The sequence below is a fragment of the Opisthocomus hoazin genome, chromosome 8 (assembly GCF_030867145.1).
Source record: "Opisthocomus hoazin isolate bOpiHoa1 chromosome 8, bOpiHoa1.hap1, whole genome shotgun sequence".
Taxonomy (NCBI): Eukaryota; Metazoa; Chordata; class Aves; order Opisthocomiformes; family Opisthocomidae; genus Opisthocomus; species Opisthocomus hoazin.
In genome coordinates, this window is record NC_134421.1 from 31,521,070 (window position 1) to 31,593,158 (window position 72,089).

At 40.0% G+C, this 72,089-nt stretch overlaps 1 long non-coding RNA gene across 1 annotated transcript; it reads right to left on the reverse strand.

Moving 5' to 3' along the window:
• Positions 1 to 16,272: 16,272 nt before the first annotated feature.
• On the reverse strand, positions 16,273 to 27,870 carry LOC142362210 (uncharacterized). Its single transcript, XR_012764811.1, has 4 exons — positions 27,788 to 27,870; positions 19,673 to 19,951; positions 18,373 to 18,497; positions 16,273 to 16,346 (listed from the first exon to the last, which is right to left on the reverse strand). It is a non-coding gene; the product is annotated as an uncharacterized LOC142362210 (long non-coding RNA).
• Between the last annotated feature and the right edge of the window lie 44,219 nt (positions 27,871 to 72,089).

Sequence of the window (72,089 nt, forward strand, 5' to 3'; positions counted from 1 at the left end):
TTCTTGACTAAATCTTGTTTTGTTGATCTGATTCAATCAATACAAGCAAAGTCCTCCCAAGCCTGCACATGCAAATTAAAATGCTAGTTTTCTTTCAGAAAGGTAAGTGCTCTAGTCCAGCTAATCAAACTCTTCTGAAGCTCTTGAGACACCTCAGCTGCTCACTGGTCTGATGCCACGTTTGCTCATCCTGGTCTGGCACATGGTGGGTCGGAGCTGACTTGCCATTCCGGAGCTCTGTGTCACAGCAGTAAGTGTTACAGCCTGCAAGAGGAGGTCAGTAAAGCTCCAGTTCTAGCCACCTGTACATGATGAGAGACAAAAACTTACTGAATTAAGTAATTATTTCTACCTTTCTTTCTGAATGGCTGGGTCAGCATTCATGCTCGAATTTGAGGATGACTGCCATGAAATCACACTCTGCAAAAAGAAATTATCTTCTTGGAAGTCAAACTTTAAGAGAAGCCCATCACTTTAGCTTATGGAAATTTTTCCTCACTTCTTTGTCATCTCTTTGATGGCCATTTCTTACCCCTAGAGAATAGACTTTCACCGTATACTCTGTATCTCACTGTCCTGTGATTAATATGTCATCTAAGAGCAGATGATTTAATCTGTGCTATCTGGACTGAAAGTCTAAGTATAGTGGGCTTTAAATTTCTTTGTTATGTACTGACGACAGATATTTAGTGGCCTGAACAGTATTTCTAGCCTAATATTCATGCAAAGTTCATAAGTAAAAGCCACAAGGATTTATTAACTTTTTGAGAGAAGCAGAAGAAATAGCACATGGAATTAATCTGGTCTTGTTCTCATGGCCATTTGTCTTACTTGCTGTTTAGCTTACAACAGCACCATGTCAAGAAAAATGCCCAGTTGCTCTTGTACATGGACAAACATCTACAAGGTATAGAGATGCTCCTGGCCTACAAGTTCACAAGCCAGTCAGAATAAAATGCAGTAAGATGACTGTGAAGCTTTGCAATGAGCACCTTTACAGCTACAGGAGAGCTTGAAATCCAACTTTAAACTCATGCCTGCTCAGCTTGCTTCTTGGGATTGAGTCATGCTTCATCATAACTTTAACACTCACAATCAGCAAATCAGAGGTTTCATAGTTGAGGGAACAGCATTTTGGCACCTCTACCCATGAATCATTATCTGTGCTTTAACTATAGGATTCTTTCTGCTTCTGCTTCCTGATTTTATATTCCATCTATGTTATGTTCCATCTATTTCATACACTGAAGGATGAGCCAATGTTTCTTGTGACTGACAATCTCAAGGAATATTGTTTTTTTCCCAAAGAAGATGTATTATAACAATGGTTTGTTTGAGCATTTGTTGTGGCTGTTGTGTTGAAAGATTAATACTTAGGAGAGAGTCCTGTTTTTAATGTCTGAATTTGCCAATCACCTTTATCAAGGTCCCTTTACATTCAAAATCTCCTTGCTATTCAAGCTGATAAAATGTGATCAGATAGAGATGCTAGCCTCTATGTACTTCTTTTCATCTGGGGTATGATCCATAGAACAGTGCATTTTATCCCATTTGACTTCTTCTAAAACTGATTGAAAGAACTTCTTGAAATAGCTTATCAGGCCAATGTTGTGCAGAAATAAGCAGTGTAGCTTGCGTAAAAGCTTTTAATTTCAACTTTCTTACGGTGATTTACTTTTGTATATAGGAGGATGAACAGAAGAAATCTGATGAAGCAGGCCATTGCTGTGTCATTTTTTTAAATATAGGCCATGCAATCATGGGTAACATTACATCACTTTGATCTTGTATGGTCTTACAAGTCCCTGAAGTCCTCCTCTGAGACTTGAAGTCTGTTCAGATAAATAACATAAAACTGGTTTCTGTGTTGTGATGGTCCTTCTTGTTGGGATACATGAGTAGGACACACAAATGGAATAAACATATTAGATTCACTTTGTAGACTGTAGGACGTTGTACAGGTTGTACAAATTTCATTAATTAAGAGACAATTTTTACTCACAGAGGAATTTTCTTTCAGTTATCAATGACTACATTTGGCATGATTTTGGAGCCGAGTAATTTCCAGGCCCAGATAAAACAGGTGCTTTGTTTTGTTTTGGAGATGCTCTTCAGGTTCCTCAGAGATTATACTCCAAACTCTTTGTCTCTGAAAAAAACTTGTCTTTTTCAAATGGTAGGTGAAGTTTTAGCATTTTCCTTTTTTTTTTTTTTTCAGATTTGCATCTATGTCTGACACTATCAGAAAGTCTGAAAACAGGTTTACCTGAAAAGGAAGTTTGATTTAAGGCTGAAAAGAGTCTATTAATTACATGAATGAACATAAAAACATCTAATTTAAACATATCATACTGCCCAAAATTACTCAAGAGTGTGAGGAGAGAAAGCCTGGTCTCCATTCTTATCTACTAATGGTCTGATAGCTATATATCCTATATGGCTGGATATGGGGAGCTCATTCTGCCCAGCGCAGCTGAATGTCAGATCCACAAGGCAGGAAACAGTCTCCCTCTTATCAGCCCATGACCCCCTCTCATGGGCAGCTTTAAAGCTGCTAGGCTTCCTTTGAAAAGATGTCCCCACCCATGAGATCCTGTTGCAGGCAGCAAAACTTCTATGGAAAACTGAGCTCATCTCCTGATTTCTGGCTAAAAGCTTTATCTGAAAGTGCTGCACAAGATACGACTCTGTCCAATATTTCAAGGATCTTGGACAGGACATGGCAGAAGTTGGTTTGCTGCAGCCTAAATCTGGGTTGCAACAGTGAATCCTACTCATTGCATTTCTAGGGTTATATCTATGATTCTGTTTTGTCACCAAACACTACAAAAGCTTGTGGTCATGGAGAACCCAGAGCTATGAAGCTAAATAATCATCCAGTCTCTGATTTCATGGCAAAGCTTTGTTGTAAGTTAAATTTTATTTTAAATATTTTCTGTTTAGCTGAACTGAAATATAGATCACACCTTTTTCCTACTCGTTTATACAGATTCACTGGACCGAACTGGTATTCTGCATTATTGTAAAAAAAATGTTATTCAAACTTTTCACCTTTAGTTGGGCTCAGAATCTGATGAGTGCTCACTGTGAAATATCTGCGTGAAAAATATTATGAAGGAAGGACTCAAATGTGACATAGTGTTGGGATGGTATTGGGAGGTCAAAATTGTCTTCTGTTATAGAGACTGCATCTGTTAAAAAGCAGCGGAACATCTGTTGAAACTTTTCTGTTGTTCTGTGAGGTTTCTGTGGCGGGAGGGAGGGCCCTGAAATGATGCAGGAATGGGACGCTTGGCATTTATGATCCTCAGCTCCGTTGGCTATGAAGAATCAGTTTAGAACAAATGGAGTAAACAAAACACAAGACTAAATTGGATTAATAGTCCCTGCATTTTTTAGAAGTGACAATATTTTATGTGACCTGAGAAATCTAAGCAGAAATAATTAGAGTTCTGTTAAGAGCTAGTGTTTAATTATGGCTGACAAGAACTTAATTATTTAATCAAATAAGTTTTTATTACTAATGCGTCTATCTTTAGAACACCGTGACAGAAAGAGAAGATTTTCAAAGATGCTTGTTTAAAAATGTAGGCTGACAAGTTCCAAATACGATAATCCAAGAAGTTTGATGTAAGCTGTTGATTTTTTTTTCCTTACTACAAAAGGATTTGTTCAAGAAGCAATCGGCCTTTAGCAAAACCTTTTATTATATCAACTTCAATAACTTTGCCTTCAGTTTTCTTGTTAAGAGAACAAATTAGATATGATACTGTGTGAAGAGTGGTGAGCTGGCAAATGACATCTGAAAAAGTGACAAAAGATGAAGAATTGTTTTGGGATTTTAAGAAATGGAACTCTTTACACTTAAAGAATATTAGCTGACACAAAAAATGAAGGAGTTAATAATGTGCATACTTAGAATCATCCACTAGTGTAATAGGAGTTTTATTCTTATATCAAATGGAGAAATGACCCTACATTTCTTTGGAGACACAAAGGGTCAGACTTGAACACCCATAACCCAATACCTTGTGGTATCTTGCTTCCAGTGACAGTGAAACAATAAAAATGGGTATTATATTGAAAGAAAATGATGAGTGTTCACAAAAGGCCTTTCTCTAAGCAAAATGAAGCAATCAGCTGGATTAGAGGAAATGAGTTTTACCGTGCCTCTGATTGCCCCTTGAAGCACCAAAGCATCAGAGTTCTGAGTTTCTTGTTTTTGAAAATTCACAGCAAAAAAATCAAAAACAAACTCACACAATCATCAACAGACTGGCAACTGCCACAGGACTATTATGTTTAATTAGATTCAAATAATCAAGACAGTGAGTTACATCTTCTGAAGGGTTCAAGTAAGGGCATCCAGTCATAGTGCAGAAGCTGTACTGCTGAATGAACAGGCAGGAGTCAACTGCAGATGATGCTGATAAGCTTTTTACACTGGTTAATATGAATCTTTTTCCCCCTGTGCAGTGGCTTTTTCAAGTATGCTTCCGAAAGACCAAGATTAGAAATGAGAAGTTAGGGAATGTTTCGGACCTCTACAAAATGGTAGGTTTGTAAAAAAAACAATAATCTCACCTATTCACGTGGATTTCAAAAACGGAATACAACTGATCCTATATCAAGCTCTGCTGTAAATCCCGAACTTCTTGACACTGAGGAAACTCAGGGCAATTTAAAGGTTGAAAGTGCTCAGCTGTGAAAATATAGTGACTTCAGTAGTGCCTCTCCCAGTTGCACTGCTGCAGATGTGAAGATTGCCTCTTGTCTGCTGGGAGAGAGTTCTTTAGATATCAAAAATGTAGATTATGTGGCATGAACATTAACTATCTAGCGGAAACATCCAGAGGAAAGAAGGGAAACAGATTATTCATGTCTACTCCCTGAAAAATGAAGGAAAAAGGAAGAGAAGAAATAAAGCTTGTGAAAGTATAGAAAGAACTAGATTTAAAAAGAAAATTATATGTTCTATAAATTTCTTGCATCATTAAAAGAAGAGAGTTTACCATTGCACTTGATGCTGTGTGAAATTTTGAGCTGTTTTTTAGATAAAATTTTGTCATCCAAAAAGTAGCAGTTTCTTCCAGTGCTATCAATTTACAACAAATTGTGCTCTTAGTGACACTGAAGTTGTGGGAAGGTGTTTGAGTCTGACATAGATTTCTTCTGTCTATAGAACACGAGTCATTGCTGGACCAAAAAGAAATCATCTCTGTGTGATATGCAAAAATTAAAGTAAAATGCAAGAATTAGATCTGGCAAGAGGAAAACACATATCTCTCATATGAAGGTTTTAATTTTTTTTTTGATACGTATGCGTCTTTCTCCTAAGAGTAGTCTGAACATCATCTTTGACAGAAGCAGCTGGTGAGCCCTTGTCTTACTCTTCTTCTGCTATTAGTTGAGACTGAAAGGTACAGTTTACAATTTTGCAAGTAATCCTTTTGTTTCTTTTCTTTGGTAATGGAAATTAAACAAAAAAATCCCAAACAGAGAAAAAAATATTTAAGAATATTGAAATGACTGAATTACCACAAACTGCTTGAACAAACATTATATTGATTTGGGACACAGGGGCATAGTATGAAAGATAATGCAAAAAATGAGGTCTATGACATCTACAAAATGGTCTGGTAGGCTTAACCTAAAGTGTTAGCAAAAATAAAATGCGAGTGGTATAAAGCAGAAAACTCTCCTTGAAATTTGTAACAAGTCCTGGAGATTCAGTTTGCTCTAGGGCTGTAGGGACGTGCAGTCAGCCAAGTCTGTATCCTCTGACCTCCTAACTAGCACTGCAGGTGGAGACCTGACACTCAGCCTGACGTGGGACGATGCACAGCCCCAGGTCTTATCTTCTTCCAACTTTATGGAGCCCTACAGAACGGATTCTCCTGTTTTGGAGTCGAACATGGCATAAGTTTCATAAATCGGTACTTTTCCATAAGGTCATTACAGATATGTCAGATAGCTTTCTAAAGCTTCTTCAATATTTAACCTATATCTTTCATCCCACCCTGTGGAGGGTTTTATATTTTGTTCAGTCTGCTGAAGACTGGTAGCCCCGTATATATAATATTGACTTTGATAGGAACAGCCATGGACTTTGTGCTAATCCTGCAGGTGCTCAGGGCTGAAGATTGCTTCCTCAGAATGACTTTTTCTGAACATGCCATGACTTGCCCCGAGTTTTAATTTAGCTTAACATGCAATTTTCTAATAACCAGGTGACTATTTCTGGTTTGTTTTACTTTTACATAGCCTTGCACAAGTATATGGCATAACTGTTATTCTAAATAGAGAGTTAGTGTGATTGGGCTGTGTAGAATGAAATATTTATGACTCCAGCATAATGGTGTGGTGTGGAGGACTACAGCCATGGAGTGGTAGCCAAGGCTTTGAAACTGGGGACACAGGATGCAGAGAAGTATGGGTTGATAACAGAGGGGGCACATGATGACACTGGCAAAAGCAGTATCAGAGCTAACAACCAGAATCAGGCAGCTAACATATGTAAAACACAACATACATAGTAAATGCAGATATAACGTGGAATTACAGACCAATAAAAAATAAGCAAGGTGCACATCATGTTAACAAGCATATAAAAAAGCACCAAGTGGCCTCAGGAATGACGGGGAAGAAACCATCAACATCATATTCGTGGCAAAAGACTGGTGACAGTGATGACTCATCATAACACCTCTGCCCTAAGCCAACAGCCTGGGGATGTGTGGGGGGCTGTGGAGGGTGAGTACAAAAGCAGAGAAAAGTATAGACACTAGGAAGTGTGTGTAACTATTGTCATTGTACTACTGCACAGACTTTTTCTGTAACAGTATATTTTCTCTCTTTGGGTAGTAATTACATAAACTATATGAATTCTTGATAGGCAAAATTTGAATGACATTAACAAGAAATTCTTAGCTTTGCATATAAGATATGTTCCTTTTGCCCATAACAGTTTTTTTAGATCTATAACAAAGTGGAGTTACTACTTTGGTATTTACTTGAGAGTACCTACAACATATTAACAATCAAAGTGACAGCAGACATAAAACATATTAATGGCTTCCTGGTTTTCATGGCTTATAAGGAAGCAAGCATTTATCCATAGTCTTTTTTGTCTTAGCATTCCTAAAAGTTGTGGGTTTGATTACAAACACTGTGTCTATACAGGCAAAACACAAAAATAGTAACTCCTCATGATGGAAGCATTCCCTCATCTATAAGCTTACAGAGTGATACCCAGGTGATCGTTTCATGTATTTGTGTTGCTAAATGACCATCCTTAAAGGATATGGAGTGAAGCACGGGTCATCTTTGCTTACCGTTTAGGTCTTAGAAATGTTTAGTTGAGAAGGTGCGTTCATGACCAGTGAACTGTAAGTTTCCTTCAGCAGAAAAACCAACACTAGGGACCAGTTGCTCTACAGTTTCATTCAAAATTGTCCTACCAATAGTGAATCATGTCTCTGTCAAGCACAAGATCTAACTACTAAAGCTGCACTACTTCATTGACTTCAATGCATGCTACCTCAGGAGACAATAGATGTCAAAGCCATCCATGCAGTGAGTGTGTGCATTCCACATGGGTGCATCCCAGTGTTAGTTTCTGCCCATTTCTACCCAATCAATCAAGAACACTTTGCTACAGATAAGCCAAATCAGCTCAGCGTGGCTCGTGAGAGCTTCTTCTAGACAGTCAAAAATGGGCCTAACAGCAGTGACAGCCCAGCTGTTGGTCACCATGCACACAACCAAGTAAGCATGCACAACTCATCTCAGTTATGGATAGTTGAACCTGAAATTTAAAAATTGCTCATGGCCATCATGAATTGTTCACCCCTGCTTGAAGAATAAAAATAATATTGTAACAATTGGAAAAAATGCACTCAAACTGAAATGTTTGTGGCCACTAGCTGACAAACAGGGAAAGCAATTCCGAGACCTCGTGTTTATTCTGCATCTGGTGAGCTGACAAAACTACAGGTAGGTTTACAATGTTTCTTGCAACATCAGTACGTCAACAAAGGGCTTTGTAAGTAAAGGATGAAGATGAAGACCTTGGGAAATATTAAATGCTTCTAGAGAGAGAAACTTAGATATATGTTTCTAAAATACAAAATTAGTAACATTTTAAGTATAAAATAAATTAAATAAAGAAAAAAATTACTTTTAAGAGTGAAACAAGGTGCAATTTTCTGACCTTGTTTGGTGCACAAAATAGAATATAAAAGCATGATTGTTTTCAGCCTAAAGTTCACTCTGAGCCTATCATACAGATTCTTTTCGCAGCTCAAAGGCAAATGACAAAAAAACTACATGTCTTTGTTTATATTATATGTAATAATAGCCATAACACTGCAGTCTTTTCACTTACATCTACAATTGCCCCTGCAGTGACTGAAACTGCTTGGACACAGTTTTGCACATCAAATTGTGAACTGTGGATGAATGAACTACCAAGCACTTTGGAACTATTTTTTAAAAAAGTATTAGTCAAATGACTACAGTGCATCTCTCACTGTGCATTAGGCTGGAGAATACTCACATGATGCTGTTTGCTTTCATCTAGCAGGGAGCTCCTGGGTTCTGTCACACAAACATTTCTCATTTCATGACTCACTGGGCTGATGAACCACAAAAGCCCCTTTGGAGATGTTACAGTTGATCATTTCTATCTCCCTACCATACATGCATGAACTCCACAGCTGCCACTTACTAAACTCTGTAAGGTGTTTTAGATAAATACAATATCAGCTTAATAACGCTACATGAAATTTCTGTAATTTTATCTTTGTTTGTTGTACAAATTCTGACACCTTTGAGCCCTACTGGGAATCAGATAACTAATTCTTCTTGAAGAGTTTTTGCTTCTGTTACGGTTAGTAGCAAGCTTTGCTTTGAGGGGTTCATCAAGGACCGCACAATTGAAGACACTGAAAGAAATTTAAAATTCCAAACCTTACATAATGACGAAGTAGTATCTGATTTGCATCGTGCAATGCTTTTGTCGGTGATGTACATCATATACTACTGAATAGTCCTGTCATCCTAATCAGTTTTGAGAAAAATGACAGCGTATTATTTTAATACAGGAATCCTTTTCTTTCACCCATGCCTTTATAAATATCATATTCTACCACCATGAATCAAACCCCAGAAGTCTTACAACTTTTTTTTTTAGACCAACAACGTACTGTCCCTTTGCAGTTAGAATCACTTTTATTTCTTAGAAAGAAGCAAAGAAGAAATGACAAGATCCATTTTGTAATATAGTGTGCCAGACTCTCATGGGTCATCCAGCCACAGCATCAGAAATGACCTGCATTAAAGGCACTGACCTTTATGGGTAAAAACCCCTGTCAAATTCCATGTTTGAGCCACTTTGGGGAAGCGTTCTCCAGAGCAGGGGTGTAAGCCAGCCTGCTACATGGATCCCATGTCCATGGTGTTGCAGCTACGAGTGACATTTCAGCTATCTGCTACATCTGGCTTGTAGGATGGCTCCTGGGTCCAGTGCAGGCTGACCCCACAGGGTCCTTCCTGGTAAGCGGGATGCTGCTCCAGGGCAGTGAGCCTGGGAGCTGCTCTTGAGAGCTACTAAAGAAGGAGGGAGGTCAGGGGTGTCTCCAGCCTGAGCCTGTCCTCAGGAGTGCCAGGGCAGAGGCACAGCTCTGCAGCAGCCCGGCACTCTCTCCCTCTCCACTCAGCAAGTTCCCACTACAATTTTTGAAGATGAACATGGGTCATACTTTTTTTTTTTAAAAAATTAAAATAGCCATAATAATGTTAGCATGATCTCAAACCTTGCAATAGGCTAATTCCTACCATCTTCATCTGTGATGTGAGAGAACAGGGGTCATTATCCATCATATATATGTACCTGCTCTGATAAAACAGCTGGATCCTCAGGGACATTCCCCATGGTGCCTGTTGTTTTCTGCACAGAAGCATGAAAATTCTGGAAAGAGTTTACCAGTAAGCATGAATATGCAGTTAGAGCAGTCCTTGGGGACAAAGAAAGACCCAGGCTCTTGACGTTCCTCCACGGTCTGTTTACGCATTTCACATGCACCAGTCCCAAGGTACAGTGCATAAACCGTCCCTGGAGGAGAGATCACACCTGAGGCCGCCTCCAACCCAGGGGAATACCCTAAAAAATGGGCATAAGAGACACATTTACCTTCATGGTCTGATTAGCATTGGGTACAGACTATGTTAAACTCCCACCTCTTGGTTAGGTGGAGTGGAGGTTTAGGGTACTTTATTGGGGTGCGGGGGACATGGGTTTGAAAATTCTCAGGCATAGGAGGAAAACGAACCTGATTTTCTCAAATCGTGACTGAGCTGGCTGTTACCAAGCTGGAATATGAGCAGCAGAGGTGGCAGTGACCTTTGCAGAGGCCTCCTGCGTAGGGAGGCGTAGGCACTCTGGCAGTACTGAACCTGCTCAGAGAATACTTAAAGAATTAAATCTCTTCAGGAATGAGCTGAAGTTTTCAGGAGCATCATTTTGGACATAAGCAATTCAAGTAAGACTTACAAAAAAACTGACTCAGTTTTGGAATTAGCTCCTGTGTAATTCTTTGAATTTAAAAGTCTTAGCCTACTAGGGAATTCTTCTTTATCACACTTTGGATACCTAAATAATTTGTCCCACTGTGTCCTTACTGGCATTAAGTACCTGTTCAATGCCTGGCAGCATTCATGGAAATATTTATAGAGAAATACAGATACAGGGATGGATCAAGGATATTTTTTGTATCACACTGGATTTCTCTTGAGGCCCCCCCACTTTCGCTATTATACACAGGATTGGCCTTTCTCAAACTGGATGTTGTGACTGTATTATAAGCAAGCTGTTAGAGTTCCAGGACTCTTCATCTTTTCATTTCTTCTTCTTCATACAGATTTCCATGGGTTAAATTCCTCACTGGTTTCATATGTAGTGGTGTTGCTTTTCTTATATTTATAATTTGGAGGCAGGTTAAAAATTCCTTTTGCAGAAAATGTTCATTTACTGGTCCTGAGTAGAGTGCCTCCAGTTAACAGTAGTCACTGTCAGACATAACCAGATGCTAAAAGCCTGTTTACTGGGGTCACACTGATGACTGACAAACAACACCTTGACTTAAAAAATGTAAGGCAGATAATACAGATGCATATCAAAGTGATAAATAAGTACAGAATGAACAGAAAAAAATTACTTTCTGTTTAAAGACAGTATTGTCACACATGGATGTGTGCCTTCTGAGAAAACAGTTGCTAGCTTGAAAAGGAATAAGGAGAGATATAATTTTGGAGACACAGTCCTCAGAAGAATGAGCAGGTTCCTTGCAAGCAAAGGGACTCCTGTTGAAGCATGCTGTGGTTGCTAAAAGTGGATGCAAGTTTGAAAATACAGAAGTTCCCAGAAGAGAAATGCATTCTGAATCACTAAATACAGAAAAAACCTGGCTGACTATGTTTGGAGAAAGAGTGATAGGGAGAAGCACCATATATGCTTGCCCTGTTCTTTCACTCTTCTGTAAGCATGTCTTTATGGATGCTGATGTAGAAGCACATTGAGTCAGTGTGTCTGGTCTTCTGTGAGAATCACAGACCCTGTTGAGAATTTTGATTATACTGACTAATCACTTACAGTCTAGAGTAACTAATGCCTTAAAAGATAAAGAATTCCATACACAAAGTAGAGGCTAAAGAGGTAAAATTTGTATAATTTTGAAGATGGTGGTAGTTATTCATGTAAAGTAAGCAAAATGTCAGTGTGTCATCCAAAGCTTCATTCCAAATTCAAAGGGGACCCTGTTCCAGCTCTCTTACATGAAATGTAATTATTTATTTGTCTCCTCTTACAGCTCTGGTTTAGTTCCAGACCTCTTAGAAAGGGTGCCTTCTGGAAAGGCTAAATTTAAATTGATAGAGCAACAGTTAGGGCTGTACTCTTGCCAGGACAGGAGCTGTCTTTAACTTCACTTTCACAGCACCCAGTGCAACTTCAACAGAAGTGGCTAGACTGCAGAACTGTATTCACTTTATTTTCTGTGTTTGTTTTTTTTTTTCAACATTCTATATTAACAAGGAGAAACAGCTTCAGAACACCAGCGGTCAGACTACTGGATGCTGTGAACACACGGTTACTTGTGCTGGTTATTTCTTCTCGTACCAATGGGGTAGTTTACAAAGCAGCAGAGTACCAGCAGGTGCCACATGTAGACTGGACTTCCCGGAGTCCTTTAGAAGCACCCACCTCTTTCCACTTTGAAGGGCAATCGGAAACTTAGTTTAGAAAAACTGATTCAGTCCTCTTCTCTTCCCAAACACAGGAGCCTAAAAATAAGACATGCTCAAAGCTGAATCTGAGGTGCCCTGGATCTGGGCCAGGGCTTTTATGAAGTTGTTTTTACTGAGGAATGAAAGAGAGTGGAGTATGACAGCACTCAGTGTTAAAATGTTCCAAATGAATATGTTGCATGGCACAGCAAGAGTATTGTTGTAAATTTGTTATTGCTGACAAGAAGTGGGAGAAAAGAAAATCTCAGCTGCTTACTTTTATGACCAGCATATTTATCCAAAACCTTACCTGTCTCACATGGAATTATAGATGACTGTTAAATAGGTAATATGTATGCATTGCACACGAACAAACTGTTGTCGTTAGAAAAAGATGACATATCGAACTTCCCAGAGGTGTAACAATGACTGTTGAGCTTCCGTTGTCAAATGGAAGGGGTAAATACATCAAATACATCTGGAGATACACTGTGTTGATGCAAACAGCACTAGCATACCGGTGTTGTATATTACACTTCACTGAGAGTCAATAGCTTTCTAAAACCTCTAAACCCATCAGGAAATAAATGACAACAGAGAAAGGCAAAACAAGGTGAAATAGGACACAGCAAGAAATGAACCTTTTTGTTGGTGGAACGAATTGATACTTCACAGGAGATGTCCCCACAGAAGGTGTGACCAATTCCTGCTGAGCTGTCTAATGGCATCACCGTGCACGCTGCAGATGGTTGCAGGCCAAAGACTAGAACAGAAAAAGAAATGACATTCACAAAGAAAGCAGATAGATTTAAGAGGTAAAGTCAAACAGATTTTTCCTGGTAAGTTCACAGCTGACTGTTTGCTTTTCACAGCAAAACAGGAATTAACACCTCTGTGTTATTTCAGTTCATTCTTCTGCTTTTGTTGGTATCCATGACATTTTGAAGACTCTCAATTTAATAGAAGTATCCTGCCTAATGCAAACAAAGCAATGTGTGATAATTTTCATATCCTAGTTGTGGGGTTTTTTTGGTATGACTATCACAAATCTGTCACAATCCAGATTTTTTTTTTTTTTTTTAATTCTTCTGCTCTTTTATATAAGCATTGCGTTAGGTTCAGGAGAGAATTGGAAATGTCCCTTGTTCAGCTTTTGATCAGCATGAGCCACTGTGGGTGTGTAGGAGTGTGGTCAACTTCATTCAGTTCTCTAAAGTGTGGCCAGCACTAAATCTTGCTCAGAAAGCAGAACCATCACCATAAAGTGAAAAAATTGATGCAAAATCATGTCCATTTCTGACATGCATAAACGATCAGTTAGATGTAATAGTTCCTGTTATTTAGGCACCGTGATTAGGAAACATGAGGGGCAGAGCTAAGCAGAAGCTGGTCTGACACAGCATTTGCACTGGGTGAACTAAAGTAGTTCTAATAATTTTAATCAAAGTAAAAATAACATGTAATCTTGTTTCTTTATTTGATTTAAACCAGGGTAAAATTACTAAAATTAGCACTCCCTGCTTATAGTGAATGTTTTCAATGTTTTATGATTCCAGTTTAGCTCATCAAAGCTGGAGTGTGTGTTCACATTTTTAGGCCAAGGGAATCAGTATGAATTCAGCTAGCTTCATCTTCCAGCCTTTTCCTTTATACATTTTCTTCAAGGTCGCTGGGAAAGAATGTTCGATACAAGTGATCCCCCAGGGTCCTTATTAGAAACACATCTGTTCAATGATCGAGAAAACTGTTTACAATTACTCTGACACCAATGCAATTAGCTAGTTTTGAATCCTTCAAAAGTATGCAAAGCTGATATTATTATCTTTTTATTTCAGTGAAAATACCATACAGAACAAAGCCAAAACCTTTCTCAACAGCATTAAGAAGACATTGAATGTATTAAATTAACAACAATGTCATTCTCAGCTCAGCCTTGATCCTAAGGAAAAAAAAACATTAATATACTTTGAGAATTTTTTTCCTTATATCAAAGTTAATTTGATTTGTTCCTTTCCTTAATTCTGTATTAACAGATTGCTACTTCAGCTTTTCATTATTTGTCTGGGCTTATAGCAACATAGTTAAACTATAAATACTTTATAAAAATGTTAACAGAGGCTATTTTTTTATGTCAGTCAGAAATTTCCTGTTATGCAAGAGTATTAAAACTCAGCATTGATGTTGACACATCTCCTTAGCTTATTCTTTGACGACTCATAAACAAAAGTTATTCAGGCAGGCTTAATTATATAATGTTTAACACTAATGCCTTCTGTTTCATGTCTTTGGTTGTTGTTGTTGGGGGCTATATCACACAACGATTTCCCTCATCTGCAGATCAAGAACATTTGTTGAGTATAATGTTTCTACATTATTGACCTCCTATCGTTTCTACCCAACAGCTGACCACAGCTGGCTTAAGGGCTCCATCTGCTCCTGGCTCCTGGACTCCCTCTTGTTTCTCCCCATTCTATAGGCTTTGACCAGCTCTCCTCCTCCTCTATCTGTTTTTCCTGATTCCATAAATCTTCTATTATTTATTCTCACCATCCAAGGCACTTCTTAACTTTTACTATTTTTACTCTCCTGCTAGATGAGGCTGAATTATTAAATGCTGTAGCCTTCTCTCCATGTGAGGTTTTATAAATTTATTAAGCATTTTTAACCTAATTTCAGTTATAACTCTTTTTATTTTCCTATTAAAATTATCTTTCCCAACTGACTTAGCTTATGATTACTTTCAGTTCGATGAAACTGCATCCTCTGAAGCACAAAATTTCCTGCTGAGAGTTCGTTCTGCTTGTAGACAACAAGTATAACAAAGTCATGTTCACTTAGCTCAGAAACTATAGTTCTGTTCTGTGATCAAGTCCTCCTTATCTAGTGAGATGAGATGTAACATAGGACTACCTCAAGTTAGAACAGAAAATTGTCAAAAAGGTTTTTAGGCATATCAAGGGCATTTTAGCATTGACAGAAGAAGACTTTCAGCCTCTCTTGATTTTAGCTTAAATTCCAAATGGTAATTCAGTTGCTTTTAAATATTTTATAGTAGGTAGAACTGGTTAAATGTTTTTGAATGGAAAAGCTCGGTTAGCAAATTTTGATTGAATGAAAAAGTTTTTAAAAGTAGATTAATGAAAAACACTTGAATGCTGTTTCTTAAGAATAAAAGAATTCCCTTTGCTCTGTCTGGATTCAAGCTTTTAGGCACACTTTGAAAACAAAAACAGTTTGACTGCTAAACTGGAGGATATTAAATAATAACATTTCATATAAATGCTATATGCTTAGGGCTTCAGGAAAATGACCAAGCACTCCTCTCTCCAAAAGAGCAAATGAGACCAAACACAACTTTGAAATCCTCATGATGCTCCCATATACAGGTTTTTCTTCCCCAGGACACCATATTGTGGTAGGTGGGAAACTCTGGAGTACACAAAGCCGAAGCAGCAAAGGGCCTCATCCACGTGTTGAGATCCTCCCACAGAGCAGATTGGTTGAAGTGGGGCTGTGGATGAGATAGCTAAGGGCACTGAGCAGAACCCCCTGGCTCTTCTCATGACTTAGCACCTTCTGGTGTCACATAAGCCCTGCATCACATGTGGAGGCTCATGTGCCCTGCTGCATATATGGCAGCTGCCGTGCTACTGGGTCCTGCAAGACCATTTCCCCCTATACAGAGTAGAATTAAAGTTACCTTGACTTATATATTTACTCTGATTTTTATGCTTACCCTATTTGTATATAGTTACTTTGCTATGAACAAACAATGGATATTTATGGCACAACTTTTCAAATAGTTCAAGGGTATGATATCAAACAGCAGCAAGCAAATATTCAAAATGCAGATTCTCTAAAGAAAAACAATTAAGAGATATGGCTTTCAGTAAAAGACTGATGAACATACAAAGGGAAAGAAAGAAAGCACGAAAAAGTTTCTGAAGGCTAACCTCCAGCCAAGTATGTTTTTCAGACTAATCCAAGCCAGTGGCATCTTGCAGCACTGCTACTTCTACTCACTGAAAAATTCACTGAGCTAAAATTGCAGAGTGGGAAACCACCTGTGGGAAAGAGCGGAAAAGACAGTCATCTCATCCTCATCCCACTGGAGGAAGAGCAAGAGCAATGCTACTGCAGAATTTCAAAGTTCCCCCCAGGGAGAGGAGCAGGAAGCTATTTTTAGCAGCCGTTTGCTCTACTGCAAATTGCCATGTTGTTGATGCAGTAATCAATGGTAACAATATAATTCTACAGCCATGGAGGTTACCTGGAGTGAGAGGGCAGAATTAGCAGTTTGTCTTTAGAAATTACTTGCTAATTTCTAGTGGTTGTGTATACACAGCAGCAGTCTGTGTTCTCAGGTAATTTATTGTCAGGTGATGCTTGAAAACAGACTGGATTTCAAACCAGACCGATATTAGGAGTCCAAAAGCTTGTAATGTCTGGAAAGCATTTCACATTTGGATTTAAGTGACAGAGAAAAAACATATTTCCATGATAACATACAGGTTTTGGCCCAATGGAATTTAACCCACGTTCTGGCAATCTAAAAAGTACTGTCACATAAACCTTAGAAAAGACAGAATATGTCACTGAATTATTTAATTCCCTGAAAAGGAATAGAAGGGTATTGCTTCTTATACATATAAATCCAGTAGCATGCTCACCTCAGAAAATTCAACTTCTTTCTGCACAGGATGAGATTTATTAGTGCAATGACATGAGGCACTTAGCTCAGGAGATATTAATTACCAAACCTAGAAGGAACTCGTTACAGTATATCAGCAACGTAAACCTAGCTCCATGCCAAGGTCATGCGTTGTCAGTCACTTTTAAGCAGACCAGATACATATTCCTTGTAATTTCATAAAATGATGTCAATGACATCATCTCTCTGACAGATACATCAAATCAAAACAACCACAACAGACACATGTTTGGATAAGTTTCCTGCTACTGGGTCATGGAAAGTTGAGAATTATTCTACTCTCCAGGCAAAAAAACACATCTGGGGAAGGGTAAGGCAAAGTCTTGCCCTCCTTGCATGCTTTCTATTATTCTGTTCCTGACAGTTAATGCTGTCTTCTGCTGTTCCTTTCGTTAGTGTTGTGTGATTGCTTCAGCAAAGAAACACTAAGTACTTCAAACATGCCCCTGTATATTTAGAGGCAACAACAAGAGGAGAAAAACAAGGATGAACAACCGAGAAATGTCCATGGATACATAGATTAAATTGGATTCATTATGGGGGCACGTTGGTTTTAATTCACAAACTGAAGCAAAGTCATTTAATATCGGAGGAGCAATCCACATGGAAAGAGCAGTACTGTAAATCCAGTCCAAGTGTAGATTCATGTGAACATTTAGAGTGCTATTATTTAGGTTACTAAAACTATTGAAAATTAGTATGAATTGGCTGTGTAGGCCCCAGGTTTTGTCCAATCAGTGTGCTGCATTTTGTACACTGGTGTCATTCCATGTATTTCAATACTTAACATTTTATTTCATCTTTCAAATACATTTGTAAACAAAATGAAAAATAGTACTTCTCTCTTCACCATTTTATGATGTTTCCCTTTGTTTTGTATTTTGTATTATTGTTAGAATAACCATATGGATGAAACACTTGTACATTGTTGTTATATGATGGGATTATCATAACCCAAATTTCAGTCAAAATAATCTGTAAAGGATTATTATATATAAATGAATATTTCACATTTCAGCTGTTTAATACAGCATTTATATAAAACAGTAGTTCATGAAGTACCATGTTTTTTGACATTATCTCAGAGTAATTTTAAATGTTAAAAAGAAATCTTAAGTACCTATACAAGTTAAAGGACCCTAGCACTTTTAACAATCTGGTACTGTGTGTAGAATGAAGATTATGCATTCCAACTTCAATATTTAATGAACCCTAAAACGGTAGTCCGAAAGCAAGAATTTATTTTAATTTTCATGGGAGACAGATCAGAATCTAAAAAAGCAGTTGACCACAGCTTTCAAAACTAAATGCTGAAGAAAAAAGCAAGGGTCACTTGCAGAAAAACTAGGCGTCAAAATCATCTGAGAAGGAGACCTCACCAGATCATTGTTATTTTCTGTCGCTAGGATCCTCCTCAAGGCTGAGCTTTTGTCTTGAGTCCTTGCTTATGTTGGTAAGAAGTGAGTTGCATTTCAGCACGTAAGACAATATCCAGACGTGATACCTTAGAAACAACATTTATAAAAGAAATCAGAAGTATTTCTGTCCTCACCTTATAGTACTGCTGATCAACACACTCAGTTTATTCCTGATGATACCCCTGTTTAAGGGGGAAACAGATGACCACATTGTTGAAAACGGATGTGATACAACATCTCACTGTGACAGAAGGTGGTCTTAATGAATAAGCTTTCACAGTGCCACTGGGGAGTAATTCCACAGAAAAGCTCCCGCATTAATGTTTCAGGGACTGATATGTAAATAAACTGCTGATGTGCTTCATGAGACATCTGCCTTGCTGTCACAAGGGAGTCAGCACAATATTTCCCAGGGGTGGCAAAGAATTTTTGAAAAGAATATTTCAGCAAAGCACCACAAGGAACCTTTTATGTACAGAAAAGTAGTTAGTGATTTTATTGCTTTTGTTGTCTCTCGAAAAAGAAGGAAATTGGAAAAGCACAGAAATAAATGACCTAGGCCTCTGATTAGTTTTGAGCAGCCCTACCATCCAAACGATTGCCAAACATGTTGTCAAACACCTTCCTTCACTTGTGCTGATGGTGAAAGAAGGATGCTGCTGTTTTGGTAGGGCTGCTGCAGTGGGAGTGTGAATTACGAATGCAGGGTTACACCTGCTTTATGTTTAAAAACCAACAGCCAAGAGTAGCATTCCCAGCTTTGAAAACTATCAGCAGCTTTCTCCTGAAGACTGAATTCCCTTCAAAGTACAAAATAGTGCATAGTGTGCGTTCGTATTTTGTCAACAAATGGTTGATTTTTACTGAACTGTGTCACCAGACGCCACGCTTTTCCACTGGGAATGATAAGTTATTTACTGAGCTATCAGGATATATAGAATTCATGCATGTATAAAACTTGCATGATCCTCCTGTGAGTTACATAAAATTGTAACTGATGCATTTGCTGAGTCCTTCTGAGAAAGTGGAAGTGTGAAAGGTTCAAACTGATACTCAGCAGGACAGCAGCAGGAAGCTGATCAAAGCACTGGAAAGCTTTGATCACTCTTCCATTGGATCTCCTGTGCTATGCGTCCTTTTCTTCTACATTTTAAAGCATCTCCTTTACAAAGAACCAGCTGGCCTCTTTTTGCTTTGCCTCGTGCTGATGTGGGGAAGGAATACGCAGGGTGCTTTTATAGCAAAGTACCCTGATACTTACCAGGGCATTCATTCCTGCTGCAGCATGTGGTGTTCCTCAAGGTGTTTGAACTTGCGGTATAACTTGGTGATTTCAAAGCGTCGCATCTTTTGGAAAGCCGGTTTCCAGCCCTTTCTGCTGCAGCAGTGGCCGTTGCCCTGTTTGTTGCAATAGCCTGAGTGTGTGCCAGAACACATTTCCATATTTTAGCACCAGCAGCTTGTTGGTCAGGGTGTTTCAGGTCATTGCTTGGATTTCTGAGCTCATCCGCATCAAACTGGCAAGACACAGATGAGGAAGCTGTCGCAGAGGAGAGTGCAGTAATTAACTCTATCAGACAGATTCAGGTCTACAGAGTACAAATGAATAAATAACAAATAAGAGTACTTTGCAATCCTTGATTCTTTATCTCATAGGGTTGATATTATCTACTGGTTAGTGAATCTTCTCATGCCTGGATCTCAAAGTGCTTAATAAACAAGTAAATAAATAGATAAAAAGATAAATTAAACAATAGGTTAGGGAGTCAGTTTGAGAAAATAATGTATCTCGCATAAAGTCTTTCTGACACTAGTTCAGCCCAGAAGGCGCTGTGACTTTCAGCTCCTGAAGTCCAAAGGCTGGGCTGCTTTGCCTCAAGTGGATGTAGGTCACATAGCATACAGTGTGTATGCAAAACACTAAATATTTATAGCCTCTGTGCCAAAGGTTCTTCAGAAATTATATATTTAAGCTCTGCCTGTTGCTGAACCGCAGCCCTTGCCACATAGCTTTGTGCAGAGGAGGATATATTTGTTAAAGACAACAAAGTGATTCCTTTATTTTTACTAAGCGAAACCTCAGAGAGAGATTCTGGGTGCCAATGAAGGGCATGAGTATCTTACCAACCCAAGAGCAATTGGCTAAAGGCAAAACTTCCAATACCCTTATCCTGTCCCTAGTGCAAGGGGTCTGGAATTGAGGTAATCAGTTATCTTAGGGAATCTTTTTTTCTACAAAGTGTTGGCTGATAACTGGAAAATATGTACTGCATCCACACATGCTGAGTGCAGAAGAAACCTGGAGGCAGACTGTGACTTGTGACTGAATCTCTTTCCGATTTGCTGATGGGACCATTCAGCTGCATATTTCCTCATATGTGTAATTCATCAAAATGTCGCAATTTTTGTTTTAAAGTACTTTTGTGAAGGTTTCTGCTCTCCAGCAGAGCGCTGTGGGTCTAAATGATGTCAGATAGCATGTTGACTGATCTAGACAAAGATATACCTTCATTTCAATGAGATCACTAGTAATCTTGAAAGAGGGGGAGAATAGGAAGTACAAAAGAGAGTTGTAAAGAGAAGGAATAAGAATGTGCAGAAGAATAAGAGCATGTGTGTGAGTATGTGGCAAACACGGAGAAACAAAATGCTTGAGAAACATATTTAATTCTCTAAACCTCTATTAAAAATTCAGTGATTTACATACTGCAAAGAGCTCCAAAAAAATATATCACAGCAAGATATGCCAAGTGGTTCTAATTTTTAAGTCATGTTGACTAATTGTTAGCAATTTAGCTAAATACTATGGAAAATGCATATTATGCAATCAAATTTGAAAAAAAAGTGAATTGGGTTTGGGGATGTTAAATATGGTTCTTATGGGGCAGATTTTTTTGTAATGAGACAGAATAAAATCTGAAATAAAAAATAAAATATTTTCTATACCCTAATAAAAGGATTATCTGCATACTATATCTGTTCATACATCTGTTTTCCACAGCTAACAAAATCAGAGAATTCATAGGAGAATTATAGCTAATATTTGCACTCAAATATTTGAGTTAACAATTTTAGCTCTTGGATTCTCTGAGAATTCCCAGCTACTTTTGCATAGATACTCAACTCCACTATTTACAAAAACTTTCTCTGTGAATATGGTGAAGTAGAGCTGTAAATACAATATGGACAAAGAAGGGTTTTTTCAGATACAGCATGATAATCCACTTTGATGATCTAATCAGCATTGTGATTACATTAGATGTTCTTTAGGACAGGAATGATACGAAACGCATTTACAGTGTAATATATCCATCACACATTTGATAAGATAAAAGGCAATTAATTACAGAGGAAGCTGATGCAGACGTCAGTCTGGCCTTCATCACTGCGTTTTTGGAGTGACTAGTTCTCCTCCTATGAAAGTGAGATCTGTCCAGTTGTTTTTGTTTTGTAGCTGACTCTTAGGCTGTGTGTCTTTCAACCTACCAAAATTTCAGTAAGCACTTGTGATGAATTTAGTCAGTGCTGCTTATTCACTCTGAGCTAGAACCTCACATTTTTCAGCAGCCCATGGTGTATTGGTTACAGGCCACCTTTGCCTCGCCTTACACAAACGAAAGCTTGTTCTTCGTTCCAAGTACCTGGCGATTTCTTAAAGGTTCATATCATAAATGAGCATCCTTCAGACAGGCCAGGATAAGCCTAGGTGGGGGTCACCACCAGGTCTGCAGTCTTTGCTGAGACATGAGGAAAGTCATGAATCCAGCCCAGTTGGAGGCAACTCTCACTAAGTCCACAACTGGAACAGGTGGATGTCTTACCTCTGCCAACACTGACTCTATGAAATAGCGTCAGGAACAGCTAGGAACAATTCTTTACCCAGATTGGGACTCACAGAACTGCTGCAGGTAGCCCAAGGAGAGCCTTGGGAGCCCATGACTGGTCCAGATATGTCTAGTGATATATAAACAAGCAATTAAACACTTCGGCACTCGGGGACCCTTCTCTTCCAGATCATGCCCTGGAGTTTCCCAACTGGGACTTGTTTCCAGATTTGCTGTCTGTTTGAAAAAAAAAAAAAAGCTGATCTGGAGAAATGCCTCAAAGGGGTAATTTAGGAATGCCCACTGGAGCCATTAGCGAGCTCTGGGAAAATCCAAAACTGTAAGACAACAGGAGTAAAACCTATCTATCCATCCTCTGAAACAAAACAGGAATTCAACACTATTTGCTTTAATGTTACTGATTGCAGTGATGTTTTAATTAAGAAAATATGTGTGGAGTAACACAGTCCTCTCCTGAAGCATTTCAGCAGTCTTCTGCACTTGGTACAATCCCAGAAAAATCGTCTTTTCAATTCATCTGGTAGATGAAACCATTGATCAAACTACTCATACATTTTTAAACAAGAGAGTGCCGCAGGTTTCCTGCTGCATTCAAGCTGTTTATGATGAAAGGCAAGATCAAAAAAGTGTTTGTGATGGAGCTCTCCAAGATGCTGTATCTTTTTCACTAAGCAAATTCTGCAGTGTTTAACGTACGCTGCACTTTGATTAGGGGAAATTGCTGTAGGAAGGAACAGCAACCTAAGAAAAAAAAAACAACAACCTCCATTATTACTGTATACGTTCCTTGTGGCAAGGATCCATAAAAAGCTACTGCTTTTCAATTATCACTTCCCAGCTGATCTCTGAGAAAGAAAAGCTATTACTCACAGAAATATTAGCAAACTGTAGAAGTAAGCTGGGTGGGGTACTTTGGCTTTAACATAGGCAAATAGCAGGAATTGCCATTTTTGTGCTACCAGTCTTGTAATGAAGACAGAATGGATTGGAAAAATGCAATGAAACAGATATGTTCTATTCGTTTTTTTACTTACAAGTGACATCCCTCCTTGTGTAAAAGATGTTGGTGTGGGATAGATAGTCATTTTCAGTGTGATGTGACACCACTCGAACTGGCAAGTGACTATCTAGTGTCCTCTCTTCCTTTTTCTCCTAGGACATATATGTTAGATTTAGTCACTGAAGTTACTCGAAAGATCTCCTTTGTGTGTGGGCTTTCTCCTACTGCCCAATTAGGGCCACAATGGCTATCACAAAGCGAGACTAGCATGTTCATTTACATGAGCCGGTTACACAGAAACGAAAACTGTAGGCTAGAAGGGTTGGTTTACCTCGGGAGGTAGAAGAGACCTTTTGGGAAAACGTGTCTCAGCCCATTACTAGAGTGTGTGGTTTCCTTTATCTGAACATTCGCTGGAAGTAAATGTGTTCATTTGTGTCTTTTATTGTGGACTACTTCATATATTTAGGGAGGGAAAAAAGTTCATTATCAGTTCTAGAAGAACGTGGATGGATGTGGACCCTTCCACCACCAGGACAAAGCCAACCACCCCATTCAGAGCTGGACAAATGGACTCTATTGGCAGAGAGTCAGGGGACTATCACATACTAGGAAGGCTCGCCAGATAACGTCATCTGGTCCTTGGATGAAACAGGAAAACTTTTCCAAAAAGGGCAATAGTCTTTGGTACGCATGAAGCTTATCTTCAGAAATTTATCTCAGGGCATTCGTTCTGGAAGGCAAGACTGGGAAAGCTGTGGAAATTTTTTTTCCGATTTCTGCTTCTGCTTTCTATTTTTATTTTCAGAGCCTGTGAAGGCCAAAATTGTCTTCGAAATGAAGGTGTTCACTACTATTTTGATACAGAAAAACATCTGCCATTGCCAATTAAACTCACTTTCACTGATACTCATCTTCTGAGCCTCACATCTCCACCATCTGCACCCTTATGAATAAGGGAGAGGTCTTTGTAGAGGCCTTTGTCTCCATTTTCAGACCCATTTTTATGACTGTAACACTATAGGAACACATTTATCTGTGTTCAAACATGCTTTTAAACCCACACCACTGATGAGCCTGATATTTGTAAAAATTCACAAGGTTTGAATAAACTCCCAGGCTGACTTAATTTCTTCAAAACTATGCAGCATGTAAAGAATTAATATCTGTAACTAGTTTCCAGAACATGGAAGGGGAGTCAGTTTCTCCACCACATGAGGTTTCCAAGTTCTTTTAAGGAGAGCAGTGAGCACAAATGCCATTTCTAAATACTACCTCTCCAGAAGGAGCCTAAATTTTACTGTGCACCTATTTAATTCCCTGTCAAGGTACACGCAGGGCTTCTGTTGTCATCAGGTCAGACAGCGTTGTCTCTTCAAAATCTGTCCTCCACTATTGTCAGTCTGCAATCTGCACAAGGCTGGGAAGCACAGGTAGCCCATTCTACAGACATAGAATGGAAACAAACATATATTAAGGTTATTCCTGCAATGCTATGTCATGCACTGTTAGCTCTGAACAAGCTAAACTGTGTACAGGAGCAAGCACAACTGCACAAATGCACTGCTAAGCTAGCCCTGCTGGAAAGCTGACATGTTGCTGTATTTCACCTGGGTCTATACTGCTGCCCTACCTTGACCAGTTATGTCCCTTACAGGAAATATCCTCAAAATACTTTATAGCTCAACTGTTCAGCAATGTGTCACCTTTCAGTGTTCATAACCTTAGGCCAGGTATGCAGGGTCTTATTGTAAGAGCTGCATTGCAAACTGCCCATATGTTTACAGAGGCAGGTTTAAAAACGCATGTTGGGCTTCAGGGTATATGAGAAGACAACTTGGGATTACAAACAATTTTATTCAGGAATACCACACCACAAGTTATTTTGAAAAAAAGGATTGTACCCTAGCCCCCCACCTTCTCAGAGATGCAGGCAATTGCTGTGACTGCAGGAGGAATACCTCCTACCCGCTAGAATTCATCATAGCCATTAAACATGTTCAGGAGCTGATAGCTTGACTCACATATTAATGTGAGATGCTACTGACGTTGGGGCATTTTCATCTGCTCTCAGTGATTAGGTCGGATGGAGAAAGTAGACTGTTTATCCAGCATGTTGGAGAATACATATGAAAGCACCTACTTACCAAAGCTCTTACCAGGAAAGTACAGGTCACCTGGACAGGGTGTTCTTAGCTGTTCTGTCTAAAGGTTTAGGTTTTGGGAGTATGGCATCTGGTCCTCTTAAGATGCAAGCTCTAAAGTCATGTTGTGAATGACTAAAGCTGAATACGAAAATAGAACAAGGAATTTCCAGGCAACTATTTTTTTTTCTTGTATCCCTTTTTTGTTCTAGAACTGTATTACAGCCTATGGCTCAGCTGTACAATGTGCTGTACATGCATGGAATGGGACAGTCCCAGAAACACACATCTCACAATCACATCTACAAGACAACTGGATATAGACAAAGTGTATAGTTAAGCAGTAGCATACATTGGAATGTTATCTGATTATGTCAGAAAACCAAGATCCTTTTTTCTTACAGATAGAGAAATTTTTGAGTGAAATAGGAGAAAATTGTGGAGCCGATATGAAGCAAAAGGATGGATATAGCAGCAGTTCTTTCTTTTTCTTCTGGCTATTGTTTTCCTGCTGCTGTGGTCACCAGGACATCACAGAGTTCAGCACTCCTAGGTTTATTACTGCCACAGAGCTGGGACAATAAAAGGTATCACAACAGGGTAAAGAGTTTCTCAAGTCTGAACAGCTCTCCAAGGACAATGAAGTGTGGCAAAATTGCAGAGCATCTGAGATGTGTAGCATAGTCCTAGCTCTACCATGGGCTTCCTGTATGATCTTGGACAAGTCACTGTGCTTTCTTCTTCCAGGTCTCTTTCCCTCTTTTGAAGATAATGCCTTTAAGACAAGTAATCTCTTTCAAAACAGATCATTTCTTACTGGATGCTGTATGGGAGTTTAGTAGTAGCTGAGGCAGCTAGTCAACTGTAATACAAATTTCAACTACAGATGCCTTCCTCAGGGGGAAAATACGTCTAGAAATGTTCCAGCCTTTCTATTGACTACCTGGGAATGACTGTATAAATCAGCAGTGGGATACTAGCCAAGGAATAGCTTATAAAGTAATCTTTGACTTTGTCAGGAAACTTCTGCTCTGATCTGGGGAAATTTGGCCTTTCCATTTTTCATAAACTTTTACTGAAAGATCTCCAGAAGAAAGAGAGGCCAACTAGGCCCTTTATATAAGATGCAAAAACCTCAGCGAAACTGAAGGTGGCGTATTACTATGAATGGGGTGTTTAACCAACAACACTGTGATGGAGTGCTCATGGTTCAGATTGACTGTAGCAAACTGCGGATGGGAAGAAACTGTTAAGCTATTATTATCTTTGTTATTGTTTTTTGGTTGGTTAATACTCACAGACCAAGTCTGCTATTACTATCGGGACACTCACTCCCCAAAAGTCAGGCATGAAGACCCATGTGAAATTATAATCATGGATAGTGTCCGCACTGTCTATTTGAATCCTAGATCCACTAGGACACTCTTGGTGTCACCACCAGATCCAAATAGCGCAAAGTAGGTGAGCCCAGGGAGAGGGGTTAGGTCACTTTTACATTGTCTTCTTTCTAGCTAAATCTTGAACTTCTAGGATACGAGGCTTTTGATCCCTCTGTCCTTCCTCCTCCTGACTGTCTCATCTCTTTGATTTTTCTGTTTCTTTTTGCTTTCTGCTTAAAGTGAGACTCAAGATTAGAGAGGCTACTCAACATATCTGCCCCCTCTATCACACCTCTGTGAGCTTGTAAGTAAGGTAGATAGAAGTGCCCTGCCTGGCTTGAGGTTTGCACATTTCTGTCAGGTCTCCCAGTAGCTGATAAAGCAACTGGTTGAGTGCTCCTTCAGTACAGAAATTGCAAAAACGGGTCAGCAGCAGAGCTGACACTTTCCTAATTCTGTTTGCAGCTCTCTCATTCCCTTCTGAATTTGTTTATCGTACCCAAGGGAAAAAGAACTGGAACTGATAGGAGGACATGGGCTATCATGATTTCTATGTGAATTAAAAATTTATTTTTACCTCTAATATGGTGTAAAAGACTCGAAACTAGTGGATTTGTTCCTAAAATCTCTCTGCTTCTAAAGAGAAAGAAAAGACAGCTAATACTGTGACTATGGAAGCCTAACTTAATACCATAAATATTGAGAGTTGTAGAGCTAGTTTTCTTTCTCACATTGTTTTGCTTTCAAATCCCACAGGATTATCGAAGACTCCCCATGAAGAGCTCCTCTCAGCGAACAAGGCTTTTCTACACTATCAGAACAATGAACAAACAAAGGCAGCCTAGAAAAAGAAATGCTACTAGGCCCACAAAGGAACATGGACCCTCATTTTAGTGTTGTTAAATTGAACTGAAGTGTGAGATGTCAGCATCAGGGGCTATCAGGGCAGAGTTCTTTGACTGTACAAAGCTGGGATTAATGAGGAGCAGCAGGGAGGTGACATTTTACCTCTGTGTGATGCTGCTGAGATCAATAACAGAACAACGCATTCGCTCTGGGTGGCCACCGGTATAACAACATGTTGAGAAGCAGGAAAGCACACAGAAAATATCTGCAAAATAACTAAAGACACAGAAATAAGCACCTGTTTTTCTGGCAGATTCAAAGCGTTCAGCCTGTTTCATTTAATTAAAAAAAAGGAATTAATAACTTCACCCTCATGAAAGTACTTATACTGCCTCATAAAGAGGTTTTCAATCTACTAGCGAAACATATAGTAAGACTCAGTGGCTGGAACTATTTGTAATTAGAAAAGCTCATGTGTGATTTTTAATAATGACAAGGCTTGAACTACTGGCAAAGGTTATCAGGTCAAATGCTGGATTTACCATTTTCTAGTGTTTTCCAACCAATATGAGATATTACCCTGTAAGTCTGCCATTGGACGCAGCTCAGAGGTAGCTTAGGTTAGCTACCACCAGCCCCTTCCTGTGATGAGCTCAGACTCTAAGCACTCCCCCTGTGTGATGGGGAATCTCCAGTGGAGCACCTCTCTGCACCACCCTGCGCAGAGCAGAGATTACTAGTGCATCACCGATTTTTTTGCCAGTCACACCACAATGGGATGCGTAACCGCACTTTTCACAGGGAAGCGCCGGTGGGAAAGTAGAGACCTAGCAGGGATCCTATGTTGCAACTGTGTATTGCAAAGGACAGCTTTTTTCTTGGAGTCCACAATGTCGGCGTCTGTTGTGGCGGGTTCTAGGACTCGACTAACATGATCCATAACAGTCAATTTTATTAGCAGAGAATCTGGATTATATAGATAGCACTCGGTTATGATTAGTCACTAGACATAAACACTCTATACAGCACTCAGTTATGATTGGTCACTATGCATAAAACATCTATCAATAAAACATCCGGGTTACATCAGCAATACTCAAAATATAACTGGTCAGTATTCATAGAACGACTGTTTACCTGCAGCTGACCTGAGAATGATTGTCTTTTCCACAGCCAGCCTGGTAAAGGTCTGTTTTCCCACAGTCGGCCTGAGAAAGGCCTTGAGGCCTGTGCTGCTTGAAGCCTGTGCTGCTACAAACCGATCGAGTCCATATTCAGAGTGTCTGGGTTGCTCACAATATGTCCCTGTTTTTCCAGAAACCCCACAGGCGTCTGAAGACAAATAAGGATTTCACAGAATCACAGAATCACAGAATGATCAGGGTAGGAAGGGACCTCTGTGGGTCATCTAGTCCAACCCCCCTGCTGAAGCAGGGTCACCTACAGCAGGCTGCAGAGGACCTTGTCCAGGCAAGTCTTGAATATCTCCAGAGAAGGAGACTCCACAACCTCCCTGGGCAGCCTGTTCCAGGGCTCCGTCACCCTCAGAGTGAAGAAGTTCTTCCTCATGTTCAGACGGAACTTCCTGTGCTTCAGTTTGTGCCCGTTGCCCCTTGTCCTGTCGCTGGGCACCACTGAAAAGAGTCTGGCCGCATCCTCCTGACACCCACCCTTAAGATATTAATAAGCATTTAGAAGGTCCCCTCTCAGCCTTCTCTTCTTCAGGCTGAACAAGCCCAGCTCCCTCAGCCTCTCCTCATAGGACAGATGATCCTGTCCCCTCATCATCCTCATAGCCCTCCGCTGGACTCTCTCCAGTAGCTCCAGTAGCTCCTTCTTCTCCGTCTGTTTCTATGTGGTAGTTCAGCACCCTTTGCAGTCAGCTCTCCACATGCTCCCCGCAGTGTATAAGGTCTATTAAGCTAAAGGCGGTGTTTTCATAGCTGCTTCGTGTTCCCCCCGGGCCACATCTCCTCCAGACCGCCTTCACCCGACGCCCGGAGAGGAGATTGGAGCTGCCGAGTCGCGGCCCGCTCAGGCTCGGCAGATGCGTGCTAAAACGCTGCCACCTTGTGCTGGTTCGGCAGCAAACCCAGGCTCAGCACCCGCCAAAGCCGTCCCTGGGGTGCGAGGCCGTGCCCCGAGGTCTGCGCGCAGGCGGGGGCCAGAGGGGCCGCTCCCGCCCGCGGGCAGCCCCGCCGGGGCACCGGCACCCAGCCTTCCCTCGGCCTCCATCGCCCGACCGCGCAGCCCACCCGGCCGGGGAGGCGGCAGGGGAGGCGGGAACTTCCCTCAGCGTCGGCTCCCCGTCCGAGCTCACAGGCAGCTGCAAAGGAAGAAACCCTAATAGGAACCAGAAGACTGCTCATGTAGTCAGAGGCACAAGTCTCTTTGCTGTAACTCTCCCTTTTGTGACATGCATGCCACAAATACTAGACAAATCTGCTCTCTGCATATTGGCAGGAACCTTCTAAGATGCAGAATAGCTCACACATTTAGCCTAGCTCCCTGCTTGTGTTTTTTCAACCACGGCAAAAAGCAGCTCCTAGGGAGGTGCTTAAGTTGCAGGCGGGGAACCAAAGCTTCCCAGAGAGAAAATTATTCATCTTGTCTTAGTCTTTAGCATTAACACTCTTCACTAACATGCTTGTCTTTCCTTATCCCATCTACCTTCAAATTCTTTATGCGTTTGTTTGTTCCAAAACACCCTTACAACACCCTCTCTAAACCATGCTTCACCCTGCTCTGGCTGCATTTAATTCACATGGAGTCCCTAAGCCAATCCATCCCAGCACCCTCTCTGACCAGTAATGGTTAGTCAGTACCAGCCGCGAAGTTTCTCCCCCTGTGTAACATTTCACTTTGACGCTCCCCGTGTGTAAGCTGAAAATAGAGAAGTTCAGAAAAAGCTGGAGAGATTTTCTAGTACCTGCTCAGTAGATCAGACATGAATTAACATTTGAAAGTTATGTATGTGAAATGTGAAGTACTACGTTATGATGAGCTAAGCATTATTTCATCGTACTGTTAGTCTAAAAGTTACAGAGCTTATTTCCTTTGACCCAAGAGGGTTATCGATCAGCAGCGGACTGTTATGATTTACCACTTTATAAGATTTAGGCTGCAGGCAAAAAAGTATAAATTGTTACAGGCACTGCTCTGGCTGTCAGCCCTTGGCACTGACACTGTTTTGTCTGTCAAAGCTCGAAGCTGGTTGACAGACTGCGGTTGTCAGCTACCTGTTCACAGACTCTTTCTCCGTGTCTGAGGGTGCTGAGCACCTCCCATGAAGGTGCTGGAAACCGCAAGAGCTGGGTACTTTGAAGTCAGACTGTGGGAAGGTTGCTGAGGAAATCAAAGCAGATGTTACACAGTTTATACTGGTGAAACATAACACGCTCTTTGCACAAAATACTCCTTGGGAATCAACCATAAGATCACTCCCTTCCCCCCCCCCCCCCCCCTTATTTGTTGCTCAACAGAGGTCTAATTAACTGAGCAAAGCACACACAGAGAAACAGGCGAGCACAGAGGTATCTCCTGATTTGAGTAAAGGTCAGCAACTGACATTAATATTTCTTTTCCTGCTTCATATAGTGTTAATCAACAGAAACACAAGTTACTTCCAGACAATTTTGCTAACATTAGGTGGAATGACTGTGTTAGTTATTGCTCTCTTGTTTGCAAAGTTGATTTTGCTAGGATGCAAGCAAATTGCAAAAATAATCTTCAGTCCAGATAATTTCCTTGGGATATTGAGAGTACACTTGTGTGTGAATAAGTGTGCTAATCTGTGTCTGAGAGAGATTCAGACATCAAGAGGATCTGTACTGCTTGTTTTTTGAGGTTTAGAGTGCCTGGCTGTTGGTTGCAGCTGGGACCAACAGACCTTATTTGGCAGCTCCAGTCTTTTGCCATCCACCACTTTTGCCAGTGGGATTACAGGAGCGGAGAGGGCAGCAGGGAGGAGAAAGGAGTGGGGTCCTTTTCATGAGAGAAAGAAGCAGGGGCAGAGAGCAAAGCTGTGTTGGATTTTCATTCCCTTTGTTCCTCTTCACTCCAAAGATGATATATGTCACCTCCTCCCACCACCACCCCTTTCCCCAGCTCCTTAGATGGATGTGAGACAGAAGAGGGCTGTGCCAGGAGCCTGCAGTGCTGCATTTGGCTGCTTCCCCCATTTGATTTCTAGGGAAGACTAATGATTAAGGTGCTCTTGTTGCGCTTGTCTACTTCATGCCACTTGCTTCTCCTGCAGTCTCTCTGTCCATGCTCAACTCTAGCTACCACTGAAAAACACTGAAAGCTGGACTTAACCGATCAGTCTAATTCCTTCAGGCAGACAGTGAACTCCCGAGTGCTGGCACCCATTTCTGAGATTCCCTTCTTTCCCTTTGCTCATCAAGCATCCTTCTCACCATTTTGCTGTGAGCCTTATGGCTCCTGCTGGGTTCTGTACACCCTGGTTTCTGAAGTGATCATTAAAAGATAGCTAACACAGCCACTCACAGGCAGAGATGGAGGTGGGCATCTGCCCTGCCGTCCACACACCTTTTCAGACAGAACAACACTCAAGCACCCCAGATGTATGAGATTGACTGAAAAACTACGATAGTTAAACATTTTGAGGGGAGGAAAGCTGTGTCCTCTGATATTAAAGCCTTAAAGGTTTTATAAATCTTTGCTGTGTCTAGACAGTCTCAGCGTAGAAGCTTTATTCTTTGCATTTAATAAAAAGAGGGAGGGGTCTGAAGTAGCACAAGTAATGCAAGGGTCAACAACTCTGGGGCATCTGACACTGGCCAGAGGGCAGAAAGTAGCCAGCAGACAGTCTTATACTAACAAAGATTTACTCATCTCCATAAATATGACAGTAGGTGTCCATGAGCCTATGTGCAGATGAACTATTTATCCCTCTCAGAATGTGAGGTGAAGATATTTGCCCCAGGCTTTTAGTTAGACACTCAGGACATTTCTCAAGCTGTCAGTTGCCTATATATCATAGCTGTGATGTTGCACCAGAAAAATGAGATAAACCAGGCAGAACACAATGAAAGACATTGCCTGATGCTTCATGCTATCTCGGTTCACCTAGTGCAAGTGTTATATGATTCATAACTTCCTTTCACACGCTGAAGGGAAATCCTGAGCTATGGACAGGAAGTCAAAGAGCAGAAAAGAACAAAACATGCTTCAATTTCCTGTTATAGGTAGCTCTGGGAGTTGTAACTGTGGCTTCTAAAATATGAGTGATAAGAGAAACAGTCTGTTGGAAGGGATAAGCAGATGGGTTACAAGCATGTATGGGTACCAACCGCATTTGATGTTGTGCTGAACAACCGATTCACCACATCTGCCACAGAAAGTATAAAATTTACTAGTTATACTTTTATTTTCTGTTTGTTGAATAGAACTCCAGCTCTGTGCAATTTTGTTTCAAGTATCAAAAGGCTATTTATTCTCATTTCAGTGGAATAGAATAGAAATAGGCAACAGGATTGTTCATTTAACACACGGCTTCTATGAGTATCTTGGTAAAGTATATTTCTATCTGCACTCTTCTTTGGCTTAACATTTTCAGTAATTTGCAGATTATTTGATTTTATTTTGTTTTATTTTGTTTTATTTTCTTTTGGTTTATTTTATTTTATTTTATTTTATTTTATTTTATTTTATTTTATTTTATTTTATTTTATTTTATTTTATTTTTCATATCTAACACATAGACTTAAACCCCCTGTGTCAAGACAGTGTCAGGAAAGAGGGAAGCAGCTGAAGGAACTTTTCTTTAATAAGGCTGTTGAGGCTATTTGACCAGTTCAACTGCATTGTTCAGTTCTGACTCTGTCCCACTATCCTGTTCCTTACCCTAAATAATGAAGGAACTTGCAAAGTGATTTCTAACAACAGAATAATACAATCAAATGAAACAACCCTAAGCATTTTATCATGAAATCTGGAAAATTTGAAGTTCTACTGAGAGGCTGCAAATTTTTACAGATGAAAGCCTCAATTTGGTAAAAACAAAATAACTTACCTCACTTGAAAAATAGAAATGTAGGGACATTCTTTATGCTGGGTATTTCTGTCCCCAAAACGGACCCTCCTGCCTTTCCCTGGAGATATGTACATCACCTACAAGGGCTTACATGAGAGCTGCAGGGTGAATGAGCCTGGGGTGCTGTGGGGCAGAAGCCACAGAGCATGGGACCCTGACTGTGTCCCTGGCTGTATCGGGTGGTATACAATTTAATGCATAGTATTTAGAGCTACCTTCAGGTTAATGCATTTTTCAGTCCAGGCATTGGTAGAAGTATCTAGGCTTATAGAATAGAATAGAATAGAGTAGAATAGAATAGAATAGAATAGAATAGAATAGAATAGAATAGAATAGAATAGAATAGAATAGAATAGAATAGAATATTTCAGTTGGAAGGGACCTACAATGATCATCTAGTCCAACTGCCTGACCACTTCAGGGCTGATCAGAAGTTAAAGCATGTTATTAAGGGCATTGTCTAAATGCCTCTTAAACATTGACAGGCTTGAGGCATTGGCCACCCCTCTAGGCAACCTGTTCCAGTGTTTGACCACTCTCTCAGAAGAGAAATTCTTCCTAACGTCCGGTCTAAACCTCCCCTGGCGCAGCTTTGAACCATTCGCTTGCGTCCTATCACCAGATCTCAGGAAGAAGAGATCAGCACCTCCCTCTCCTCTTCCCCTCCTTGGGAAGATGTAGAGGGCAATAAGGTCACCCCTCAGCTTTCTTCAAATTAGACACATCCATAGCTGCTCCTCATAGGACACTGAAAGATGAAGAGAGCTATTGCGGCCAGCGGAGCTGTGCTAGGAGGATGTACTTCTCATGTTGGAAGTCTACTACTGCTGGTGAGGGCTATCAGGTTAAAAAACTAAACCTTGTCTTCATAGAAAGCTTTCAAACAAAACATTGATTCTTGCTTGAATATTATAGCTGTGGTGACTTTGGTTGTTACAGTTTTTCCTTCTTATTTTTCACAGGGCTGTAGCATACTTGATTAAGTAATTTTTCTTTTGTGTATGCACAATACTTGTAACTCAAGGAATCTTGTCATCTCTTCTCCTTCTCCCTGTTTTCCTCTCTCCCCCATTAATATTTTTTTCTGTGGTAATTACTGTGGTAATTCTTCCTTCTGCAAAAACATATTTTTCTCATTTTTCAAATGCTAAACTTATAAATTATGAAAAATTAGTGAACCTCAGTACAAAGAACTGTACAAATGCTGTCCTGTCTGGTTCACTGCTAATGCATTGGAGCTGTATTACAAAGAAGTCAGTGATTTTTAACTGGAGGAGTTACTTTCTGGAATCAAAGGTGAACAAAAGACAGCATTTGGATGAGGAGGGCAAGAATCTTAAACACAGGAGGTCATCAAAGGTGTTGAAAGGAGACAGCTGATAAAGGAGCACATCCTTTAAATGTTCTTCCAGGCTTCACTTGCCTTTCACTGAGAGTTCATACAGCTGACTGAAACTGTGTTAGATCCCAAGTGATCATCCCACAGCCCCGACTGGAAATAAAACCAGCATTGCTCCTTACGCAGATGTATTCAGCAAGACCCTACCAGTAAACGTGCTCAACAGGAGATGCTGAGGGCATGGGAGGTGCTGTCATGAGGAGTCCACAGTTTCAGACTGGCTGTCACTTCACTCTCTGCAAGATTCACCAAAACAAAGGCTTGTCTGCAAGTGACCCTGAGTTTTGGTGGCACCAGCACATGAAGAGGTTCTGTGTCCCTCAATGGAACCAACTCCCAGGTATTTCTGAATGATACAGCTTCTGCTCTTACATTCCTACCCCCTGTTTCTCAGGCGACACATTGGAAAAAACAGCGAGTGCTATGCAGAGAGGAATGGGTAACTACAGCAACAGAGTCCTGCTTGTGCCTGACAGAAACGTCAGCTTCTTTCTAAGTACCCTGGAGTCAGAAATGGGCAATTATGAAAGGCATCTGTCTATGCAATTGCAGTTCTCAAACTGATTAAAAAATCAAAATAGAAATACAAAGTTTAATTTTTAGTGAAACATGTTTTCAAGATAAAAGACACGTAAAAGGAGATAATATAATTAAAACATCTGTGAGAGAGAAACTACCATGCAACAAAAGTCTCACAGGCAGAGGGCAGAAACCGTTATCAGAACTCTACGGAAGCAGTGTTGATATTGGCAGTGGAGCTAGGGAAAAATCGCACTCCACTCTGCCTTACTTCAGAAATCACTGAGTGATTTATACCTGAATTGCCTTATTCACTTGGCATGTTTATGGACAAGCCAAAATCAGACTGACCTTAAAAGCAAACAGCCTCCAGATCAGGAAGGAACACACTGTACTACGTCACAGATTTGTAGCAGCTCTTATATTGATGGATTACATAGCCACCTTGCAGATTATGTGTGCGTTAGTCACTTTTGCCAGCCTTGTCTTTTATGTCCATAGTGTGACAGAAAGCAGGAACAGAGTGATCCGCTCAGCATTCAGAAATGCAGATGGAACTGGAGTTACTGAATTAGTTTGCTCTCATAGCTGTGAAGTGTGATGTGGGATTTTTAATTAACATATGTGATTAGGCCGTCAGCAACAGCTCTGTACATGATCCAGGAGTGACTAAAGGAATGAGAAAATGCTCCCTAGCACAGTGAACGAAGATGCTGCAGTGCTTTTGTAACGTAGAACTTTTGTATTTGAGCTTCTACCTACAGTGCTGCAAGGAAGCTGGACCTGCCCTAGAAGGCTGCACTCCTGAAAACATTATAAAGTCAATGATAGTTTTGTTTTTATAAGTTTGTTTTGTTTTTATAAGTAGAAGTAAATATGGGACAGAAAGTATGACAAGCCTGCAAGTCTAAATTAGGTTGCTGCACATTATGGTTCACAGCAGCCATTCTTAAGAAATGAGATCTGAGTCAGAAACAGGAGCTTCACTGCAAGCATCCTCTCAAAAGCAAATTAGAGGAATGCAGCAAGACGAATGACCAGTCATTCTGAGCCGCATTTTTTGGTTTTAGTGGAAATGAAAGAAATGAATAAAGGAAAATAAAAGATGACAAGTGAGGGAAGAACAGTTCTCTGAAATCTAGTTTTCTGACAGGTGCCCTCATACTTTCATAAATGACACATATAAGAAAAACTCAGCTGAAATCAGTGCATATCCTCTGACTACAATGGTTATCTGCTAGCATCCTCCTCTGTAGATCTTCATTAAAATGCTAAATCCTTTTGTTCTCTTCTTCTGAATATCAGCCAAAATTTTCATTTTGTACCATTTTTGCGAAGATTCTTAAGTTATTAATTTCTGGGTTTTAGAAAAAGAAAATGACACAGATGTGAGGGCATTAAACTCTGAGGCACAATCCCCTGTTGCCAAATTTTCTCTCATCCTGCATTTCATATTTGTTCCTTCTCAGGAGCCAACTCTGTCAGTTTACAGCACAAGCTCTTTTGAACACTTTGTCAGGTCAGCATCCTGCAACTCTACAGAACACAGCGCACGTAGTATTTATCTGTGCATGGCAATGAACTAAAAAAGGGACACCTTAACCTCAGCAGAGCTGCATGGTAACACAGCCAGACAGCTTCTCCCACCAGAGAAGCCTGTTGAGAATGAACCTTGTCCTGAACAAAGCTGTACTAGACAAGTAACTTTGAATTGTACACTTGCAGTGGTTTGCATAGGTTTTTCTCCTCTCATCAGGACCTAAAGAACCACTCCTTATTCACTCTCAGAACCGTATTTTCAGAATGGCCACTACATAAACCAAGAGTTTGTGTCTTGTCCATGTGTACATTCTTGAACTTGTGCTTAGGAGGACGACAGGCGTGCATGCACTCAAAACAGAGAGACAAGGGGCAGTTTAAAGCTATCTGCAGTCAATGCAGCTGTGAGTGAGAACCTGGTTGTTTAAAGGCAGACAGACATGACATGTTCAAGGTCAGGTTGGACAGGGCTTTGACCAACCTGATCTAGTGGAAGATGTCTCTGCACATGGCAGAGTTGTGGGACTAGATCATCTTTCAAGGTCCCTTCAGGCCTAAATCATTCTATGATTCTACGATGCTGGCTACAGATCATGTTTGCACGCTGTTGGCCTAGGTGCTGCTGAGCCTTAATCTCAGCTGCCTGAGGGGCCATCAACACTTGGAAAACCTTTGGCAATGAGTAAAATTATCTGTCACTTAGCTGGTGTCTGTGGAAAACATGAGCTTTTCTAGAGACCAAAGATTATCATCTTCATGAGAAAGAGGCATATCAGCTGTGCAGAATGAAATAAAAAAAGAGAAACACATTGTAAACATAGCAGATTATGTAACGATCGTATGAGACATCAGCCTTCTTTGAGCACTGTCTCTACTCCTCCTTCTATGGTGCTGTGTAATGGCAGTTCCAGTAAAAAGGAGTACAGCATATTACAAACCATTATGCATAAGGAACTGGTGGCTTCTAGAGTTTTCTTGGAGAAACCTCTGCTTAGCCAATGAAGGTTTCTGCCTACCAGCAACTGCTTTCAGGACCAAACCTAAACCAAAATCCATAGAAAGAGAGAAAGAAGGCTCGAGGAAGATCTTATTGCAGCCTTTCAGTACTTAAAGGGGGCTTATGAGAAAGATGGGGACAAGATTTTTAGCAGGACCTGTTGCACAAGGGCAAGGAGTAATGGTTTTAAACTAAATGAGGGTACATTTAGACTGGATATAAAAAAGAAAAGTTTTATGATGAGGGTGTTGAAACACTGGTACAGGTTTCTCAGAGGGGTGGTAGGTGCCCCATGCTTGGAAACATTCAGGATCAGGCTGGACGGGGCTCTGAGCAACCCAGTGTAGTTGAAGATGTCCCTGCTCATCTCATTGCAAGAGGTTCGACTAGATGACTTCTAATGGGCAATGACCCAAACTGTTCTATGATTCTATGAAAGGACTAACAGGGAAATATCCACCATCTTGAATCAGGTATCTGGGAAACACATCTCTACTAGCTGACGTAAGAGTAGATTCATAATGAAAAACGTCTGGTGCTGACCATCTGACACCAACTCCAACTGCAGGTACTATTTATTTTTATTCTGGATTAGTTCCAATCTGGTCCTGTGGTCTAAATTCGCATTTACAGCTGGATTGTACTATATGAACTCTGGAATATTTTCTTCCTTTTCAATTTTTTCCAAAAGCAATCCAGTTCATGCACTCCAAATACTTCTTGGTAGTGAGTACAGAAGCACAGTAAGTGGGGCCACTGGGATAGTTACTTCAGAAGTGTACTTCTGTTGGCAACAGAAAAAATTGTGTGGATAAGCTACAGAGAGTGTATAGGAAGATCTGTGTGTGTTTGTGTATATGTGTATGTATGAAGCCTGTCAAAATCAGACTGTTGAGCAAGGTCATTGAAGCTAAGGACTGAAAATATTGCACTGAGAAGAGTGTCTTAAACCTCATAACAATTGTGGTGTCTTAGCTTGGTCTTAAGAAAGGAATTTCACACCATCTGGAACTGCAGTGCGTTATCATTTCCTGTGAATAGAGGTGTGCTCTTAAATACCTAGTAAACTGATTTTACATAACAAAACAATATATATCTTAAAGGGCAGAATATACGTTTAACAATACTTCTGTGAATGAAAGACCTAGCTAAAATTCATGCATCACAGGAATACCTACAAAGCAAAACAACAGGAAGGTTAATTATATGAGCAAGGAGCTACAGGATGAAGAAAGCAAGTTGCTGTCTTCTTGGCTGGTTCATGTTGAAGCTGAGGGCACTACAAGTCTGGAATAACCCTGATGTCCATCTATTATGAAATACATACTAGTTTGTTTTCTTGCTCATTTGTATTTTCTGCTATTTTTAAGTTGTGGAAAGGTTGATAAAGCATGTGTGCCATCATACTAATTTGTTAAGCTATAAATTCTAAGACAGAAGTTTATAACTGCAGTCCACTGTTTACAGGTCTGAAAGCATGGATTCTTTCGCCTAGAGGCTCATGATGTTCTTGCCAGCCTGTGTGAGGCACTGAGAGCATTTCTGCATTCCCTTCACTTGCTCAAATGTCATGTTGAAAGTCCATTTGCAAATTTCCTCCCTTGCTATAACATTATTAGCCACTACCTCTTCAAATCAGGTTGCGATACTTGAGCTCCAAGGAAAGAAGGAGAAGGACTTGCTCCCTTTGCTTTTTGCAGCAGCTTCTGAGCTAAAGAAGTTTTCCTGGGAGAGTTATAAAGACACTTGCACCTTATTAGAGCGTGTAGTGAGAAAATCCAGGCCTCTTTGTAAAGTGGATGAAATGATGCTTGTTTCTTCTTTGCCTATTTCCTTAGGGGCCACTTTTTGTGCTTGGGAGTTCTTTAGATGGTATTTTCTCCCTCACTGGCAAAACACACTTTTTAGTTCTCATCTCATTTCATGCACAATGAATAGACAGACCTTCAGGAAATGAACATTACTTCCTATTTCACATGTAGCATAGATATTTGCACATGTACAAGTCCAGGTTTAGACCTTCTTGAGTGCCTTGTTTTGTAATACAGGGAACTACCAACATTTTTCAACCATCTGCTTTTACATTTAATGTATTTCAGAAATGATGGGAAGGAAGGCACATTCTGTCCTCTGCTGCCAGCAGCTGGAGAAATGAAAATTGCTATTGTATCAGAATGAAACAGAAGCTTGAAATAATTTGTTAGCTTTAGTCAATAGAGTAAACATTTTTGTGTCTATGTACAAACTCACAAAGCCTGTGGGCTGGGTGAGACTTAGAAGACCTCTGTTCTTATCCTGACAGCTCCTTGTGTTAGCCATGGAAACATGGCCTTCATCCTTCTTCTTTGGTAAGTCTGTTTTGTCAGAATACAGCTTTAGTTGTCTAACAGCAAGGGCATACTGGACCTAGCTCAGAAACTTTGAGTGCTATAGCAGCACAGGGAAGGAAGGAAGGAAGGAAGGAAGGAAGGAAGGAAGGAAGGAAGGAAGGAAGGAAGGAAGGAAGGAAGGAAGGAAGGAAGGAAGGAAGGAAGGAAGGAAGGAAGGAAGGAAGGAAGGAAGGAAGGAAGGAAGGAAGGAAGGAAGGAAGGAAGGAAGGAAGGAAGGAAGGAAGGAGGGAGGGAAGGAGGGAAGGAGGGAAGGAGGGAAGGAGGGAGGGAAAAAGCGACCAGGATAGCACCTGCATTTCTGAAGTGAAAACCTGGGTTTCATTCTTTCCTTGCTTTTGTCAACAAGTATTGGTCACTAGATTCAAATAAAATCATAAAGTGGAAAATGAAATCAGGGATACAATCCGCACTTGGGATCTGGCAACGGGTTAGGGTAGAAAATAATTTGCAGATTGCAGTTGAGCTTCATTTAAGAATGAACATATTTTAAAGAAAATCCTGAATATTGTTCAGGAATATTGGGTCCTCTAGCCTGTCTTAAACTCTAGAGTTTAGGTCATTATTCTGCTATCTTTAACATCTCATTGGTCTTTCAGTCTAGTCAATGAAGACCTATCCCCTGGCAATATAAAACACCAGACTGATTAATTAATCATGATGTTTGTCCAGAACTCATGTGATCTAATCATGGTGAAACTTGTGGGCTGTGTGTATTAGAGCTCTCCAGTACTAATTTATAGTTAATTAAGCTTTCTCTAGAATGATGGTATTAATTTCTGCCCACTATGCTTGTTGCATCCTTTGTTATGACTTTTCTCTTTGGTATGCTTCGAGTTCAGTGTATGATTTAATGATAAAGTCATAAGATAACATTTTACTTAATCTGTTTATGGGTTCTGCTTCAGTATGTTTGTAGTCATAAACACTATAATGAGCAAAATCAGACTCACTGCTTTACGGTTTACATTTTCTTCCTTCCTATTATAAAGTTGGTTTTAGTCTTTACAGCTTCTGGCTCTATGGATTAGCTATCAAACTTCCATTAAGGCACCTCATGAGAAGGAGAAAACAAAGTACAAAAAAGCTTCACTGGAACTAACTGGATGAAATTGAGAAGTGGAAGACAGGTCTGATGACAACGAGATAACTAAGCAACAGTGGAACATTTTATAGGTGATGACTTCAGGGAAACAGGGAAGACCTAAGCCCAAATTGATCCTCCTATGTTGCAAATGCATATCCAAGGGGCATGAGCTAGGTACCCAGTTGCTCTACAGTCTCCTTACGAGCAGTAAGTGTAGGGAGACCACCAACACCTCCAGTAATTGGGTCAGTGCCCTGAGGTCTGAACAGCTTCTCTGGTTCACCCAAAACATACCATGGTGTGCTCAGTAATACCAGAGGCAACTTGTTCTTCAGAGTGTGATCAGTGGAATTTAGTGGTAAAGACCTGCAAAAACATCAAAAAGGAACCTCTAAGGCTTTGGTAAGATGGTGGTTTCTGGTCTGTTTACTAGTCCATAGAAGGACTGCTGAAAAACTCCATTTCTGTCAAGCTGATAAGATTTTTGACCTGGCTGTAGGGTCAAAATATTAATTTACCTGTGAAGGTTCCGGGGCATCTTGATTTGGATAAAAGGTCTAAGGATAACCTGATTCATGAAGTGAGTAATCCAACCCTATTATTGCAAACAGCAGAAATAATCACCCAATGGACTTCAGGTTTGTTCCTTTTACAGACTGAGCAACTTATTCTTCTTCTTCCCCTTGACTGTACAATGAAATAAAGGATATCTCACAGGGGAAGCCTATAATATTTACTGGTTTTGCCATCTTCCTTAGAAGCAGCCTTTTCAGCATGTATGAAGTCACGACTGATACTCTTATATGAAGTCACGATGATACTCTTAAGATGAAAGAACAATGCAAGGAAGAATTGAAAAGAAACTCACTTGCTTATAAAAGTGAGAGGGGAAAAATACTACAAAAACAATTGTAGACCTTAAGAGCTCTAAGAAGATATTAACACTGAGAATGAAGCTTCTGTCATTTCACATTATTTTTCCTATATGGCAGAATTTCTTTGGAGTCTACTTAGAAAAAAAGAAATATCTCTGTACACAGTGGAAATGTAATGAGCTTTTCAGTCTTTCAGAAGTTCAAAACTGACAAAATAAAATGAACTCAGTAATTTTACTTTCAAACTTGACTTTTGCTCACACCAACCTCCCTCCCACCACACAACCCCTAAGTAATTCAATACTTCTCAATTTTTGGTGTGGCGAAGGCCAGTTGAAACTGTGGAGGAATTTTGGGTGAGAAACAGAGATAGTTTCTTTGCAATTGCGAGGTATTTTTCTGCGTTATGCTCTGCCCAGCGCATTGTTTCCCTCAGTCTTTCATATTCATGAATGCTAGAGTATGTCCTTCTTTGCTCTAAACAAAACAATTCAAAAGAGGGAAAAGAGACTACAGAATGCTTTTCATGACCTCATGCTAACAGAAGTATTGATGTTTACTAGTCACCAAACAATCAGTGGTGCTCTTCTCCTTCCCTTTTTTATTTCATATGAATGTGCTGCTTCTGTTCTACTGTGAAGAGTTTTGTGTGATTTACACACAAATAAAACTAGAGCGGATTTTTGTTTCCTAACAGGTAAGCAGTACTTAGTTTGAATTTTGTTGATAGCACGGTAGGATCGAGGTTTAGATAAAATTAAATCACAAAGAATAATAAACTCAATGGAGATTAGAGATCAAACATGTAAAGGAAAGCGGATATTTTTTGTGCTGAGCTACTTCAAATTCTCAGAAGCAGAGAAGGGAAGTGTATGCCGGAAGAAAGAAAAATTAGTTCTGGATAAAGCTTCCACAGAAAGCTTTGATGTTCTTAATATAGAAAAAAAATCTCCAAACTCTTTGCAGGCTAAACTCACCTGTAAATATATACTTTAAAGGCTGCACTCTGACATCCCTCCTCACTTTTTCCTCATCCCTAATAGATACCATTCATCATGAGTAACCATGGTAGAACTAGTCTTCTAGTGGTATCAATTATTCAAGGAAAAGTTGTTCCAAAATCATCCCAGTATTACACAGGGCTGTTTTTTCCACTCTCATTGGTTCAAGAAAAACGTAGTAAATGAATAAACAAACTCAGGTTTATTAGAACACAGTTCAAACATTCAAATAACCCTTCTAACACTGCAAAGCTGACAAAAAGTCTCTTCAGCTTTCAAATGGAGATATCTGAGCATGTTTACAATGGTTGCTTTTCTGGAAAGAAGTCAGATAAGTCATTCAGGGAGGATTTCAGGACCATAAGCATCAGGGCAGGTAGAAGAAGAGCTGGATTGGGTTCTTTGCAGGAATACTGCATGTTTTCCCTGCACAGAGAAGACCAAAAACAGGTATTGAGGAAGACTTAGGTTGCCCTTCAGAGACAGACCTCAAAAGCAACCCATCCTGGGCACCCTCTGTTAAAGAAAGGAAGAGGCTAATGCTGAGAACTTAACCGATTTCCATGATGGCAAGAACCTGCCCTTCATTGTCTGTGACACGGTATGCCTTTTTCTATTTGATACCTCAGGTAAGCATAACTAAACACAGCCTAAAAGGATGCCAGTAATTGATTTTAGACACTGTTGAGTAAGCAGCCTATTTTTAGTCTTTTTTTGGGTGCGTACAACAGATCAATGCTACTTTGGCTGTCTTTAAAGCTGCTAACAAAAATTTAGAAGCTATATATAGACAGCCAGAGTGCCTGATGATTTGGACAATGTCTTGCTACTACTTTAGTCCCAAATTAGAAGTGGTGAGATCTGGCAACCATCCAGCTCTGCACATTCTTGAACAGTGCCCCAAGTACGATGCTGTAGGGTGTTGCTGCTTTCCTGCAGAGCACCACACCTTTGGGGGCCTTGAGTTCTTGGAAAGGAGCCTGGGAGCAACACACTATGCAGAAGCAGAGGCCAAATGCTCCAGAGAGAACAGTGTCATGTGGAGCAAAGTGGAAGACATGCTTTACTGTGTGATTCAGGCTCAGAGTAGGCTAACAGACACTTGAAGGACAAGAGGACAGACAAGGCTATTTAGAAACCAGTCCTGTCGTAGTACAGAGGGCACATAAGGCTGAGACATGCTAGCTGCTCTGTGTTAAGTCTCTCCTCCTCAGTTCCTCACAAGATCTGTGTAACATGGATTTGAGGGCTTTATATGTTTTTTGATCACAGTATCCTTTAGCAACCAGCAACCACTAGACACAGTCCTCCTTGGTGTGCCAAAAGATCATGAGGTAAAAATTTACTAAGGAAGAACAAGGGGAGTTGTACACCAGACCAATGTTTATTTGCCAGTGAAAGGGGACCAGTGAAAGGGGACATGTCTCATCATTGAAAATTACAGTAAGGAGATATAAATGGCAAAAACATTAAAAAAGTTGTTAAAGACCGGAGTTGAGGTGTCACAACCCACTTCAGTTCTTATCTGGAGGGCTTCAGGGTATCTCATATTCACACTGTTACAGGTTAGAAAGAAACTTTCATTATTAGCAAACTCTACCAGCATCTTCTGCTATTAACACTTGTACCTTTTTCTTTGGTGCTATTATTGACCTTTACCAGACATAGGTCTAAAAGTCCAATTACTTGTGGTTAATGCACTACTGTACAGTAGTCTTTGATTACAAGGGCCATGTACTCTTTCTCAAATAACACAACATTACGCAAGAGAATGACCTTGTTATTGTTAATCAGGACTGAAGAAGTCTACTCTTAAACGTGGTGCACTGAAATATTTGTGGGGAAATTTTGCTCAATCACATGAAAAGAAAGAAAGAAACATTTCAGAAGCATCTTACTTTTTGTTTTCTTTCTCTAAATTGCCGGGAGTCATTTCTCTAATAGAGTCCATTTAACCAAAGGATCATCATGCTTCAGTAGCTGTCCAAATATAGGAACAGAACAAATAATCTCATTGCTATGGTCTACTCTGACTAGGAGTGGGTGATGTGGAATGCTGACTAGGAATTTTGCATCTGAGTCTTTGCTGAATGTACCAACAAAAACATAGAGTACAAAGTGGTGTCAGCTTGTGAGTGGCAGTGAATAGTGGTTTGTGTTCTGGTTTCTTTATTTGCTTAACAAAACACAAACAATTAAGATCTTCAGACTGCTATAAGATATGTTAGGTTCCAATGGTTAAAACAAAGAAAAAACCCATTTTTTTTCCAGACATTCAAATTTCTGTCTTAATTGGCTACATCTGGCTATGCCATTCAGGCAGAAACATATCTGAAAACACTTCTGTTTGCCTGCTGGTCACATTAGAGAATGTCTCTAAACAAGTAAAATGCTCTGTTTTTATGTTATTTAATACCTGGTATCTCATAACATATATCCTTTACATTATCTTTGCAGTACTACCTCTGGATAAATATGCATAATGACTCACTTAAGACATCTCATGCAAAATGATTCTTGCTGAGATTTTGTGATTCAGTCACCTTTTTCTGGTCTATTATAGCTAATGATGGCTTGTGTTCTTTATGCTGCTTCTACTTTTCTATTTTTGGTTAGGTTACCAGAATATATACTTGACCCAATCCAGTAAAGGCCCAGTACAACTCTCATCCTTGATGGGAGAGGGGGTGTGTGGGTTGATGAACCTGTAGCATATCCAGTGTTTTAGTCTCCTGCCTAACACTGGGTTGTACTGAGAGACTTAGGTTCTGGCTGCTGACCTGAGATTTGTTTATGTTAATTGTAAAATAGAAGAACAGCCTTTGGTCAAAAGCTCTATCCCCCTCTTCTCCAGGAACCTAGCAAGTTATGTTCATTCCTTCGGGCCTAAGGAGACTTCAGGCTTTTACACAAGATGGAACAGTTTCAAGCATTTCTCTCAGTGATTAGGACACTGACAAACAAGATTAAAACCTTGTCAAACCAGGGAGAAGATTGCCCCTGGGCATACTGCATACACATGAGTGTACTAACTACTTGGTCATTATGGAAAAAAGACAGCTACAACTTGGACAGAGCACAGGTATGCAAGTCCAGAAGAGCATTTCAGACTGTGAGTCTTAACCAGAAATACTTGCTTCCTGCAACTTGGAGATGAATCTCCAAATATTGCAAAAATATAGGACTTCACCTTTTATCTGGCTTAAGAAGTTCCCTAATCAGTATTTGGACAATTCTGCATCCTGCTCTGAAGTACCTCTTGCTCCCCATGTATGGATGCCTTTGTGCTCAGTTAGTGGAGTGGATTTAGATCTATGCCTTGTCTAGAACAAAATTAATTAGATAATGCGATGCTTAAGAGCCCTTTTGGTAGCCTCAAGTAATTTATCAAGATCCCAAATGCACTATGTGGCAGAGAACACCACCCTTTTACATTACAAGCTCATTTTCCTCTCAAAGGTACAGATTATGTTATGTTGTGTTGTGTTGTGGTGCGTTGTGTTGAAACTAGGCTCCCACTAGACTGCACTTGCCATGAAAATCCTGATGACAATGGAGGAGAAGTTCATTTAAGATGAACAAAAAAGATGGAGGGAAGAAAGCAGACCTTTGAAGTGTTATACTGGCCCTTGCTGTGCCCTGGTGGATATGCAACACCAACAGGTTTTATGCTAATTGAGAAATCGTTCTTGGGGATGTCAGGCACTGTACTTAATTCTGTTTCTGTTGCTGATTTACTACCAAGTAGGAAGAACAAGGTCTAACCTTGTAAAATACCTGAAACTTCTCATTCTGCCACAGGAAATAAGTTAATGTGAGAGAAATTGAGATATTGGGCTGTCTGCTACAACCATACAAACAAATAGTTCTTCAGAAGGCCAATATGTACTGAAGTCAGATACAGATGGGGTATTTAGATTGATCTTTTTATGGAAATGAGAAGGAAAAATGACTGATCTTTGAGTATTCATTGTACTGACAAAGGAATGCAGTGTAAAGTGTTCTCCTAATTTAATTTTGGGTTGTAACAACACAGCGTTCTTCATTTTTAGCATTTCTGTTATCTGATAACAGTAGAGCAGTTTCTTACTGTCTCATTTACAGGTTTTATTGGATGAGAGTTCTACATATCCTCTAGCTTCATTACTTGCAAAATACAGATGATAGCAGTAAAATAAAAATGAATCTCTGTACTAGGCAGAAATCCTTTTCTGGAGTTCCCTAGTATGAAATAAGAACTCTTGTGAGAACTGTGTTCATTTTTGACAGGATCGTAGGATTTGATGGAATGAGTAGCACGGATGTATTTACTTAGTACTCACATGTGAGTATGGCGTATAAATTTGGGCTTCTCAAAATGCTTTGTAAGCATCAGCCTGGCTACTCCAACAATACTATTATAAGATAAACTCAAACGGATCTCAGATTTCCCTTGTTGCCTTTTGGGAGCTGCTGAGAGAATAAAAACAGCTAACAGAGATGTTCCCTCCGCCATGCATTTTCATAGCCTGTGCTTTTAGTCCATGGTGAAATATGTGATGAAATGAGAGGTGGACTGCAGGATGACTGGGGAGGAGGACTGAGGGTGTTAGAGCACAGATGAAAAACACAGAAACTTGAGTTTTCATGCTCTGCCTTGTATGACAAACCTGAATCCTCCAAACAGGAAACAGTGGGGGCTTCAAACAAATGAATCCTTTACAACAATATAAGACACTTTTACTAGAAACACATATTATGACAATGTGTAACAATCCCGTGCCATAAGTTGATTCAGATACCAATCTGCTGGGGTGATCCGAGGAGACCTGTCAGTTGGCTGTGACCGTTTTGTTTATGCTCCTCAGAGTTCATCGCTTTTGCTTTTGTCTGCTGTTCGTAAACTCCACTTACAAATTAGAGTAGCATTCTTGTACTCTGTAAAGAACGGGCTACACTTAAATACCTTTTGGGGGAGGCTGAGTTTTACAAACTATGGCTGAAACTGTGTCTCCTCCCTTTCAATCTTTTGTTTCAGACAGGTAAGTCTTTACGATACACCCATCAGTACCTGACAGACTCTGGCTGTTACAGCGGCAACCATTCACTTACTTATGAAGATTAAATAGTGTTTACATACCCTTGTTCAAAAGCCACTGGTGGGAATAACCAAAATATAAAGGTAAGCGGGTACAAGGAGACTCAATGGAAGTAAAAAATGTAGAATAAGCTAGCAGGTTTCTTAAGATGTAACCCTCAGCCTTAAGTATGTAAGATATATTCCCCTTAAAAGGAGAAATAATCTGATCTTTTTACACAACTGCAAGCTGTCAAAGCCTGGAGTTACAGCAGTGTTTTGGGAAGCCTTGTAAAAAGTGCACTTTTTTTGTATGTAGGAGTGTGTCCCTCAAAATGCATATGGTGAATTCTCCAGTATTTTTGCATTTGCTGAAGCAGGATTGGTGGTATAATCAGATTTGTATGTTCTCACCTCCTTGGAAGCAGAAATGGAAAACGTAGGCCTGTTTTTTGCTACAGGCACAGAGAAGTTAAGGAATATGCACAGTTTGCCCAATCTCACTTCTCACTCCAATGAGCGAATAGTAGAGTAAGGAACAAGATCCACCTGTCTTCCCTATTGTCTTGCTAGACCTTGTTTCCACCATGACTGAACAGTCCTATGACTACTCTGGCTTCTCTTTTTGACCTGCATTGTTTGCTAGATACTAGTTCATATAGAAAGATGAAAACATATAACTTTCTTTATTGCTATGCCATTCCAGTTCAAGTCTAAACTGGGTAGGATTAAAAAACAAGGGGTTTTTTTTTCAGTTTTATCAACTATCATTCACTATAATAGAGTTTTATGGGGCACACGCATTTTGTAACTCCTTCAGTGGAAGGTGATAATAACAGAAATTTGCCAGCAGGATTAAAGGAAAACAATTCTTGCTGACCTCAGATATGAATAGCAGTTAAATGAACCAATGGTAAGCAAAAGAATCACTGATGTTATGCCAGCACCACAAGTGTGAAGAAGCTTCTGTGCTGAGATGAGATCAAAAGCAATACCAGCAGCTGCTATTGGCCGTACAAGTTGCCACTGACTCTTCAGAACAGCATTTACCTCAAGAAGACAATAGCAGAAAGCCATTAAGAGGATAGGGACAATGGTCAGTCTCCATAGCATTAATTGTCCACCTTTTCTATAGTAAATAATTATTTAACAGATCTCCAATAATAGAATTATGTTGTAGGGTGGAGTATGCAAAAAGTCATCTGGGTGAGTACACTCCAGTGAGGTATTCCCCATCTTAAACTGGTAAGGTTTATAACTATTGAATCCCATCCCAAGAAACAATAGTTTCTCCGTTTTGTGGTCGAAAGATTTTACAGAGTTTTGAAGAACTTTATATTAGTTAGAAAACATAGATTATCAGTTTGTGAGACTGGAGTATATACAACTTTCTTTACTTTTAAGGGAGTATGATTTTTTTTTAAACATTCCTCTTAGGTGAAATAGAACAATCATTGTCTAGCTGATGTATGGAGAAAAAAAAATCAGATGGAGTTTTGCTAATCTAACAGTTCAAAAGCTGTCAAAGCTGGATTAATAAGAAATCAGGTCAAAGTTACAATCTACTCATTCAACTAAATGCTCTGTGTCTTTTAATTGATGAACTGGCCAGTTATGGACTTCCATACAGAGTTGATATTGACAATGGGGGTTTTACTCAACTTTCAGGCTTAAAATAAAAACTGCTACCAAGAAAGATATTATAAAAAAAACCCCTAGTGGTAGGTTCTTACCAATGCTTTCGCTTTTGAAAGAAGAAACTGATTCTTTCTAAGAAGCCATGTGCAAACTCCACATATTTTCACAGCTTTCCAAACTAGAGCTTCTACTAACACACTGATTTTGAAATAAATACTGATTCAGCTTGAGTGAAACTTGGAAGTGTGGTACAGAGATGCTATAAACCAGTCTACACAGCTTGACCTCTGTGGAATTCTGGATTGGACAATGTCACAGAGGTCAAGAGGATGAGTGGCTTGTCATCATTCAGCAGTTCTGCCACAGCCTTGTGGATGAAATACTGATGAAATACTGTTCAGTGTGTGTTTTCACTGCTCCTGACTCAGGAAGGATAAATCTCAGGTAGGCACAGCGTGTTTACTTAATCCTCAGCTTCAGTATCAGGAATACGGGCTTGTGTACTTGCTCTTTCTTTGGTCAGTATTAACTATGAAAAGTGGAGAAGGAAGAGAGCCCTCTTCATTTGCCATACAGCTGTAATTTGGAGAGTCAAAGGAAAAAAGAATACAACAGCCTGTCATATAATTAGGCTCTTCTGTGATTAGGAAGAAGAGACTGGAGAGAAGAGCACGAGTCTTATTTATCACTAAAGGAAGAGAAAGAAGGAGCTTCTTGTAGTCATCTTCAATTCAGAATCTGTTAAGCATATTTTGAACCTTTGAAAGGTTTTTTGGTGAAGCTGTCCTGCATTTCTGTGACTTCGTATAAAATGTCTGTCAAATGTTATTGTTCAAACAGCTGAAGAGAGAGTAATGAGCAGCACAGCCAGCTGCTCCTTGAGAATCACTCCTGTGGTGGTTATTTTAGGATCATCTCACTTACACACTAGGTCTGCACTGCTGAGTTGGGTATGTTACAGTACCTCTCTGGTACAATAAGACTGGTCATTCTTTTGGGATAAAAGCTCAGCTCGGTGCAGTAATACAGCTGGAGTAAAAACCAATTGACTAACTGGAGGCATAAAATTCAGTCCTAGGAAGGAGTACAGATAGAGTGTTAGCAGAAAACAAACAGGGTTTCCTTCAGTACCTGAATGAATCATGTCACTGCAGCTGCAAGTAGTGTAAAAAACAGTAGAAAAGAGTTAAAAAGAGTCTGAGGAATTAACAGAATTTGCAAGGGCCAGTCTAAAATGGCAGGTGTACTGGGCATTTCTATAACCAGAGCTGCTGTGATTCTGACCTTTTCTTGTGCTCTCTGCTTCCTAATTAAGCAGACCCCATATGCCTGAGGTAAATGGTGTGGAGAAGGGGGGGAGAAGAAATGAGCAATATGATCAAGAGAATCATGCTTTCAGAATTGTTTGCAATCCCTCTGTTGTGGCTTGTGCTGCAATGTACTAGTTCCTTTATACTAGTACACAGAGGCAAAACCCCAGCTACAACAGATGCAGTCCAGCACTCATCTGAAGCACACGCTCTTTGCGGTTTTCAGTGTACACAGTTTCTAAATGGAGACTTGTTACTTAGATCAAGCAAAAATTAGTGTCAGAGGCACAGCCACTCTAACCTTGGTTTGAAATAGCTTGAGGACTAACCTTACTGAGTCTGCTGGTGTGAAAAATGCAGTCTGGATACAGGGATGGGTGTCCTGTAGGTCTTCTCCATTTGGCCAATATTTGGGACCTTTGAGCACTTACCATCTTCTAAGCCTCTGTGTGTTCTCCAGCCAAGCTCTGACTGGCTGGAGAAAACCCCAAATCATAAAATCTTCCTTCCTTCCTCTCATGGCAGGGAAATTGGGCACATGAACTTGAAAGAAATCACGGCACATTTCTTACCTGGATTACCTGCAAGTTGAATGCTTTGGGTGTGTGTGCAGAGTGAAACAGCCTCTCGGTTTAGACGTAATCTTAACCTCATGTTGCTCCTCTGCTTTGCCCCTGCATGGGCTACGAGTCATTCTTTTCTGTCTGTCACTGTGAATCATCTTTTCCAACAACAGACTGCAGCATCTCCCAGTGTGCTGTGACTCAGAAACATTGATTTTCTTCCAAGACCGTTGCCTCCTGTGGGCCATTGTTCCCATTTCTATACCATGAAGACCTTGATTTTCCTAGTTATTTTGATGAATAACCACAGTCCCTATTTTTTAGATTGTTTCCCTGAAGGTCAAAGAGGGCAAAGAAAAAGTCTTTCAGTAACAGTTAAACTCCCTATTATAGAAGCAATTAAACAAGATACTTCTTTAGGGGAAGAAATCTTGGTATAGTTAATGTTCAAAAGTATAAGGTCTAATGGCGTGAAATGAAATAATTTAATGGAATAATGTGGAGCTGCTCCATATGAAGTCAAACTTGGTCCTGAAAAGGGGAAATCTACATAGACTTCTAATGACGGCAAGGATTCTTACTTGCTTCCTGCAGTCTCTTGGTAAATGTTCTTCCTTTACAAAAATAACAACAAGTGTGTTATTTTTCTTTCTGTTTAACATTTCAAGGAAATACTATACTCCAGGTAACCCCAAGTTATAGTAAGAAAATGTCTTACCCTCATCCTGCATAAAATCCCACTTATAATGCCCAAATGTAAATAGAGTTAGCTAACATGTTTATGTTTTTTTACGAGATTTTCAAAAATTACAATTTCTTCAGAGAGTATTTTTCCTGTTAAAATTCCAGCTGTTTACATCCTAAGCCTCTAAATTTCATTTAAAATTATTTTCAGAGTAGTCTGGTTGATATTAAAAATGCTCAATTCCCAACCAAGGTGTACCCTCCCTTTCTTGACAACAAAATTTATTGTTGTTGTTATTATTTTGTCTTTAAAATCATTGGCAACGTCAATTTGGAAATACCATGCAGCAAGAGAGGGAGAAAAATATCAGCCAGTTTTTTGGCAGTGTTTCACTTCATACTTGCTTATACTAGCATCTGCTGCACCGCTTTCTCATTCTGCTGAAGACAGGACCTTGCTGAGCGGTAAAATACAGTAGATTCATCTTGCAAACTTAATAAACTTAAACTTGCATTAAATTAATCATGCATATCAATAATTAACAAAAATATATTTCTACCCCCAAAATTCCATCTAATGAACTTCTGGGGAGGAATCAAGCAATTAGATATGGTAGATTAGGGTTTTTTTTTCATTTTGCACTGTGTTGGGCTCCTGGGGAGGTCTTCCCATAAAGGGGCTGTTGATTTCCCTATTCCTTGTTTTCTAACTTAGATGTTCAGCATAAGATGCCAATGTCCCTGTTGGTCATGATATCCCAGATCAGTCTCTTTGTTTTTTTCCATATCTTATCCAGTTAGCAGTTATCACCTGGGTTACTACTAAATGTGAGGACAAGCAACTCCTTTTGCTAAGGTGATGTACGTGTGGTCGGTGCCTTTCTTGCTTGCCTTTTTTCCCTGGTGTTTCTTCCTCATTCACTTGCAGACCTCATGCCTCTCAGAGCAGCTGACTTCAGTGAGAACGTTCTACAGTTCTTCATGGAGTCATGACAAAAATAACCAACATGTAACCAAACTCTAGGCTATTCTAGGACAAGGACGCTTCAGCAGCCCCATGGAAGTAAAAAGAATCTTCAGATACTTGATGTCATAAAATATTAATGTGGCAAATAATTAAAAAGCCAGGGGAATCCTATGCCCACCTATACAGAATGACAGGTGAAACTGGTAACAGTAACTGGTTATTCACTGCAGTTCTCAAATTTCCAGACAGCCTTTGCTTCAAGACTTTGATATGACAAATCAGATCTGTTGTACCATGAAGGATGAGTATGCTTCAAGAGGATTAATATTCATGTTTAGGACTCTTGTGATGTCCAAGTACCATGCAACGGCACATATCAGTTGGAGAGCTGAAGGAATAATTTATTATTTGTAAAGAATGACTTTTTAACTGAATTTGCTGTCTTTTGTGAGGGAAGGAATAAAAAGTGTTTCTGTCAAACACTATAACTTTTAACTAGCTTTGCAGCTATCTTTTCATTACAGACTGAAACTATCAAAACAGCCACGTCAACAGCCACCTGTTTTGTGGAGCTGAGTCACATGAAGATCAAAGACGGTCAGGTTTAATCAAAGCACATGGAAATTTTGCTTTAAATGAACAATTACCTACTGGAGGAATGTCAGAATTTGTTATGAATGACCAAAAAAAAAAAGTAGCCCACACGCCCCATATGTATAAGAAGTTGCTGTTGACCTCATTGAGAAAGGTGTGTTTTGAGAAACTTTAAACTATGGTTTATTTTTGGGGTTGACAGAAAAGCAATGAATAATGTTGTATGAAAATATCAATTTCAAAGTTTACAGTTTAAAAAGAGATAAATAGCTTTTGGAATGCACATTTACTTAAGAAAATATTTATATAACAAAAGTTTACTCCTTAAAGTGCCAAGGAAACTAACATTTTAGAAAGATTTGGAAAGAGAAGGTAATTTATTTTTGTCCATTATTAATTAAGACAAAATAAACAACTATTCCTGAAGTTCTGGTATGGCAGAAACTATGCAAAGAACAACTGACATTTGGTCAACAGTTATTTTGCCCAGTCTTGGACTGTAGGATATATTACCTAACAATACAGGTCCTAGGGTCCCAATTTGCTTGATGCTTATTAGAAATTGCCTGTGGCAAGGATTAAATTAAACACAAAGCCTTGAGTTTAGGCATGTAGTTAAGCATTTTGTTTATGAAGGACCACAGACACTATTCACACTGGTAATAATAATTGATAAAGTGTTGATTAAAGCATCTAACAGAGCCATCAAATACTTTATATTTTGCTGCACTCCCTTGCCAAGAAAATCATAACTGGAGTTTACTCATAGGCTTATGTACAAGCTTTACACAAAGGTAACCCAGGGTGAAGGTGCCCCTGAGGAGGCAGCTGTGGCTTGGATGGGGCTGGGCAATGGGCTGGGAGAAGGCTGTGGCCATAGGTCGGCAGTACGGGGAGGGGACATAGAGAGACGGGGTGCACCTGGGAACAGGGGTGCTGCAGTGGCAGTGGTGGTGAGCAGCTGAGGGGCAGTAGCCCTTTGCAGAGCTTCCGGAAATTGTGGTCCTGTCCATGCCCCAGGTGGGTACTTCTCTCTTCCTCTCCTCACCCCAGCTCTGTTCCCTACCCTCTGTCTCTCTCCCCCAGTGTGGGAAGGGGATTACGTGTCCTCGCACTTGGTTTTGGCTGCCTGCTAAATGTGGCACCAGCATCACTGCTCTTTGAAGATAGGCCACTGTTACCACATGCCCAGAGTTTAATGTTGCTTAATGTTGCAAGAAACATGATTAGAGAAGATACTGATAAGCCTCTAGATATGGCAGTAAGGTAGTGCAGGGTGGAAAACACTCTAAATTAAAACGGGTCGTAGAGCTGTGCTGCCACAACATCTGTGCACCCTTGGCTGGACTGCTGCTGCCATCCATGTTTGCTAAACAAAAGCTAGTGGGGTGTTTCTTCACCATGCTGTAGCCAGTAAAGTGACACAAACATGGTTTAAATGAATCCTTTGGAACATGACTCTTTTGACTGTCACACAGAGTTTCTGACCAGGCAGACTCTGACGTGCAGCTTGCAGACACCATGCATGCCATGTTCATGCCTTTGTCACCTGCAAGCCATCAGCTGGGGACCAGAATGTGATGGCTCATCTGAGAAAGCCCTTAGGAAAAGAAATGGGACAGACATTTTCGTATACTTGTTCTGTAAAGGCCAGTGGCCAGAAAATGAATTCATATCAATTTAATTTACTGTGCCAGGTCAGTTTGAAGAGCAGTATGCTGGCTTGCAGCTGAAAACCCAAATCATTTTTCAGATTGCTGTATTCATTTATAAAGCCAAACACCAAATGAAACCTGAATGTTATAGTTGAATTAGTATCCTCCAGAAATACAGGTAAACTGCAGAAAAATATTTGATGTTTGCATGAAATACCACACTTGAAGGGACATGCTAATTTGTTTAACTCTCTTTTATAAAAAAAAGGGCAAATATATTTTTTTGGCAAGGTAATTGTCAGGTGTGGTTTTTTGATACCTTATTCACCCTAGCTGCCTGAGAAGAACAGCGAACTAAAAGCACGAAGGTTGTGGTCATAGAAGGTGTAAAAGGTGAGTGATAAAAAATGCTTAGATTTCCTTTTCTTGCATATGTCTTAATTTATTTAATTTCATAAAGTACACAGCAGGCCTTGCAAAGACTACAGCTTTAGTCACTAGACTTTATATTAAAATACAACAGAAAGGAACATCAGCTAAAGATGATGATTCAGTAAGGCTACACCTTTATATAAGACGAGAACTAAGAATACAAGTTCTCTACAAAGAATTTTAAATTAGTTACATGCCAAAGAAACTTGGAAACCCACTATAGTATTATAATAATACAACAGTTTTTAGTGGCCTGTTCACCTGAGAAGATCACTCTTTTCTTTTGCCATTTTAACTTTGTTAAGATTCCATTTCATTTTCTTCTGTCATAAAAATTTGAAAGTTTTCATTTCTTCCTTTTCATGCAATGAATTCTATTTAGTTTTGATACTTTCATTTCTGTCCCCCATCCAGGTGGCTTGTGGTTCTTATTCTAATACAGAAATAAAACAGTTTAACATGTTTTCATTTTAGTTTTCTAGTTCAGAGAAAGCATCTCACAATTATGATTAAAAGTTATTATGATGATACAGCATGTCACAAAATACTGCTGTGATGACTCACAGACCAATTTAACTTGCTTTGTAGTCACTTCCCCAGTTGCTAAAATTCTGTTCCTGAACATGCCCAAGACTCACTTTATCAAGGCTCACTGAAGTAATCCCCATCTCAAGCCTAAAGAACGTTGCCTCCACACCCTGGTTTTTTTCATTGCTTATGTTCTCCAGAGGCACAATCTGTTTGCACTTTCAGCACCTTGTCTTCTGCCTTCATCCAGGCCAGCAGACTAGGAAGAACACCAGTGTTTATACACTCAGTGCTCTGCCATGAAGACCTGTCTCTTTAATATTTTGGGGGATCTAAATGTTTTGATGTTTGTTTTTTTTCTGCCCATAGAAATGGTTGTTACCCTTTGTGGAGAAAAAGGATGAATAATGAGTCTCCGATTCCTATGGAGGTTTTTGGGTGTGACTGCAGTGTCAATAAGGCCAGATTTGCAATGGAAGTCATTTCCTGGCAGCTCCCATCATTCTCAGAACTAGTGAAGGCCAGATCAGCAAATACTTATATTCCTAACTCCTGCTTAGACAACATGAGCTTGCTCTTCGTCTTGAATTGAGGTTTGGTTCCACACTACTGTGTTAAACTTCACACTCAGCAGGCAGACAGGAGAGCTTTCCTCTGCCAGCAGCAGGTCCTTTGGTGGAGCCTGGGCCACTGCATTGGTCAATACAGCTGAATTTCCTCTTAACTCAGTGTGTCCTGTCAACGTCGGAAGCAATCGGTGTCCTTTTTTATCAGTGAAGACACAGGTGTCAATCAAAGTAGATGTGATAAATACATCAGTGGGGATCTGGTTAGTGTGGCAGATAGTGCTGGAATATGGTCTACCTTATAATGGATGCTTTCACACTCAAGAAGTAAAATTTTAAGGGTCTTGTAGAAAATTCTAAGTGAAGGTTTCACAAACATTTAAAAAGGCAAGGTGGACTTTTCCTTTCTTGCCCCTTTCCCAGCTTGTCCTTGTGTGTCCAAATTTCACTTAACATAGTATTTAAGGAGCTTAAAGTGCTGTGTTGAATTCCATACGTTAAGAATATGAGATAAAAGTGCAAAGAATATTCAAAAATATTTTAAGTAACTTGGGGAAAGGCATGTAGAGTAAAGATCATTAATTATTTCAGGAGGTTATGGTATTAAAGAAACCTGTCTTTTTAAGTGGATTAGAGGAACGTGTGACATGAGTGACAGACACCAGATGGCTCCACCTCATTAGAAATCGGACTTTACCAGAGTTTGAGCAGAAGGCAAGGTGGACCTGGGGGGAGGGACTGTGATCAAACCTTAACTTCGAAGTAGGGTGGAATGGACTTGTAAAATTGATTTAGAAAGTTTTCACTTCGTTTGATATACTTCAAATTATAGCTGGGGGGGATATAAAAATGAAGAGTTGAAATTTAGTGAATAATGTATCTTGATGGCTGAACGGGATAAGAAGCTCAATAAGGAAGCAGTCTGAAACTACAGGAGATATGCAAATTCCTGGTGCCAGAGCCACATTGGACCTACTTGACCTATTAATCCTCTTTGACGGATGAGGGTTCTCCCAAATTCAATATTTCATTATTATTTTTAATTTAGATTTTATGGATCTAAAGACACCTTCTGAATGTGAAGTACTCTCATGCAATTCTATTGACTCCCAGGGAAAACAGTACAGAATATAAAAAACAGTAAAAGAGAAATTATTATTTTGATGCTGCATCAAAAGATCAACTTTTTCATGTGTTTTGGTGTTAGGAACGAAACCAAACATTTGGCTACGTACTTTGTTCTGTTTATTTCTTCTCTAGTGTAAATGAAGGACAGGAGAGCAGCTAATGCAGCTCATTTTGTTGTCATTGTGGTGTATTCAGTGGTTTCATAACACATAGATGCTGAAAATCTAAGGAACTACATCAAGGCATTAGGCTTGATAAAAGGGCTTTCCATTGTGCATGAAAGGAAAGAACTGTCCCACGGAAACACTGTATCTACAAATACAAGGATGGTCCTTGGCTGAATGGCTGACTTGAGTGACGGAAGACATGTATAGAAGAAGCACAAATTGAGCGTGAATATTTCACAAGTGGTGAGCTTCTATGAGATGAGTTCATACCTTTTGATTTTTAAGTTTGAAACAACTGCATAATAATTACACTATATGTCTTCTTAAAAATTTCCTAAGGCACGACTCATCCAAAGCTAAGTAATTAGTTAGTTCTTCAGAGAGGCGTGTGGGAGAGAACAAGTTCTCAGCTCAGAGTGGTGAGACAGATACGAGCTAAAGGAAAAAAGAACTAGAAAAATCAACTGGATCATTAAATAGAGTCATTTTGTATTCACTTAATCGCACCAGCTAGCAGTCCTCCTAAATCGCCCCTGCTTGCCATCATCCAGGGAGCTTACTTGCAAACCTGCGCTCCCTGTCTTGAGGACAGTAGCTGGGATCTGGAATTCAGTGCCTCGACCCTATAACTGAACTGCATGTGTTCGTTGCACTGGAAGTCCTTTGTACTCAGAGGGTAAATGCAAAAATCAAAATGATTTTTGCAGCAAAATTACTACCTATGACAGTTTCCACATGTATGTATATGAACGAGATGATGTCATATTTCCCCCTCAGTTAGGACAAGTCAAAAGTAGACTGAAAGGCTGTTGTGTTGAAAGATATTCCACTGGAAACAGCGTGTATCTGAGTTGACTCTAGCAGGTGTAACACATTTGCACGTACTAATTAATAAGACTTTGGCTATTTTAATAATGTCTGTTGCTTTTTCATGAGCTACCAGGTTTGTGTGGGGGTTGCTTCTGCTCATAGCTTGGCCCCACATGGATGGCCCCACTCCTGCTGCCTTGGCAATTTCTTGATTATTCCCAGCTGCTGGGTTTTTCTTGCCCTTGCAATGCTTTGCAAGCGAGTTGGATTTCCTATTAACTGTACTGTGCTAAGTGGCTTGTTAACTTAATGTCTGCAGCAGCCTTTCTATTGCTAGTGCAAATACTCAAGGCACAAATAAAATGATTCATTTTGAAATCTAAGACTGGGATATTTATATTAGTCGGTAGAGAAATAATCTCATGTTTTTAAACCAAACAAATTTGTATCAGGATTATATAATGTCCACTCTCATTTTTTTCTGAGTGCTGTCATAGACTTAAAGTCAGGAAACAAATTATGTTTGCTTTTTAAACTAACATGACTACGTAAGTACAAAGTTCTCCTGCAGACTACTTGGAAACAGCAGAGCTTTCATTTAGCTTCTCTTGACAAATACTTTTGAATATGCTTTTACATATAAGGTTTAAAGAGCAGACAAAGTAGATTTATATATTTTAATACTGGTGTCAGAAGTTAATATAATATATAAATTATCACAATTTTGACAGACACATCACAAAAGCATGTGTCCCATGCTACCTGTCTGCATATGAAACTGTCTCTGAGTTTAAGGGAATTTGAGACTAGCTCTAACAGGAGAAGCGATCGCTGTGCATTTTGACAGGTTGGATTCAGATCCATTATTCTCTGTCTGTGTTGCCTTTAAAAGCTGCCTCTTCTGTATGAGACCTGAAGAAAGCTCATGTTCCTCTGAATGTTTCATCACCCTACGACTATTTCTGTCATTTCAGAAGAGTTATTTCTGCCCTACAAATGTAAACTTACTTCTGTCTCTAGACTGTAATGGTCAGAACAACACCATCTCTGACTGGTCTGCTGCTAATTCCCATGCTGTGATAGATACGCCTGTTCCTTGTAGTATGACTGCAACAGTCTTCAGAAATCTGCTGAAAACACTAGGCAGATTTCTACTGACCTCGGTGAACTTTGCGTTTTGTAGAAGAAAATTCAGCTTCCAACTCTTACATGTAATATATATAATGGATATATATATATAATTTATAAAGATAGGCAGCTAGTTCTATGGTCATGTGTGTTCTAGAACTCAGCGGTTGGGAGGGCAATCTGTGGACTTCTAAATTTTCTAACACAGAAAGGAAACCTGAGAAGATGGCTGAAATATATTTAAACCAGCATACAGCGCAAAATTCATATAAATTACTCTCCCCAGAAGAGTGCCTGAATAGGCAGATGCTGTAGAAGGTAGCTCCATTGGACTTCTTATTACAGAATAAATGGTAGCATCAAAAAGTAATACAACTCAACGATACAGGTCATTGACTTAGACTTCTCTGCTGGGAATGGTTAAAGTGGCATTTAGCTCTATGAGTTGACTCTCTAGGGTGCTGAAAAACATCACATCAATACAAATCTGCTTAGCTGCTCACAGAAAGAATGATGTCATGGAAACATAAATAAGTTGCTGACTCCCGGCCTGACGAGTAATAGCAGCCTTCTGGATTTCAGGAAATAATGGATGCACAACGGAACACAAAACAAACAAGCTAATCAGACCACCTCCGACTTACACTGCATTCAGATGTGCTTTCTTGACAGCAGATCAAGGCACTGGAGTCTCATTCTTTTGCATGGGTGAGGAAGCAAAGCCGCTGTTACTCAAAGCATCAATTTTGAAAAAGTCACCTATAAAAAGGTAATATAAGAGATAATACAGGAAACACTGGAGAGATCTCTATAGATATCTGAAGCGTGACAGGGAGTATTGTTAGGGCTTGTTTTGCCAGTGGATACGTAAGCAATGTATGCTATATTAAATTGAACATTGTTTCTACCTCTGCAGGAAAAATTACAGTATAATTACCAATAATTCTGAATGGGCTGTATCTCTTCAGGCAAGGGCAAGATCTAAGACTTCACTCAGCTGCTGCCTGGTATCATTTCCAGCAACAAGATTCAGTGGGACTGGGAACTAAACTAAACCTCAGGCCTGATCAGCTTTTTGTACAGGTAGGTTTTGGATTAAGCAACACACTACTCTTTTTGCATGTTACAAATCTCAAATTCAATGAAGGGTGTCTTTTTAGGAAATTCAATAATTCAGTAACTGAATATATAGTTATTCCTGTAGGTACAAAAAAAAAGTGTTTTCTTACTTTAAAGTCTGACTTAGTTGAAAAATACCATTGGCTTCTATTATATAACAGAATTCTAATTTCACAGAAGCGCTTATTAAAATCCTGTGGGTCTTATAAATCATATACGTGTATACCTATGAAACTCAAATGTCCTTAAGAAATTGGTCACAACCTTTATTACTGGGGGTGTGTGTGTGGATAGTTCGAAAATCACTGAAGGCAGATTTTTGTGCAGGAGGTGTCCAAAGGCTATCTTATTCCTTTCCTGTGGGATCAGAAAATTCAATGGTGTTGCTTTAAAGAAAAATGAAAAAAAAAAGTATGTTTCAGTTAAAAACCCAACTAATTATTCCTTTTGATAATAGGGTTAGATGGTTTTCCCAAGAAGTATGTATTGGTTTTTCAATTTCATTAGTGGTACAAGGCAAAAGTAGTAGCCAGCTGGCAAGCAACACCACCAAGGCATGGTAATTGTTGACTGTAAGGAGACAAGCAATAAGCATGAGTTATATTTAGAGAGTATGAGTTATATACTGTGGAGTAGGAATTCAAGTTTCTTGCACATAAGGATTTTTGCTGTCATTGCAATTTAATTCAGCTGTGAAAATGCGAATTCTTCTACATTTGTATAATTTCAGATTAGAGGAATGACATCTATACATAGGTTCAGGAGGATGGGGCCAAGATCTTTTCAGTAGTGCCCAGTGACAGGACAAGGGGCAATGGGCACAAACTGAAGCACAGGAAGTTCCGTCTGAACATGAGGAAGAATTTCTTCCCTCTGAGGGTGACTGAGCACTGGAGCAGGCTGCCCAGGGAGGTTGTGGAGTCTCCTTCTCTGGAGATATTCAAGACCCACCTGGACAAGGTCCTGTGCAGCCTACTTGCCGAGTTTCAGCATCCATGCAGGGACAGGAATGACTCTCACACATTGATACAATGCACAGCTGATTCGATTTATTAGTCTGCTTGCGTGGTTATATACATTTTTCATATCTGCACACGCGATCACACTTATTTGGATAGGCTACAGACATAAATCAAGCGCTGTTCACGCACCCCATATTCCCTTATGATTGGTAAATATGCACTAACGCCAATAGCAACAGACCGCCTCCATGTCCTTGAACACTTCTTGTTTTTACTAACCCACACCATGTGTACTATCAGTACTTTCTCAATTGTTATTCTTAGCTGCCCTTTCCAATGGCCTGTCCAGCTATGCTAACTGTTTCGCTCAAGCGGCCCAGTCATGCTAACTCTCAAGCTACATCGACCCCAACATCTCCCCCTTTTTCTTTTCAAAAAAAGCTAAGCTATCTTATCATTGCCTTAAAAACATTTGCTCAATTTGTGTTAGTTGCATCACAAAAATTTTTCTTTACAGTTCCCTCTAGTACCTTTTGTGTTATGCGTATTGTACACGGAACCAATATAATCACTGCTTCCTCTACATCTCCCCCTTTTTTATTTAATGAATTTAAAGCAAGTGCTACACTGACACGCCTAAGCATCACTATTGGCTTTATGGTCCAGTAACAGCCCGCTACAGTGCAACACTCAAAATGAACACAAGAACACAAATGCTAATAAAAAGATATATAGATGTGAAGTGCATACCATAACCTGTATTCATATTAATCACCTAGGCTAAAATCAATGTATCTAAGGGTATAACTCATTAACTATATACAATACCTGCAGAACTCACCAAACCAAAGACGCAAAGGCAGTTACTTAGTCCAGACAAATCTGTTAGATCACAGAAACCAAATAAATCCATCAGAACACAGAAATACAAACAGTATGACAACAAACACATAAAATCACACATTTGTAGTCGCGACCGCACACGCACAAGCACACCAAGTTTTCAACATAAATCCAAATGTTGCAAAGACTTGTGATTTTTTTTTTTTTTTTTTTTTGCAATGCAAAGGCTTATGAACAGACAAGGACTTACAATAACATTCAACATTTAACAGACAAATTCCCAAGCCTCAGTTTCGTGAAGAGTACTCTCTTTTCAATTCTGTTTTAGGAAGGGCACTTTCATTTCTCCCCAGGGATGTAGCCCAATGCTGTGAAGCTTTCACTACGACTAACAGGCAACTAACAGGCAGGCAACAAGAAAGAATACTGGAAGAATGCCTTTGTCTTATTAATGGTTCGTGCTCAGAACTTTTTAGTCCAGTGATCAGAGGTTCTCCCCGAGAATCCCTCGGTGCCGGCTGGAGGTCCTGCCATCCCTTGGACCATTGAAGTTCAAGAGCAGCGTCCTACCTGGGTACCCAAAATCTATTACCAGAAAGCAGCAAAACAATTCACTCTCCAAAACTTAACTCCGGAGCCCCAGAAAGCAGGCACTCTCGAGAACTCATTAGCATACGTTAATATCATAATCAGCTAGAACAGTTTGCAGCAATAAGGATACAAGGAATTGTACTGCAGTAATTGAATTATACACACTTTTTCCAACCAAGTCCTTGAATGTCAGGAAGATGGTTCTCGCCACACGGCTTCTGGGCTGGCTGGGAAGGGCCGGTGGGCTGGGATTGGGCGGGGGGGGGGAGGGCTGCGCCGAGCCGCCGGTTGCCCGGGGAGGGCCATGTGCCCCACCAGGTGTAAGGTTCGCTGACCCATCTGGTGTGGTGGTTACTGACGCTGCGGGCTGTGCTGTGTCTGATGGACTGCGCAGTTTTATGCTGGAATTCACCCTGCTTTGATCTCAGGTCGGGTACGCCAATTGCTGTAGAGGGACCCTGTTGTATACTTTCGGGGTGCCGGATTTTGCACCCCACTTCCCATTTCTCTGGATTTAAAGGATCGTCAGCTTCTGGCAGATTTACCTCCCGCATTTCTCGCGTTGGGTTAGGAATTTCGTCGTATGTAGGGTTAAATTTCAAAAGACTGCAGCTCTGTCCTTGCTTTTGAGATAACGGTGGAGGAGTAGCAGCCGCTTCTAAGATAGTTTCTGCGAGTTTTAGAGCATTCAAAGCTGTATGCACTGATTTCCAAGTAATGATTTCCTCAAGGATTTTAAACTGCAAGACTTTGTTCTTTCAAAATTCTCTGTAAAATCTTTCAATTGAGCTTTCGTTCCTTTCAGCTGATCATGCTTTTGACAGCTCGAAAAACAGGGGCTAATAATCGCTCCTCTTTGTTGCCGATCTGCACAGAGTCCCCGATTCTCTGCCACACATCCAAGTCAAACAACCGATCTGTCATTGCTATCAGCTTTCGTCTGCGGTACCACAATAATAGACTGGATACCTCTCCTTCAGTTAACTTCACGTTGGCTCGATCCGCCAATTCCGGCAGGCTTTTCTGCACCGCCTTTTCCAACACTGATACAGTGGAACCCATACTGCCGATGTTCACGCCCCCCGGCGTGCCGCGGGTCCGCTCCTGCCTCTATAGGGCAGCCTGGCTTACCTCGCTGGCCGGCAGTCCCCTGCCTTCTTCGGCTGCAGTGTCACGTCGGGGTCACCACAATGCCGAGTTTCAGCATCCATACAGGGACAGGAACGACTCTCACACATTGATACAATGCACAGTCGATTCGATTTATTGGTCTGCTTGCGTGGTTATATATATTTTTCATATCTGCACACGCGATCACACTTATTCGGATAGGCTAGACATAAATCACGCGCTGTTCACGCACCCCATATTCCCTTAAGATTGGTAACTATGCACTAACGCTAATAGCAACAGACCGCCTCCATGTCCTTGAACACTTCTTGTTTTTGCTAACCCACATCATGTACACTATCAGAACTTTCTCAATTGTTATTCTTAGCTGTCCTTTCCAGCGGCCTGTCCAGCTATGCTAACTGTTTTGCTTAAGCAGCCCATTCATTCTAACTCTCAAGTTACATTGACCCCAACACCTACTGTAGGTGACCCTGCTTCGGCAGGGGGGTTGGACTAGATGACCCACAGAGGTCCCTTCCAACCCCTACCATTCTGTGATTCTGTGATTCTTCAGTACTTATCTTTGTAATTCTACAGCTGGTTAACTTTAAAAACCAAAAGCCTCCTTAGTGCAAGAGATTCTTTTAGATATTTTGAAGCAATCAGTACCCTAGGATGAGATGAGGAAAAAATCATGCATTTACAGAGGACTCCAGTCCATGCACAGGACCACCTATTCACCATAATCACTAGTGAAAATTCACCACTGCAAGGATCTTCTGCTTAACCTTTCTAGCATAGGGTTTCAGTTTGAAAATGTAAACCCAATGATCTTGCTTCCTATGTTGTATAGCTGATATTTCATAAGGAAACTCCGAAGGCCTTTTAAAATGTTTATAATCTGGACATCCCTAAATGATCTGGACAGTCCTGTTAAAAGCGGTGAGAAAAAGAGCAGCTTAGTATAGTGTAATTCTATCAAAAAAACATATTTGTTATGGAATATTATTTTTACTGCACAAATTCTCTTTATTAGTACGACAAACTTTTGTGCAAAAGATAATGCTAGCGTGTATAGAACGCACCTGCCTTCTGCAGGAGAAATGCTGTGTTTATTTGCCCTCACACAGAAACTGTGATCCTTTATGACCTAACAACATGGCAATCATTCTCTCATTTCTTGTGTTCGGAGGTGTAAGGCTACAATTCATCTTTCTGTAGGCAAGAAAACAGCCATAGGTACCGGGTGTTTGATTTGGGTACAGTCTTAGAGATGTCTCTTGTTCTACCCTACTCTTCTCTGAAGTGGAGGTGTTCTTCCTAGGGAAAAAGAATGCATTTCAGCCAGGTGGGAGATATGAACCAGCAGAAATTACCTTCTCCACATACATATACATGGGAAATTAAGGCTTCTGCCTTAATGGGTAGGTAGGAAGGACAGAAGAAATTTCTACTGAGCTAAATGTGGACAACATGACTACAGGAAGAGGGAAGAACTAAGGATGGGAATGGAGCCTACTAGATGTATTTTTTTATTGGGTAGATCAAGAACTGTTGACTTTGCTTTACTTGACCTAAGCTTTTCCAGCTCAAAATCATTCTGAAGTGTAGTGTACTGTTGGCTGTAAGTTCAATCCATAAATCTTTAGGGGTAATGTACTGGTAGCTCCAGAATTCACTACTGCCAGCCCCACAAAGTGTTCAGGACAGTTGTAGTCATTATAAAACAAAATGAATTACCACTACACTACCTTCAGTTGTAGTGGAGGGGTAATACTTTACCTTCTAGCTAATAGCCACTGAGAAGACAGCCACATTAGTCCACAAGAAAAAGTGCATAGCACTTCATTGCGCTTGGGCTTATTCAGAGAGCTCAGTTATGCTTCAGTGAGGTCAAAGTAAAATTCTAGTGACTGCTGTATAGTAAGAGGATGTTTTCATCAAATCTGTCACATACTCTTCCAGTATATTTGGTCTTATAAAAGATGCTATTGGTCTAAATAAAATAAGTTATTTGGAGCAAGCTTTCCTTGAACCCTATGGAACTTGGGTGTGTTTCCTGTCTCTGAAGGTAAGGATGAGGTACAGCAGAAGGAGCTCAAGCCTGTTTGCTAACTAACAGTATCCATGCACTTATTCACCAAGTTTGTTATTGACTTATTTTGCACTTGAGATAGGGCAAGTATAATGAATTACCACATCTCAACTGATAGGGACACAAATCTAGTTTTCAAATTTTGAGTCATAGGATGCACTGATGGTGCAAAATATGTAGCTAGAAGAGGTACGAGAAAGTATTATTTATGAAAATTCATATCTGAAGTGTTATGATTTCTTTCAACCAGATGCTGCTGATGTAACTCTACATGACTTTTCACACATTCATCCACCTGACTTCTTAGTTTCCTACCTGCCAGCCTGTTTTCAAGCACCAGTTTACCAGATTTCTCAGCTCATCATTTTTTGTTACATGTCCTCCTCTGTTTTCCTGGATTGAAGTGAAGCCAAATTTTAAATAGTGTAAAATACAGTCCCTTTCCTAAGCCAACCATATAATTGAAAATGCAATACTCAATTTAGTAAAAAAAGCTACCTAGTGAGCAGAACTGATTATGAAAAAAATCACGATATGAGAAGTGACACTTTTCAGGCTAGACTTGAAATTGAGATGTTCTAGAAAAAAAGAAGGGAGACAAATGATAAAATGCATGTTTCAGAAGGTGGATTTAAAATGTTATTCCAAACAACTATTATGATAATTTTCATTCTATAAGTCTTTTATCTGGCAAAGGATTGTTCATTTGCTTAACTTTAAAGAAGAGTAAAGCTATTGCTGTTCTTGGCATTAAGTGTAAGCAGAAGACATTGTAAGGCTTTTTAGACTATGGATTAGGGCTGCTCAAAGTATATTTAGGAAGTTGCAGGATATTTTTGGGCTCTATAAACCTTTTATGAATAAGAATGAACTACCTAATACAGCTTATCTGAATTTTGATAGGTGTAACTGAATAACATCTAGTCTAAAAATTGATGAAAACAGCAAGAAACCTGAACAGTAATTGTAATTTGACGTTAGGTCTGCCTGTGCATCCTTGTCAAGTATTTTATTCCCTACTTCTCTGTACTTTCTCCCGAGCAGGGACAACTGCTCTCTGAGCAGCAGATGCATTAGTTTCTGATTTGACAGACAGCTTCCCTTGTGTTTATTGCAAACATATTTCACTGAGGAGTGAATAATTAAATGCAGCCAGGGAAATTCTGGGTTGATCTCTGATCTCTAATTTCACATTAGTAAAGCATAACATTGACATGTAAAAAGTCATAAGTCTTCAGGCATTTTTTCAAACATTATATAGAATGCAACCTCCTCTCCAAAAGGCAATCACAGTAAAGAAATACAGAAATTAACCAGAGCATGCAAACATTTCAAGAAAATACTTATAGAAAGGAAAAACTGTGAACAGATTCTTTTGCATCTGTGTTTATATCAAAGTGCTGTAAATAAATGCAGTATACATCAATTCAAATATGCCAGTTTGGCAGCATGCACCATGTTAGAGCACTAGTTTTAAATAAAGTTTAGCTGACATTGCAAGGAGTCCGTCACTGCATAAAGTTATCACAATAGGAGAGCAGTTAAAGAAATCTACAGACCTGATTTCCAGTCAGGTCAAACAGTAAAATAGAGAAGGGACAACTTAACAAATCCTTTTTTTAAGAAGTGAACTAGAAGATGCTAAGTTAATTCCTTTGAGGACTTGCAAAATCTCTGGATGCAAAGAGCAGAAAATCCTGTTTCCAAAGGGGAATAATGTCAGTGCCAAGAATTTGCTTTCCTCCAGACTCACTGTAGTGACCGTTTTTGAGAAACAAATGTACAAAGTTTGCCTATGCTGAAAGACGATATACATTAGCTCTACATCAGCACTTCGCGGCTATTGGCCACGACACTTTTGGCTGTACCAGTGCATGGAAAGGACTATCGAGCATTGACTCTTGATCTGTGAGACAGTTGTGCCCTGCTGCAGCACCCTGCTGGGTGTGGTAAGTTTGGGCCAGCTTCTCAGATTCATTTTGTTACCTGTGCAGAGTACCATGCGAAAGTAAGGGTTAGCTGCTGCAGGGTTTAAGCTATCCTGGATGTGTCTTCATTAAGCGGTGGAGGCAGTGACTGGAATTCATCCTTGACCAGACATTGACACCTGCATCTGAGCTAATCACTTGGCGCTCCATAGGCTATTAGTCTCCGTTCTAGTCAGTGGAGAAAAATGGGCAGTTTTAGAGCACAATTTATCATATGCTAAAGTAGGCATTGGAGATAGGTGAGATGAATCACATGCTGCGAGTGCCTCTCTCAGTCTGTCAGTTAAGGCAGCCTAGGTGTGAGCATCAACCCTGAAGACTTCTCGAGGCAGGTGAGATGGATCTTCCCTCCCAGGCTGCAGAATGAATGTGCTTAGGATGGGAGAGTACCTCCTGAAATCTTTAAGTGCCTCTTACTGTTTTCTGGACCAGTGAAGGACCCTGCTGTGTTTGTATTAAGGAAGTTAGTTTTCCTCAGTGGGAAAAGCACGAGATTGTCTGTTAGAATGTATAACCCGCAGGGCATCAAGTGCACTGACACTGGGAATCGAGAAGACCTCGCTAAAGATTAATGTTTGGGTGAGGTACAGAGCAGTTCAAGTCACACTGACTCCCTTAGACTCCCTCAGTCTCATTAATTGACACATAGGTGTAAAACAGTTTCATGTAGTCAGGTATAGGCTGTACAGAAAGAGAAAAGATTAGTTATGTCAAAGAAAAGAGAACTTTTGTGTTTATCTTTCTATAACACAACTTTTTATACCTTTTTCAGAAGCCTCTGTTACTTTCTGCTACTGGAGACAGGATCTTGCATAACAACCCCAGACAGGCCCAGAATGAGAAGTCCTTTTAGTCAGATCTTCAGCAGGATAGGACATGTAGGATGTTCTCTGAGGAAGAGTTTGCTAAAAAAATTCTGTTAATACTGGGTTTAGCTCTACTTTCACCTCGCACCCTGATTGCTAAAGCAGAGCTAAGGTCATGCTTATATCAAAGGGTCTGCACATATTGGAATCTCATCTGCTTTCCTACCCCTGTACAGGCTGAATCTCATAAAAGATGCTGCTTCTTCCTCACTGCTTGTCCTGGCTGCTGAGATGCTCCTGAGGTGTTGACCCATGGTTGCTGCTATGTATTTACAATCACATGAATGGACTGCTTTGATTTCAATTAGCTAATCCACCTGTCAACCAGGCAACAATTATCCCCATGAGTGAAGGAAACTGAGGCAGTGTGAATAATAGGGAAATCTGGGCACAAAGTTTTTCTGTTTTCCTTTTTGACACCTTCTCTTAAGATTTCAGCTTGCTTTAGCATATCCGAAGGCTTCACTTTGATCAATTTCCAACAGCGTAATTCCTGCCAACATCTGCAAGATTGCTCCTCGGTTCAAGAGCACGTGTTGCTTTGTGTAAAAGTAGGAGTATTCCTATTTCCCATGGCTGAGTGAAGCATCTCAGCAACGCTCCCAAGAGCCTTTATTCCTGTAGTTCTATGTTCAAACCCATGTGGCTGTGCTGTACTGACCTGCACTTGGTAAACCAGTGTATCTGTCTCAATGAGACTTTAATATCCTAATATGCCTCAGAGGAGTAATGCTGCCATTACTTGAAAGAAAACTCCTCCTCCTGCCACTCTCTCTTCTTTTTTGCCCCCCTCCTTTTTTCTCCCCAGCAGTGTCCACTTTCCCAGCAGTCAGCCATTCCCAGGACTCCATATCATCTGTTAGCACTAGAAGGATTTCCCGGGGAAAAGGATAGGGAAAAGAGTCTGCAAATTTTTGGTTTTCAGGATCAATAATTATCACAAGCTTTTATACAAAAGTGATCCCTCTCTGGAGTTATTCAAGACCCGCCTGGACACAGCCCTGTGCAGCCTGCTGTAGAAGACCTTGCTTTGGCAAGGGGGTTGGACTAAATGACCCACAGATGGCCCTTCCAACCCCGAACATTCTGTGATTCTGTGATTCTGTGATTCTGTGATTCTGTGATAAATGCCCCTGTTATACATAAATAAAAAATGACTGGTGGTTCTCTAAAAAAGCCACCTTAATTTGACATTTACTCCTGTTTAATTTAAAACAAATGATTTGAAGTTATAAAATGCCATGTCTGTTGTATATATTTATAGTGATTTATCTTCGAATGTTATGATAATTTATCAGAAAAATCTGTCTGCGTTCAGAGGCTTGTTATCATACCTCTAAATTCTGATCTACATCTCTGTATATAACCATACACACTCTGTCCTAGAGTAAGAGAAGCAGATACCAAGTAGTCTCTTTTTTATCAGCTGAACCTTTGGTAGCCTGCATTCATCATCAGCATCTAAGTCTCAAAACTTCCTGCAGGTGATTTTCAAAAACCTTGAGACTAAGTGTTATTCTCTTACATTCACAGCATGACATGTGCCATAGAAACACAGATCTGCAAATTTGCTTCTAAAATGATTTGAAATATTTATTTATTTTTCTTCCAGCTGTAAAACTGAATGCCTTCATTATTGCATGGCTAGTTCTGAAAAGATTGACATAAAGATTCCTTAAAAATAACCTAAAGGAGGTTGCTATATACTAAAATAAGCAAAGTATTCAGTCTCTTTTATCTCAGTACTTTGCTGGACAAAAGAGGTTGATGGGTCTCATTGGGAAGCTGAGAAAATAACT